The 72089-nt window shown below is 38.6% G+C and overlaps 1 protein-coding gene across 2 annotated transcripts; it reads left to right on the top strand.

The window, feature by feature from the left end:
• Positions 1-19046: 19046 nt before the first annotated feature.
• Positions 19047-70438, top strand: ST8SIA4 (ST8 alpha-N-acetyl-neuraminide alpha-2,8-sialyltransferase 4). Of its 2 annotated transcripts, none has more exons than XM_057408594.1 (5): positions 19047-19309; positions 23605-23736; positions 33063-33320; positions 41056-41349; positions 68562-70438. In XM_057408594.1, exons 1-5 carry the CDS (start codon positions 19197-19199, stop codon positions 68839-68841), a joined length of 1077 nt encoding a protein of 358 aa, XP_057264577.1. In that variant the 5' UTR covers positions 19047-19196; the 3' UTR covers positions 68842-70438. The 2 variants fall into 2 exon arrangements, with proteins under 2 accessions (XP_057264577.1, XP_057264578.1); XM_057408595.1 differs by lacking the exon at positions 19047-19309 and adding an exon at positions 19480-19530.
• The last annotated feature ends 1651 nt before the right edge of the window (positions 70439-72089 follow it).

Genomic DNA, 72089 nt, shown 5'->3' with positions numbered 1-72089 from the left:
TCATGCCCTCATGCCCTCCTGCCCCAGCAAGTAGGCTTGGGGGGTGGGCAAGGAGCTGGGAATATGACACAGTCGTTATATGTGGATGCACGTATGCACACATGTAATCCGTAAAATTCATTATATTTCAATCATTGCCATTGGAGGGTCTTAACAGGGAGGAATCATGATACATGATAGTAACAGAGCTAGTAACTCTGATTACTAGAAACAGAATAAATTAGCTAATGAATTAGAGTCCCTGAATATGTCTGTGCGTCTCTCCCTGTCACTATAAGGCATTTGGCAGAAATTGGCACTATTAATAAAAGATAAGATGCAGCTCCTGCACATATACAATGTTTAGAATCTTGAACTGATTTATGCAGTCCAATGGCTTATTTGATGGAAATAAGTACAAATGAAAGACCTGAAGAAATCAGACATTATTTCCAGAGGTGTGCGTAAAATTGCTATAGTCAAATGATTTTTAACCTTTAGTAAATCTAATTAAACCAAACTAAAATTTCAACTTTCATATTCATTGCACAAACTCAGTAGTGCTCATGTGGTGTTTCTCAATAAAAATTATTAGTAAGTCAAGTCTTCTGTACCATTACACAGCTCAACTTAAATAACATTCTTTGTATTATGTTTCTATCTCTAAATGAAATAAAAGGTTTATTTATATAACATCTCGTAGTTATTTCATATTGTACTCCTCTGAAGCAACTGCAAGTTTGGTGGTTCTCAGGAAAACGCTGCCCCACCCTTTTATGCTGTTTGTTTTCCGACTTCTTTGCAGCTAAGGAAAAGGACCACTTGTCCATGGCAGCAGTTATTTGTTTACTTTAGGTTACTTCTTCACAGATGTGGTCAGCTGTGTGTGCTATGCCAACAGTAGTGAGGTAATCTATTCAGTAATTTATATTTTTAAAATGATCTTATCATTTAGTTTGCAAGAATATGAAATAATACCATTTGATTCTTACGTGTGCATGATTATTATGTATGTTTCTTCACAATTTGACTATCTGTAGTCCACAATCAAATATATATTTACAAATAAAATATTTCCTTATGTGGGTTCCAGTGAGGGATGAAGTCCCAGCTTTGCCATCTCAGGCAGCCATCAGTTGCTGAGGGAAGTAATCAGCTGCATTGTAAAGGTATCTTTAAGAGAGAAGTATTTACTTTTTAAACACAAAGTGGTCGGTCTCACTTTAGCTGACACCAACGGACTGAACTAAACAATTATGACAGTAAAGAATTGTTTTCTAGAAATTCTTTACCCACAGCTAAATATTTGGTGTGGTTTCAATCCTATTACTGTTAAAATGCTGTACTTTAAAACATATGTGTAACCTACAGATTACAGATGTTTTTAATTACTTATACTGGGAAAGTTATCTTTTTATCAAACAACGTAATAAGTAATTTTTCTCCGACTTCCATTTTTCAGAATAATGTTAACACGGATGCTATTGAAATTTATATAAAATTCTAAATAATTTGAATTTAGAAATGAATAGTAGAACAAAATTCTGCTTTGTAACTCATTCTATTTCAGAGCGTCTAGTAAGTGCAACTACTGTTAGAGATAACTTCATATTATTTTTCACTTTTCACTTTACTTTTTTTTCTTTTTCTTTAATAAAACAGCTGTGCTCAAGAAAGGAGACATTCAATGTAATAAAAACATTTGTTTTCTTGTTTTCTTTCAGCATGACTTGTGGTTTGGACAGAATTCTTGAATGAGTTAATGCTTCAGTACATAATGTGAAGGATAAGTTATTCATTCTGCAAGTAATAGAGGAGCCGACAAGGAGAGGTGCCATGCTTGACCTCGTGCTCACCAACAGGGAAGGGCTGGTTGGAAATGTGACGCTCCAGGGTAGCCTTGGTTGCAGCGTTCATGAGATGGTCAAGTTCGAGATCCTCAGGACAGTGAGAAGAGCATGCAGCAAGCTCACTGCCCTGGACTTCAAAAGAGCAGACTTTGGCCTCTTCAGAAACCTGCTCAGTAAGGTTCCATGGGATACAGCCCTAGAAGGCAGAGGGGCCCAAGACTGTTGGTTGATATTCAAGGATCACCTGCTACAAGCTCAGGACTGTTGCTTCCTGACTAAAACGAAGTGCAGCAGGAGGGCTAGGAGACCTCCATGGATGCATAAGGAGCTGCTGAGGAAACTCAAGGGACTTATAAAAGGTGGAAGCAAGGACAGGCAGCCTGGGAAGAATACAGGGATGTTGTCCGGGAAGCTAGGGACCAGGTTAGGAAAGCTAAGGCCCAGTTAGAATTAAACCTTGCTAGGGATATGAAAGATAACAGGGAGGGATTCTACAGGTATGTTGCGAATAAAGACAGAAAATACGGGCCCTCTCTGGAAGTTATCAGGAGAACTGGCTACACAGGATTTGGAGAAGGCTGAGGTTCTGAATGACTGCTTTGCCTCCATCCTGAATGTCTGCTTTGCCTCCGTCTTCACTGGCAAAGGCTCTGACCACACCACCCAAGTCTTGGAAGGCAGATGCAGGGACTGTGGGAACGAAGACCTTAGGCCCACTGTAGGAGAGGAACTGGTTCGAGACCATCTTAAGAACCTGAACGTACACAAGTCTATGGAACCTGAATGAAATCCATCCACGGGTCCTGAAGGAGCTGGTGAATGAAGTTGCTAACCCACTGTCCATCATATTTGAGAAATCACGGCAGTCAGGTGAAGTTCCTGATGACTGGAAAAAGGGAAATATAACCCCCATTTTCAAGAAGGGGAAAATGGATGACCCGGGGAACTACAGACCAGTCAGTCTCACCTCTGTGCCTGGCAAAATCTTGGAGCAGATTCTCCTGGAAGGCATGCTAAAGCACATGAAAATCAACAGGGTGCTTGGTGACAGCCAGCATGGCTTCACTAAGGGGAAATTCTGCCTGACAAATTTGGTGGCCTTCTATGATGGGGCTACCAAACTGACGGATAGTGGTAGACCAGTTGGCATCATCTACCTGGACTTGTGCAGAGTGTTCGACACTGTCCCACACGACATGCTTGTCTCTGAATTAGAGAGATACCAATTTGATAGGTGGACCACTCGGTGGATAAAGGACTGGCCTGATGGCCGCACACAAACAGTTGTGGTCGATAGCTCGATGTCCAGCTGGAGACCCGTAAGAAGTGGCGTCCCTCAGGGATCGGTGTTGGGACCAGTCTTGTTCAGCATCTTTGACAGCAAAATGGACAGTGGGATTGAGTGCGCCCCCAGCAAGTTTGCCAGTGACACCAAGCTGTGTGATTTGGTTGATAAGCTGGAGGGAAGGAATGCCATCCAGAGGGACCTTGACATTCTTGTAAGGTGGGCTGATGTCAACCTTATGAAGTTTAACCATGCCAAGTTCAAGGTCCTACACCTGGGTCGGAGCAATCCCAGGCACAGCTACAGGTTGTGTAGAGAAGAGATTCAGAGCAGCTCTGGAGAAGGAGAAGGACTTGGGGGTGTTGGTCAATGAGAAACTTAACAAGAGCTGGCAGTGTGCGCTCGCAGCCTAGAAAGCCAACCGTGTCCTGGGCTGCGTCAAAAGGAGCGTGACCAGCATGTCGAAAGAGGTGATTCTGCCCCTCTACTCTGCTCTCGTGAGACCTCACCTGGAGTACTGGGTACAGTTCCGGTGTCCTCATCATAAAAAGGTCATGGATCTGTTGGAAGAAGTGCAGAGGAAGGCCATGAGGATGATCAGGGGACTGGAGCACCTCCCATATGAAGACAGGCTGAGAAAGTTGGGGCTGTTCAGCCTGGAGAAGAGAAGGATGCGTGGAGACCTTAAAGCAGCCTTCCAGTATCTGAAGGGGGCCTATAATGATGCTGGGGAGGGAGTCTTCATTAGGGACTGTAGAGATAGGACAAGAGGTAATGAGTTCAAATTTAAACAGGAGAAGTTTAGATTGGATATAAGGGGAAGTTCTTTACTGTGAGGGTGGTGATGCACTGGAATGTTTTGCCCAATGAAGTTGTGAATGCTTCATTCCTGGTGGTGTTCCAGGCCAGGCTGGACTGAGCCTTGGGTGTCATGGTTTAGTGTGAGGTGTCCCTGCCCATGGCAGGGGGGGTGGAACTTAATGATATGAAGGTCCTTTCCAACCCTAACTATTTTATGATTCTATGATTCTAAAAGCATTTGTAAAGCATAGTTTTCACTGGCCCTGGATATATTTATTGGGATTTGTAGAGCAAGTCTCTTTCCTCATACTAAGTTTGTACCTTGCCTTCATGTCATCCGAAATATAGTCACTGCCTAGCTTCTGACTGGGATATTTAAATATGTATGATTTAGCTATATCACAGGCTTGTGAAAAGATGAGTCTGCCATTTCACAGAACATATTGCAATTTCCCCCAAAACAAAGCCTTTATGCCTGGACCAAATAAATCTTTAAATTCTGATAACTTAGTCTAGCATTTTTTCCCGTCCCTGGTGCAATTTCTCATAGGTTCCTGGATCTTTAAATGTGTAGGAGTTCACACGTCCAATTTCCTTACACTGAAATTTGCTTCAATAGGAACATAAAAGCTTTACAGAAGCTCAGACTGACAGGGGTGGGAGCAACAGTTAAGACTTTACTTCACGTTTTCTGTTTGTTTTCTTTCTCAAACCATGTAATGGAAATGTGACATACACAAGTGATGGCAAGAGGAAAAATTCTAATTTGCTGGGCTTTCTCAATTTCCTCACTTTATAAAGTGTTACTTCTGATGCTGAAGACTGCTGAATTAAACATGTATTTCTATAGGTCTCCTTAGTCACATGGTCTAGAATCTTGGTGCTGAAGACTGCTGAATTAAACATGTATTTCTATAGGTCTCCTTAGTCACATGTTCTAGAATCTTGGTGACAATGGCATCCAAAAGGTTGCAATATTTGGATAGTGAAGGACACCGCTGGGAACTGAAGAAAGTTTAAAATATCAAGAGAGCTGAATTTTCTTTTCCACTTTCCATTTCTTTTCAGAATAAGCCAGAAAAGCCCAGATACTCACTTTGTCTGCTGCCGTGAGACCTCCCCTTCCATTTCAACCTCATTTAAACAGCTGAGAAGACCAACTTCATACAGTAAAGCCTCAGTCAGGAAGTCAGGTTTTAAATGGTTTTGCTTGTGAGATACAGAAACTCTAAGGGCATCATGAGCACACAAGTTACAGAGAGACTGGCTGATTTTCTCACTGCAAGGGGAAGAGCAGAGCAGCCTTGGACTAACTGCCCCAGAAGACCATTCCTACAGAATATGTAGAAATTAAGTGACTGGAAGGAGAGGGCAGGTGTGTGTTTCAGCAGAGTTAAAAACATGGTGATTGCAAGGATCTGACTGAAGCAGTGGCTTCAGTTAATGTTCACTTGAGACCTGAGACAGAAATCGAAGGTCTGGTTTACTTCATATGAAAATAGAACATACAAATAACATTTTTTAACTGAAAAGTAAAAGATTTCAGTCTTAGTTGACTTAAATGTCCTTCTTGAGAGAGATGATAGTACTTGGAATATTGGAGCAACCATTAAAAAAGACATGAAACACACTAAAACTTACTGTACCAAGAAGAAACTTGGACATAAGAATGTGCTTTGACACAATGATTTCAAGTTCGAATTGGCTTAAACAATAGAATACATATATAGAACTGTAATTATCAGAATCAAGGAGATGAAGATACAGAGGCTGTGACAGACTGCAAGCCAGGACAGTACTGGGTACATGGGAAAAAAGGTGCAAGAAATGCAGCAGAGTTTGCATGGGCTGTTCAGCAGCTACAGAGTGCGCACAATGTGAGTAAAGACCACACTGAAAACTAGTACTCTCTGGTGCAATATAACTAAGCTATCTTTAAATATATTATTCTACTGTTAAGCAGTATTATTCAGCATGGTTCACCTTATGAAAATGCTACTTTCATTTGAATGATAAAGGATCAAATTCATTTTGCAGGAGTTTGAAGACATTTCCCAGGATTTAGGAAGCCATCTGTAATGCAAAATCTAAAGATGAAACTGAGCAAATGACAAGCAATCTAAGAGATTAAAAAAACTTCCTGTGCTGTTCAGTGGACAAAGCAAAATAAATACGCAATGCAGTGGGCAACTGACTAGATCTGGGGAGTCTGGGCAAAGAAAAAACTATTCTGTACACAAACCCAAAGAATTGGTAGCCTGCCAGAAAAGATGTATCTATTATGGACAAAAAAAAAAAAAAGGAGCATTTGTTTGGTATAGGATCTGTCAGTAAAAAAAAAGGTCTGTAAATACACAACAAAGTTTCATCTGGAGAGAGTCCATTTTCTCAAATTGTTTTTTGGGTTGCCCTATAAAAAGAATTTCACAAGGGAATACAACAGAACAGCATAGCCAGGATAAAAGTTAACCTAGCAAAGAACCACAATTTTTTGCAACAAGCTTAAGTTCATTAATCACCAGCTTGCTTACTTCCCCAAACTACAAGAGTACAAAGATCCCTGCAAAATAAGAACTTTTTTCTTGAAAATCATAAGCCTGAATTCTAAAATCATTGTTTAAAGAATGCTGCTTTGCAAGATTTACAACTCAAATCTTGATAATCTGAGATGCTGACAGAAATGCTCAGAGGAGTTCTAATGTGAGACACATTAAGTTGTCCAGATAAAGATTCTGAGAAAGGTCTGCTAAAGCCCTGTCCTCATTTAAACCCAGCCTGTAACTCAGAACCACACAGCCAGCCACTCACCCCTCTCCTTCTTTCCCCTTGCTCCCGGTGGGATGGGGAGAATTGAAAGAATGTAATTCCCACGGGTTGAGATAAGAACAGTCCAGTAACTAAGGTATAACATAAATCACTACTACTACCACCAATAATAATACTGATAAGGGAAATAACAAGGGTAGAGAATATAAAACTTAAAAAGGAAGAGGAAAAAAACAATAAACACGAGTGCTGCACAATACAATTACTCACCACCCACCGATACCCAGCCTGACCCAAGCAGCAATCTGGGCCTTCCGGGTGACTTCCTCTAATTTATATACTGGGTATAATGTGTTGTGGTATGGAATACCCCTTTTGGTTATTTCGAGTCATGTGTCCTGTTTCTGCTTCCTCCTGGCTTCTTGTGCCCCTCCTCACTGCCAAAGCATGAGAATGAAAAGAGCTTGATCAGGATAAGTGCTAATGAGCAACAACTAAAACATCGGTGTATTATCAGCATTGTTCTCAGACAAAGCTGAAGCACAGCACTGCACCAGCTACCAAGAATGAGAAAAAGAACTGTAGCTGAACCCAGGACAAGCTCATTGACAATGGCATGGTCAAAGCAGGCTAATGCACCCTAAGTGCTTACGAAAGCTGACTGCCAATACACTCAGAGGTACTCCCATATTATTCTATAAACTATGCAACACGTTGACATTTGGGAATCAAGTGCCACCTGGAACTCATCATAAATCTTACGCTGTTATTCACAAAAGGGTTTCCTAAGCCCTTCCTCATCCTGACAATACGGAGTATGTCTGTGCTCTGTACCAGAGCTTGGGCTGGTAGGACCTGGCTCCAAAGCAATTTCCAGTCACTGCCAGGGGAGGAATGACATAGTACACTGCAGCTCCCTTCTGTCTCTTATTCCCTTTGCTTGGCATTTTTTATTTCAAGGCAAGGATGTGGAAAGGAAGCACAGTCCTAGACATGGCAAATATGTGCTTTGCACTGTGGAAATTCTCCACTGAGAGTACACAACTAAACTACAGGGCTTTGCTGCAGCTTAGCAAAATCATTTCAAATGACCTGTTTCTGGGCACAAATCTGTATTAATCTTGAAATTTTATTTATCTTAGGACCAAGGCAGATTTTCCCACTCTCCAGTCAGCCAAAATAGACAAGTGAAAATAACTTCTCAAAATTCTGCGCAGGTAGGTGATGATTTCCTCTTCAAGCACTTCAGACTCACATTTGGCCTTTCTGGCATAATTGGAGAATACTTATGCCTTGCAACTTACAGGCAACGTGTATGTTTACATATATATTCCTTTCCTTCACGCATTATTTTATTTCAGTCAGGTCTGAACCAATGATTTCAAAACCTCTGAATATCCTTTAGCTTTAATGTTAAAGTTCACAGTCTGTAATAAGCTTAGTAAATCAAATATACTTCCCACAGCATTTCTCTGAACTATAAAAATAGTCACTGAGCTATTCATTTCCATAAAAAATATCTATTTTTGATTTTGTGACATAATTTCCTTTAAAGAACACTAAACCATAAAGTATTCTAAGCAAAAACAGAAAGTTCTCTCCCTTTTATTTAATGCAAATCAGACTTTTAAAAGTCAAAAGTCTGAAGTTCATACAGCGTTTATACATCTTCAGATGAAAAACTCTCAACATTGAAAGGCATCTAAAAGGCTACTGTGATGGGATAAGATTTCAAATGCTTTTTCTCAGTCACCAAAATATGAAGAAAATCTATTTTTCTCTCTATGGTCTTTGAGCAGACTACAAGTAACAGGATTAGATCATTAATGAAGTTTCTATGGCATACATTTTTGCTTTTTATAACTTCAAGTTTCTAGTCTAAGAGATAATGTTTAATAAAACACACAAAGTAAAATTAGGGAATATCTTTCCTGTTACGTTCTTGTTACATTTAGTGGCTTCCTATTTTGAATAAAAGACTGGAAGGTAGGAGGGATGAAGTGATATCCTAACCCTGATGAAGTCAATAGAAATTGTAACATACATTTACTTCAGCAGAATCAGAAACTCGACCATAGATCTGCATCACGTGCCTGCCTACTAGCTTGGGTGATATACATTTAAAGAATGACTTGCCTGAAGAGGCCACTGCTTAAAGATATGATTTGGAATGTGGCAGATGAGCGTTCTGTCCCATCTTAAGCAGTAGGCAATGGTATAAGCCTCTTGCTGTCACTCATACTGTAAATCTTTCATTGAAAGCTGTCATAGCAACGGAGGTTTCACAACACCACAGCAGAGGATACACTGTGAAGTTACAGCATCTACTGTTTGTTACACAGTAACAGTTTGCATGCGTGTTTTTTTCTGCAGAAAATGGGAGTTTATGTTGAGGTAGCTTAGCTGACAACAAAAAGGTCTTGCTTGTTCGTCTGCTCATATAAGGTCTGTAAATCGCTGCTAAGAACAGCCAAAAAACTTCTCTAACAGCGACTGGAGTCTAAACCCTTTGTATGACAGGTGGATGCAGAACAGTTTACATTACCAAACTGGTAGATCTGATCTTTTCCACTGATCAGGAATCCAGGTTTGGACATGGAGAAAACCTATTTTATTGAAACTTATAAAGGCATGTCTGGGTTTTGACTGGGATCGAGTTAATTTTCTTCATAGCAGCTAGTATGTTTTGGATGTTTGAGACTATGTTTTGGATGTGTGATGAAAACAGAGTTGATAGTATAAGGATGTTTTCCTTACTGCTGAACAGTGCTTACACAGAGCAAAGGCCTTTCCTGCCCCTCACACCACATCACAAGTGAGCAGGCTGGGGCTACAAAGGAGTTGGCAGGGGACACAGCTGGAACAGCTGACCCCAATATATGAGTACACCTCACCATATGGTGTCATGGAGGGGAAGCATGACACCATATGTCATATGGGGCATATAAAGCTGGGAGAAGAAGGAAGAGGAATGTTCAGAGTGATGGCTTTTGTCTTCCCAAGTAACCATTACCTGTGATGGAGCCCTGTTGTCCTGGAGATGGCTGAACACCTGGCTGACCACGGGAAGTGGTGAATGGATTCCTTTTTTTTCTTCGGTTTTGTGCCCGGCTTTTGCTGTACCTGTTAAACTGTATTTATCTCAACCCACGAGTTTTCTCTTTTACCCTTCTGATTCTCACCCCATTCCACCAGTGGCTGTGTGGTACTTAGTTGCCAGCTGGGGGTAAATCACAAGATGCCATAAAAGTGTTGCTGAATTACAATTTTCCAATTAGGAAAGAAAAAAGGGGGAAAAAAATCACAACAACCTGTAGTCTTGATCTCAGCAAATGCCTCAAAGAGATAAGTAAGAAAATACCGCTAAAGGCATATGGGAAGCTCTTTTGTGTGACTTTATCTAACACAAAGCAATGGAAATCAGGCAATTTAGTAGTATCTATCTATATAGTTTAACTACCATTAAATTAAGAAAAAATTAAAATTAGCAATAACAAAAAAAAGGAAATAGTTTCCAAAGGTGAATGGCTCCTGATACAGTTTGAATTCAGACAAATAGCTTCTTTCCCCTCCTCCAAATCTATATAGACTAGGCAGGTATCCTGCCGGGAACTATTAGTAAAATCATGGTTCTCACCGGGAGGCCGTTCATAGTTACTAAAATATGGTAGAACCTCACAAATCTATCATATGGCTTCTCAGAAAATCTATTTCCAGTTCTCACACATGGAAAATTCACACCATAATCTCTCATATTATATTTTCACTACAATGTGATTAGGAACCATATGACTTTACATGCAGTGATGAGTTGTGAAGTGTTACAAATAATGTAACTAAAGCATAGCCTTTCAAATAAATGAAAAAGAAATTTAACGTTTTATCTGCCTTGCTTTTATAACCATGACTACTCACTTGAACAAAAAAATCAACATGCAATCTACTTGCAATCTACTTGCAATCAATGCAATCTACTTTTTTTACGCACTAATAGATGTGTAAAGCAAGTACTATTATGTCTTTCAGAAACTTCCTTAAACTTTATTTCTGAAGTAGCAACTGAAGAATAGTCTGGTAGCAGGTGTGCTGACGTATTAACTACAATTAATCACACTGATCCTTGTCATGAGTACTGCCTCTTAGTAAAAAGCATGACTTAAAATTCCAGGCAGACCCAATGAACATTGCTTCTGAATCAGTATGTTGGTGCAGAGTTATCTGCATGACTCTGGGCTGTGTGGAAACGAAAATTCATCTTTCGGTGATTCCAGGTCTTTGAACTCAAAAAGCTTGTCTAAAGCATAGAAGAACAGAACAACTGAGCTTTTTCTAAACCAACCTGAACTTTTTGTGCAGTGTTTGAATGAAGCATGCAAGAACAGAGATGATCGGCCTGACTCTGATCTCACATCCTATTTTCGATGGCCTACTGGAAACACCATAGGACCAATACAGAGCAGACATTTATCTTCCTGTTGTCCCATATAGTAAGGAATTCTGGGATCACTGACCTGAGGTCACCTAAAACCAGCACAGACTCTATGCAGCTAAGTTAAAACTAACCCTAACCATAACCTGTAACCCCTAACACCTAATCCTAGCACCCTACCCATAACCCTAAAATGACCATAACCATAATCCTAATGACTCTAACCCAAACTTGAACCCTAAACACTAGCCTCAACCATGACCTCTCACTCTAACCCCTAAGAAGAGCCGCTTTGGACCAATGTTTCACTGAAGGGAGGAGCAAACACAAAAACTCAGGACTAACCCAATGCTAACATATTGTCGTGATCTTTCTTCACCTTCCCTTCTGCAATATGATGTAATCAGAAAGAGGAGTGATTTCTGAAGCTGTAATCATTTATCTAATTATTTTTTAATTATTTAAAGTTAAATTATTATATTAACAAATTATTAAACTACAAGGATGGAAATACGGTCAGAAATTTTTTTTAATTCCTTCCATTTGACCAAAAAGAAACTTTTACATAAATAGTAGTCCCCCAGCTAACTGTGCTTTATGTCCCATAAAGATAAATTTTTCAGACTCCAAAACAGAATTGTATCTGAAGAGTGAAGGGAACACAGGCTCAGGCATGCTCTTAAACATGCTTACGAAGGAGACAACTGTTTTGGTCTTTCAGGAAGAACAAATCAAGAAAAAAGTTGGACACACTGTATGTATTTCTTACCTCAGCTTCTTTAGTAGGCCTAAGTCATCCTCCTCCATTCAACTGGTACCTTTTGTGGACTCTCAACATTTTCTCCCATTTATTTTATCGGACCAGATACAGCTTTTTCCCTCTCTGTCAGTTCCCAAGCTCATAACCCCTTCATCCCCATCCTTCTTATATGTCTACTTCTTCTTCTCTTTTTTTCTTCTGTGAATTTCCCAGTGTTATTTAATCCTTATTTCTGTTTCATAATTTTTTCTCTTCATCCCAACTATAAGAAATACAGAATGATTATTTTCCCTAAGGGCAGACTGCCTTGAGCCTTACTGGAAAAATATGGAAAAGTAACACAGCTCATCATTATCAAATTTCACACATATGAAATGAATGTTATAGCCATTTGGATTTAGAGCAGTAAGGTTTTAGCCTTCCTGAAATGCATACTAGCTGATAACCATTTTGAATTAGCAGAAAATTTGCATGCCTTCAATGAAAATCTATAGGACATTTGCAATATCCTATGTCACAAAAGTAAGGAGATCATGACAACTGACAATGTCTTCTTTTAGTTTGGCCTCTATCTGCATGATCATTCTCCTTGAAATGTTAATATAATTTATATTTTACCATTATATAAAAATGTGCCTCAATCAGAGAAGTTTGCAATGTAATAAACACAACAGTGAGTGCCCATGAATTAAACATCCTTCCTGGCTGTTACACTGCAATTTCATCTGGGGACCTCTGCACTGTGTAAATACATTAGTGCACAGAAGAATGTAAAACAGAGAATATGACTTCATTGGGATTTAGTTCCAATGCTTTCTAAGGAATTGCTGTAGCATTTATTCTAGAGAAAAGGATATTCTCTTCCTATCACACACACAAAGAAGTGGCTAAGAGATTCAGGTAAGCTTACTGGAACAGTCTCCACATTATTGATCCTTTGGTTTTTCTGCAAGGCGATTGCAAACACTGAGTCATCAGTGCATGTTAGTCACAAGCATGACAGGGAAGGTGAATCTGAATACGTATTCTGACCTGCTTTTTGTGTCTTTGAACATCAAGAGAAATTTAAGCGCTGCCAACCTAACCTTGAGTCCTATGCAGTGGAATAATTACACAAAAATGCAGTTCACTGCATCATATTTAATTCAGCTGTCTAAGGAAAAGCTGCTGCTTTATGAAGCTGATATATTTGAAATGCTGCTATTTGCAATGTCAGTAATGCTAAAAATGCAATACAGGACTATGCCTCTACTACAATAGCAATTAGATTACATTTCAGACAAGAGGATATTTAACAAAAGTGATGTATATGTGATGATAAATAGAAGCATAGAAGATATTCAGATTTTGGCTGTAAGAGTACTTCTGAGAAGTACTAGTGTTCTGTGCATGTTAGCATTAAGCAAACAATGGGAATGTCTGGTGTCTGCTTGAGCCATCAATGAAAATATCAATTAAGGATATTAACGAAAACTAATTAGTACTTAAAAATTTCTCAAAGAGTCATTCACTGTTTTAACTGATGTTTCTTTTTTACAACAAAATTTGAATAGTTAATACTATTAAACACATTGCATAGGACTAAATCATAGTTAAGTGTTAAGCACATGAAAGCATGAAGCATCAGCCATGACTATTTTTGAAACAGAAGCAAGTACAAAAACATGACCTCTTCACAATATTCTGTTAAAAGCTACTATATGGAAATCAGAACACTCTACTTCTTGTAATTTGAGCAGATTTACATTAAATTTATACATTAAACATTTAGTTAGAAAAGACCTGAAAAAAGTTACTTCATTCATCCTGCCCCCATGGGTTAAGAATATAGAGATTTGTGTAACTTGATCCTAAAGACATCCAGTGATGGAAACGCTACAGCTTCTCCTCTCTTTAAGTGTTTCTCTATCTTCAGTGATAGCAAGGGCTGAATTAAGTCAGAAGATATTTCTAGGCACCCACACACAACATAAAATACTCTTAATGCAAAACGGAGTGATGTATTTTAAAAAATGTAAATGTTTCAAGCTACTTTCTTCAGCATAAAATGCTTTCTTTCAAGAACTCTTTGCCGTAGGACCTAATTAGCACTCTGAAATTTGAAATGCTTAAATGCATGGTTAGTTGTATTATTCACATTTTTGCTCCTTCAGTAGTCTTCATGAAAGAAATTTTGCTGTCATCACCAGCTGCCATGAAATATGATTTACTGAACATGTTTCTGGGTCACAGAGCTAAACCATCCCTTAAATTCATGTAAAATAAATCAACTATTTGATATAAACTCTACTCATTATTTAAATATCATTAGATTGTATGAGAAGGAGGAAATAATTTCAAGGCATAATTTAGGTAGCTTGTTAGAGTTATGAAGTGCTGTTGATGATAAATTAAAGAAAGGTAATTAAAGGAATTGGTGAAGTACTAGATATGAATGTTTAAATTCTCTATAGAGTAATCTCATTTTGTGTTTTAATAAACTTTGTCATTGCAAAGGAAATGTACCACCTGGCTCAATTATGTTATACACATGCTCTGTACCTATATATTACATGTGTACATTAGAGAGCTAGAGAATAAGACTAGGAGGGAAACCTTGTCAGAAATGCCATGAGATGAGTCTTCCTTGCTGCAATCACAGCTGTAAGGCTATTTTTGAAACAGGGAGGACCAGGACTGATTTGGAAGAGCACTAAACAAGTTTGGAATTTACCGTGGATCAACTTTTAGGTGAATCTTTTGACTCTTGGAACCTGCTACATAGACAACCATGGAGCTTAGAATAATAGGATGCACAGAAGACGAAGACAGTGAATCACTGCAGGATCAAATCAATCAAGACAACAGGTGGTGGAGTTGCTAACAGCAGAACTCTTGAAGAACAGGTTAGGTAGCAGCGGCAGCAGGAATCTCCCAGTACTGTCCCCAGAAGCAGGGAGCTCAGATCACCACTGACTGAACCCAACTTTCTTTTGATTATCATACTAACAAAGCATGAACTTTGATGAAACTGGACAACTGCAGCGGTGATAAAATCAGAACTGGCGTCAACAGGCAACAATTCAGCATCAAACACCATCTCTTCTGCCTTGAAAGACATATGAAGCCCAATGTAATGGACTGAATAACTCAACAAACTTTTATACGGATGACCCATGAACTCAGCAATGATATCTGTCTGTATGTATTTATATATCTATATATCTATATCTATATCTGTATCTATCTATATCTATAGACACAGAAAAAGTGATAGTATATTGGGAACTGTGGGACCTTAGAATGATGTATAATGGTATGGAATAAGGAGTGGATACTTTCCTGGCTTAGCTGGGAGAGTTATTTTTCTTCCTAGTAGCTGGTGCAGTGCTGTGTTTTGGCTTTAATCTGAGAACAACACTGATAACACACCAATGTTTTCAGTTGTTGCTAAGTTGCTAAGTCCTTGCTGATCAAGGACTTTTCATTCTCTGATGGTCTGCCAGTGAGGAGGGATCAGAGACAGGACACCTGACCTAACTAGCCAAAGGGGTATTCATACCACAGAACATGCCCAGTATGTAAACTGGGGGGAGTTACCTGGAAGGGACCAATCACTTCTTGGGTCAGGCTAGGTATCGATCAGCAGTGAGCAATTGTATTGTGCATCACTTGTGTTTTCTGAAATATTTTTTTTTAATTGCCATTCCCTATTGTTATTATTATAATTATTGTTGGTATTCTTTGTATTATCACTATATTTTACTTTATTTTAGTTATTAAACCGTTCTTATCTCAACCCATGGGTTTTAACATTCTTTCAATTCTCCTCCCCACCCTGCCCAGGGAAGGGGAAAGAGGGGGCTGAGCGAGCAGCTGCATGGTGCTGAGTTACCATCTGATCTTAAACCACTGAGTCAGGTACTTAAGTGATATCCCAAATCCTGACATGTGACAGGGGATATGCTGGGTTACCTCTCAGGATCCCATAGTACTCTTCGGACCCAGCAATATGTTTTTATGCTAGTAGAATGAAAGGCATGGCAATGGCCTCATTTTTCAGGAAAATGGCCACAGATTGTTAATGTGTGATTTTGGAGAAGTGTTTTTCTTTGTATTTTACTCAAGTGTAAACTGACAGTTTTACATTTTAATAACTGAATAAAAGTTTTGGAGTTTTAACTATTTAGAGCTTGTAGTTACAATATTAGCCAGGGTGCTGGGAGCATCATAAAGCAGATGCTGGTACTGCTGGTGGTACTTCAAACACACAGGCATAAAAAAGCCCTGAAAGCATCTATTTGCCTGGATGAGACTGCAGTGGCTACCTGTACATAGAGTCATGTGGAGTCAACTTTTTTGGTCTTTGCAGATGGTGAAGATTACTTTTCAGTCAGACTGGTTGCAAGTGCACTGAGCACAAACTAAAAAGGGCACTGCTGGACAAGGCACCTCATGACACCTATCACCATCAGTCCTCAAGTCTCTTGGATGCAAGCAGGGATTCCTTGTGTGGAGTGAGGATTAGTCCATATAAAGTAGGAGGGGAGATGGGCTTTAAACTTCAAGGGGAATGCAGAAGAAGACAGGGAAGAAGAAGCTGAAGACACACTACTTTCCGAATGTGCACATGGCCTGGCATGAGAGCTGCTGTGGCTAACAAATATTGTAAGCTGCCATTGGTACCTGTGGGTGGAATGGAGTAAAACCACCACTGAAGATGGGTGAATTTAGGATGTGCTGTATACATTTTCAATTATCTGTTGCTGATGAGCCTGTCTAATTATAAAAGCAATCTAATATACAAAAATAATGTATAAAAAAGAACACTACAGATGTTCATCAGGGCTAACAAGACAGATGGAATACTGGCTTTTAAGCTGAACAAGTGATGCAGTTTTTACAATGGTATTAAATAGGGTTTTACATTAAATACACTTTTTTATTTTCCAGAAGAGACTATCTGGTATGAATTATACCAAGTGAAATTTAAAGTTCATGCTCACAGATAGAATGGGTTTTTCTCCTTTTGCTGCTGATGCTATTTAGAGTTCACTTCCTGAGACTAGGTTATCAAAGTCACAGCAGAGAAGAGCACAGAAAACAGCTTGCTCCGGCTTGCGTGGAAAATTGCGAAGTTTCCATTCCATGCCACCAAAGCTGAATTAAACCTCTCCTATTAAAAAAAAAAAAAAAACAATTGATTTTTAGAACATAACAACTATTAGCAGCCCTGACTTCCTCAAGGATTTCTCTAACCTTTCTTCACTTTTAATGCCTGTGAGGGAATATTCTCTGAGGAAAAAAAAAACATGTTTATCTCCAAATCTGCTTGCATCTTGCTGTGAAATGTCTGTTAACCAAACAGTGTCGCAGATACCTTATCAGACTAAACAGACCCCGGGAAGATTCTGTCTCCTTGGCATAGAAGAGCTCCTGCTCTTAAACTAGGAGAGGAGTGTTGTGGTTTAAACCCAGTCAGGTAATTCGTTCGCTCACTTCCCCCCCTTTCTTGCCCTCCCCCTGCTCTCAGAGGGATGGAGAGGAGAATCGAAAAGAATGCAACTCCCACGGGTTGAGATAAGAACAGTTTAGTAACTAAGGTATAACACAAATCACTATTGCTACCACCAATAATAACAATGATAAAGGAAATAACAAGGGAAGAGAATACAACACCTCAGCACCAGCCGACATAACTTGCCCCCCTCAGCCCGACCAAGCACCAACCGATACCTCCTCCAACCCTGCAGTATCCCAGCCCTTCCGGCTAACTCCCAGTTACATCCTGGGCATGACGTGCTGTGGTATGGAATACCTCTTTGGTCAGTTTGGGTCAGGTGTCCTGTCTCTGCTTCCTCCCGGCTTCCCCTCCTCCCTGGCAGAGCATGAGGCTCACAAAGTCCTTGGCCAAACCAAAACATCGCTATCAGTTCTGTTCCCAGGCCGAAAGTCAAAACACAGCACTGCACCAGCTACCAAGGAGGAGAAACATGACTGCTACTGCTGAACCCAGGACAAGGAGTCACATCAGATTTGTCACAAACCCTTCCTGGATCCCTGTGGGAGAGTGATGTTGGTGTTGAAGCTTGCTCTATAAAAGCAAACTTAAGGGCTGGGGGCAGATGCTCGTCACATCAAATGAAGGTAGTTCAGGACATCCCAGACACTTCAAGGAGGGCAAAGAAAAGTGCATATAACTCATCATTTCTTTTTTATGTTGCATTATACATTTAAAAGGGGATTTGTTTTGGGGCTTCGTTTTTTTTTTTTTTTTTTTTGGCGGGGGGGGGGGGGTGTGGGTGGGATGAATGGGTTGGTTTGTCTTGGGGTTTTCTTGCTGCTTTTCAGGGAAACCGTGCTACAAGTGGGAAAGCAATGGTCATATTGACACCGTGTAAACGGAACGCGAGCGAGGGCTGGGCGGCGGGTTTGACCGGGGTTGGGGTTAACCTCCCGGGGCGTGTGTCCAGAGGCGGCCGCTTCCTCCTTTTCTCTCCCCCTGGCCCCGCATTCTCCCTCTGGGTGTCGGGAATGGGAAAACGTCGCCCAACATTCAAGCTCCATCCGGGCTGAGTAAATAAGTAACTAAATATAAAATTAACAACACCATAAACCACCTCAGGAAAGGAAGTGTGATGCTCCTTTAGTGGTACCGGCAGAGCCGGTCCCTGATCAAAGTTTCCGATGCTCAGCAGACGACGCGGTACAAGGTGCCCCAGGCGGCCGCTCCCCAAACACAGCGGGGACGCAACAGGAGGTGAGCTCTAGTCTCGGGTCTCTCTCAGCTCCGACCCGGCACCGCCCGTGGCCGCTGCCTGTGCCCAGCGCCGGATGCCCGCCCCGCGCGGCGCCCATTGGTCGCGCTCCAGCCGCCACAGCCCCTTCGTGGGAAGGGCGGTGCTAGCGTCGCCCCCGGGCCACCGCCGCGGTCGCGAGGGGGCCGCAGCGGAGCCGGGGCGTCAGCGGTAGCAGCAGCAGCGGCGGCGGCGGCGGCAAGGGCAGCGGCGGCGGGAGAGGGAGGAGCGCGTCTTGGCAACGGCACGACACACCCGTGCCCCCGGCCGAAGACGGCGAGCCTCCGCCTGCGCGCCCGGCTGCTTGATCAGGGGAGAGCAGGGTGAAAGACAGACAAACTTAGCTGCGAGCAGCACCAAGCTCCCGCGCCCGCCTTGGGGTTTATTTTTATTTCCTTTAACAGTTCCCGAAAAAAAAAAAAAAAAAAGAAGAAGAAAAGAAATATTACTGTGTTTTCGGCGATCCGTGCCGCGTGTGGAGTTGTTTTTCCGCACACCCCTGACAAACAAAGGAAAAGGGGGAGGGGGACCGCCGCGTTTCGCAGAAGACATGCGTTCAGTCAGGAAGAGGTGGACTGTGTGCACGATAAGTCTCCTCCTCATCTTTTATAAGACAAAAGAAATAGCGAGGACCGAGGAGCGTCAGGAGGCAGCTCTCGCCGGGTAATTGTGGGGCGCCGAGCTGGGAGGGCTCCCCGAGGGTCGGTGTCGCTGTCTAAGGTCCTCTCCGTAGCCCCACGGCGGTCTCTTCAGGTTCCCCCGGCTGTGGCTGGTCACAGGTCGCGCTGGGGGAAGGCATGTGGGGAGAGGGTGTTGTGCGGCACAGGGTACCGGTGCGGGACGGGTTACGAGCGAGTTGAGGTGTCGGAGACCAGTGGCTAGAGGTGAGGGGGACGGGCAGGGCATGCCCGGTGCTGCTCCCACCCAGCCCTGGTTATAGAACCGCGGAATTCGCTTGGCCGAGGCTGCTCTCCGACGGTCGGGCCTGCTAGAGCAGCGGTGGCGGCTGCCGGAGCGCGTTGTGCCTCGTTTCCTGCTTTGGGAGACTTTAGGGGACAGCGCGCCGAGGTGCGTGGCCGCTGGCAGTTCCAGGTGCTCCTGCCTCTCTGTCCTTAAAGTTTGCCTGGGAGCTGTGCTTAACTTAGGTGCTCCTTGGGGATGTTTGCGGGACATCCTCCTTAGTTCCCGAGGCCCCTCCGCTGGAAACTCTTGGTCTGTCGCCGAGACCCTGGTAAGTATTTTCACCCTCCTACCTGTCTTCTGTTGAAAATAAAAGGCGGAAAGTCCCTTTCCGTGTTTTCGTTTGCATCTCAGTTGTGTTGCAGGTTATGTTTGTGTACGTGGTTGCCTGTATTCTCCAGTTTTCTCCCAACTTGCAGCTGCCGTGTGAAGATGCTGTGTTTACAGCTGAGCCTGTTTTCCCTTGGAGGGGTGTAATTTTCTTTCGTTTTTGCAGAAGGGGTGCATAAATTCCGCGGTGGCTTGGTGAAATCAGCAAACACGGGGAAGAGGCTCACACTTTGTTTGCTTGTGCAGACTGACTGTGGGGGAGATTCTTCCTTGGTGTAAGCCCGTGCCTTAATTTGGAGAAGAGGAATAAAGAGGTTGTAAGTGTGTGTACGGGCCTGAAGAAACGTGGGACAGTTACAACCTACTTCGTGCCGTGCGGTTCCCAGTATTAAAGGCAGAAATTGCATTTCTTTCCCCCAGCTTTGCCAGAGCAGGGTGTGGGCAGCAGGGCCCAGCTGGGGACAGCTGTGCGGCAGTGGCCCCGGCACCTCCCCGGAGCAGGGGCTGCCTCGCCTGTCGGGCTGCATTGCTAATGATGCGATGGTTACTTCCCTTGGTGTTAAAAGATGTTCAAACTTGCTGCTAACTCCCACTTGCTAAGCCTGGTTGTAAGCCTAGTTCCTGCCGTGATGCTGTGGTATTAGCACGCTTACAAGATGTACGTAAGTTTTGGGGTCGTAGGTGTGCAAAAATACGTGTGGAAATAAGTGTAAGGGACATTCAGCATTAAAGGTACCCATATATTTTAATATGTACTCCTTCTTGTCAGACTAGAGGTAGCTACTAAAATGATTCAGAAATCAGTCGCTAGGTAGAACCCACATATTTGCAGAAACAGGAAAGCCTTCTTCAGTTTGCGATGTTGTTTTCATGATCTAAAAGGTACTAAAATGAACTAATGATTTAATATTAAAAGAAAGAAAATAAGTATATTTAGTCATAAATATGTATATCCTTAACAACACAGCTTGAAACATAGCTGTAATGTACTTCTGCCAGGTCATTTAGTGATGTCTCTACTTTGGTATGGGACTTCTTGTGCAGTCTTGTGCTTTGGCTAAAGATACTGGAATCTAGCTTCTTTTCCCAGCTTCTCATCCCATCTGTTACTGAATGAAGTAGGAAAAAGACCCCCAATTGCATTACCAGTGTCTGCTGCCACTATAGATGTCACACTTGCCTTTCTCCTGAGGGAAGGGCTCATGCCATTTGGTTATTTTTGACTGGCCACATGAGCAAGCAAAGTCAGTTTTCTGTGGGATTTTTTTTACTTCCAGAAGTACTAGCAACATAGAACTGTGAATGTGTGAGGTGGTTATTATTAGTGACACTAATCCCAGGTGAATCCCAGACGTTCAAAAATGGACAATGTGCAATTCAAAGTATGCACTGTGTTCTTGTAGCAAGTGTGCTAGGACAGCAATTGTGAAAGCATGCCCTTCTAGATAGTAATGTCCCTTTAAAAGTTAAGTAGTGAAACATACTTACTGCGTGGAATGCGTGTAATCTGCTGCTGATGTGGAATATGCTTGAAAACAGTTATTTGTATTTAATGAACTGTCTTTATGAGAAGATATAGTCTTATAATACTTGTCTGATTGGTCACTGAGGCAATGTAATTCCAAGTGGTTGGTACTTGTCAGCCACAAGTTGCTGTCACACTTTGGCAGCCTTTCCTTTACATCAGAGAGGATTTGCAGTGATCCTAGAAGATACAAAGTAGCCCGAATTTATTTCACAGTTGTTTACACAGTGAAGGATTTTCTTGAGTAAACTTAATTTTTTATCTGTTAGTTTATTTAATATTACTTTAGGTGACAATTAAATAAAATTTCCCAATAAAAGGGAAAGGATCATGTAAGTGAACACCTTTGTGTTCATTGTAGAACTTTAACACAAAGTGCCTAGGAACTCCTTTTACTTCCTGATCACATAATTTAATGTGGTTTTACTGCATATTCTGTAGGTCACTGCAGATTTAAATTGTGAATATGGAAGACAACCATATTTCAAAGGCTGAGGTGCTTTAGGTGTTGTTGACTTGTTGTCAAGTTTTGTCAACTGTGTTACTGTTCAAGTACTTACTGGATATTGTTTAACCCAGCATAAAATGGAGACACCTCTGTAGTGCTTCTAGACTGAGTGCTTTGCCTGGAAGTATTTTGGTAATCTTTTAGATGTGTCAACTCTATGCTGGCAAATATAAGTAATAAATATAGTTACAACCATTATTGAATTTTCTTAAGGAAACAAAAACACTTTAAAATAGCAAAAAGCATTACCTACATTCTGTTTTTTTGAATTCAGGGACTTGTGCAGCATCCTTCCATATCCTCAAGTTAGTGATTTATGTAATTTACATACAGATCTTATACCTACGTTACCTGAAGTTGTAAGATTTTCGGTAGGTGGCAGTCTTACTCACGAGTCTGTGCAATGTCAATCTTCAGAGTGTTGGCGTAAAGAGGGTGAGGGAGGGAGTGCTTTGCTAGTAATGCTGGCTTGTTTTTAATGGGGTGTAGAATATTAGTTTATTAGTTACAGGGCTTTTGCAATCATAGCAATTTTTGAAAATGACTAGGTTGCCAGTTTTGTTAATTTAGCTTAATTAATGTCCCATTTCAGGTTAGTTTGAATTTAGTTTGCTGTATAATTTAGCAAATATTATTACTTCATATATATATATATATATGTATACACAATAATAGCTCTTTCTAAGGGCAAGGATCCAATTGTTTTAAGAATTTACAGTCACATGGAAGCAAGGGTCCGTGATTCCCTAGAAAGCTTACAGACTCACATCTTTTCCATTTTGCTGTTTGAGTGGCTGGTCAAAAGTTCTGTATGCAAACTAAGTGAAGTTACTGTTATTGGCAGTATTTTGGAGCATGCATATTTAACAGGTAAAGAGATTTCTATATGTTACTGTTACTATTCTGCGTGACTGTTACAAAGTGTTCTGTGTGGTAGAATGATTAACAGCTATGTCTGACCTCGGCTGAATGTTGCTCTGGCATCCAAATGGGAACAATATGGAAGGCAATAGAAACCTATGGAGCTAAAATCAGATTTTAGACCTAACACCTTCAGTTGTGCTTGTGTTGTTCTAGCTTCTCTGCTAAAACTGTGATACCTTATCACATATTCAGTGATCATCACCCACAGCTTACTGTATTTTTTTAAGCTTACCTTACCAAAATTTATGACTATGTTAAGACTGATGAAGAGGATAAGACAGCTGGGGTTGCTTAGATGTATGCATACGAAAGTTTCAGGAAGCCTTGAGGAAATTTTGTAGTTTGTATGCTGTATTGCTGGTCAAAGGATTGAAAGTTAACACTTAATTCTTAGTTTAGTACTGGAATATGGAAGTTCAGAATATGTCTCACAAACATAGTAAAGTTTGGGTGAAACGTCACAATTTGGACTTTATTATTACACCTATTTCATTATAAATATAAATAAGCTCTTAAATTGCATATTCAAGTATTAGTTACAGATGTCCCATACATTTCTCACAGGTATAGTTTATTTGCTTTGGCAAACAGAGAGGCAATTCTTTCTTTTTGTTGTGAATAAATGTATGTATCACTGGTGCTTGTGACATAAATTTCTTATAACCAGACTCAGCCTTGATGTAATTCTGTCTTTTCTATATTGCATTGCAGAGATGGTGAATTGAGTTTGAGTAGATCAATGATCAATAGCTCTGATAAGACAATTCGAAAGAGTGGCTCCTCAATCTTCCACCGTGCTGTAGAAGGTTGGAGAATCAATTCTTCTTTGGTCATGGAAATAAGGTGAGTGTTCTAGATAAAAGCAGTTCATTACGTATTATCTGTAATTCTTTTCATTTCATAATGCCTGTAATTCCTGAGTTCTGGAAAACAGTTGTTTGATTTATGGCTGCAGGTAGATGTTATATAACTGTATACAGAGTTCAGAGTTCAGTGTTAAATGCAAATAAACTTCATTAGACTCCAAAGTCAATCATCCTTCATAAGAATAAATAAAATGTTTTTATCTGGCCATGTCAATCAGACCCTTGCAGTCAGTATCTATATGATGCATGTCACATTTGAATTCTCTAGAAGACTCTTAAAGTCAGAGGTGAGAAACTAGCCCTTTCAGGATGTGATTTCCTTTCATCCTGAAGGTCTGCAATAGAACAGATGGAAGTATCCTGAACATACCAATTTTTCTTCCTTAACTACGAAGGGAGCTTAAGGAGTCAAGAGCTAGGATATCAGGTGCTGCAAATCCAACCCTATCTGTGGCTGGCCCAAGTTCTCATGTTGACAGTGGCCATATCTTATGCAGATTTTTTTCTAAATTTTTAGGGGGTGAAAAGAGCCTTAAGGTAATGCTGAGGTGGGAAGGAGCAGTAGCAGAGTTAACATGAGTTCTGGTGTGTCTTAGTAGTTACAGTGGGTCTACTCACCTTGGGGCCTGAGAAGCAGCAGCCTCTAGTGTTTTTAAGCGTAATTATATTTTCCCTGTCTTATTTGGGAAGATGGCCAGTAAGAGAAATTTATGGAGCATGGGTTGGCAGTGTGAAGAGCCAGGAACATCACATTCTGTGAAAAACAATAGAAAATATATATTTTTGGCAGAAATCAGGCACATGGCTGCTCCCCAGACACCTGGGTTTCCTACTGGTGAAGGCCTGGTGGTTGCCCTAAAATGCAGCTCAGTAATGTTGTTTCTTCCAGGACCGTCCCTTCTGATGCAGCCTGTTCCATAAAGGCTAAGTTCTGCTCCAAGGTAGTCCAGGAAAGATAAGCAGATTTTCTGTATCAGTAACAATATTCAAAATTTGTATGCACTCAACTGCCAGTTTAAGTTGGAGAAATACAGAGTAAGTTCAGAATAATACCGCTGAAATTCCAGATCATAGGTTATGGTTCTGACAAGTAGAAGAAAATAGCATGCTGTGAATTTACTTGTGAAGTAAATTGATTTGGAAACCATTGAGTGACTATAGGTAGAGACATATAAACCTTTTCAGTCGTTTTGTTGAAAAATTGTCATATTTCATGACAATTCATAATTCTACTCAAGCCAAACATCAAACAAGTAAAAATATTGCAATTACTTTTTGATTATAATTGAGAGAAAATGAAGCTTGGGTTTTGTTCATTTTTCACCTGATCCAAAAGCAAAATACAGACAAAGAGGCAAACCAGTAGAGAATGCTTTAGATTTTTCTAAGCCCGTTACAACATGTGTATCATCTCAATCTGCTAAAATAATGAGTTTCAAAGCTACTTTTTTTCCCTTATTGTTGGATTGGGGAAAGTTTTCTCATTTTATGAATCACTAACATGTTCTCAAACAAATGATGTGATTATGTGGTATTTTTTCAGAATTTTACAGTGAAGGCTGCTTTGTTTTTTTTTTGTCTCTGTAGAACAATGAAATAAAGCATATATCTTGTACACTGGTTTAAGCAGTCAAGCTTTCACTTTATCAGCGTAATGATTCTTCTGTACAGTAGAAAGCATAATTCTGAGGTTATTTAGATGTCCACGTTGCTAGTCTTGTTTTGAGATGAAATAGCTATACCATGAACACTGGGGCAGAGAGCAGGTGTTTTCACTGAACCAGTAAAAGATTTTAGAGTATGTGACAGAGGCCAGAATTTTACATGAACTATATGAAAAGAATCACTGCTACCAGAGAATACCATTCTTTCCAGAAATCCTTTTTGCTAGTGTGCATAGTATACTCAGTTACAGTACTCAGCATTGAGGAAGGAAAGTTTGGCATACTTTTCCCTGAGAAAGCAGTCCCCTATGATAATTTTTTGCATTCTGATATTGTCTAATCGATATGCATTCTTTCACTTTTACAGGCAGTTTACTGTACACCTTTGTTCCTTGTCACAGCAGTAAGAAGCATCTTAGCTGTAAATACTTTTACACTTAGAGATGTACCATCAGAACTAACTTCCATTGTGTCTAGCAGTCTCTTAGAGTGTTCTCATGGTTAAACTAACTGTTCAGCTCTCCAAAGTACATTACATGCACTGTGTAGACTGTGAAGATGATTCATACTCTATTATTGCAACTGTAAATGTGAACAGTGATGTTCTGGTGGTGTAAGGTTGACAACAGCAAATAACAGTAAGAGTGAAACAAAAAAACCCTAGTGCCTGTTGAATAATATACAAAAATGTAGTGATTCTTAGCAGTGGAGAAGTAATTTGTGAAACCATTAGTGTACAGCATAAACGCATTTCATAAAACTTACTATAAATTGCAGAAACGGCAGCTGGTTTTGAGTCTTATGTCAGTTTGACACCCACATTAGCAATTTTAAAACATAGAAGATATTTGATAGTTTTGCTTTGTGCAAGAACTGTTGGTCACTGTTATGTCTGTACCTCCTTGCCTGGCAGCTGGAATATTATGCTTTGCTATTTGCTTTGTTGACCATGGGCATCATTTCTGGCCATCTTATTTTTGTTCAGGTTAGTGACCAGTCTATCAGCCTCAAAAGTCCTATGAATTCTTGACGAGGTCAGGCTCAGGTAGGAGTCAATGAGTGGAAAAGCTCCTTCATGGCAGGGGGGGTTGGATCTAGATGATCTTAAGGTCCTTTTCAACCCTAACTGTTCTATGATTCATCAGGATCCCTTGGAGGGGATGAACAGCTTTCATAGGTCACAAGATGTTCTTTGTGACCTTGCAGCCATTAGTGTCAGCCTACAGAATGTAGCAACGATTTTGAGAGGGCAGCAGGCTCATAAGGATTTTAAGCAGGCTTTAGAAGAAAGAGATAGAATTTCTTTGATTCAGGTGGAAATGATAGGTATTATTAATTACTTGAGACTGTAACAGATTTGCTGCCTTGCCAATCATGATTTGTCTTGTAATTTTTCTAAACATTCTGCTTGACAACAACTTTAAAGAAAAATTAGTAATGCCTGTGCCTAAGGGAAGGCACAAGACTTCTTGTTTGGCTCCCTTTCTGTCTGAATTATTTCAGTCATGAAAAGGCGAGAGAATCTGCTACCTGCAAGGTTTTGTGTCTAAAGTCCTTTCTACTTTCTGTGGCAATGTGAAGGTTTTCCAGTTATGGAAATCAGGACATTTCAGTTGTATGGAAGGCTGTACTGTCAGAAAGGAGACATTTGGCTGAGATACTATAAACATGTCTGAGGAGGTCTTTCACACAGGACTGATGCCAGCACATCTGTGACGTTTCAGTATGTGACTTTCTTCTTCGCCTTATTTTTGATTTAATGTGGGCATTTATGTTGGAAGAAGCAGATGAAGGTTTTGAATCGCAGGGAAAGGCAAAAAAAAAAAAAAAGAAAAAAAAAGTGTTGAGGATGCGTTTAATCGCTTTGTAGTGTAACAGACAACTCAGGTGAGTGGAATTTTCCTTTCAGAAAAGGGTCAGAACTCCTGAGATGTTAACAGCATCAGAAAAAAAGTGCAACTTCCTCCTCAGAAAAGTTCAGATTATTATCACTGTTTGTCTTTCAAGTTAATATAAACCAGCTATGATAACTCCCTGAAGTGTAAGCAGTAAATGCTGAAGTGGTGTTGGAGCAGTGCAATTGCTGTGAAGCTTTTGAAACAACACTTTGGGGCCACTTGCATTGTTTCCTTCAGGGCTTCTTTGTCTTTAAGACTGGGCCTTTCTTAGTTACAGTAAACCTTAAGGGTTTTTTGCCTCTTTAGACCCTTTCCTCAACTGAAAGGTCAATGTTCACTGCAAGTTGGAGTAATTAACATTTTTGATGCCTTTCTTTTGACTCTAAATTGCTTAATTTCATGAAAAAGTGACATACAGCTGCCCTTCATATGGCAAGAAGTAGTTGAGTCATGCTCTTTTTAAAAGTCCTCTTTTCATTTTGCATCCCCACTGAAGGTTTGTGCTACTAGTTGCTTCAGTTAATGACCTTTCTGATCAAGGGAGAATGGGGTGCCCTAAAGGGCATGAAGAGGGCTGGAACGGGAACTTATGTTTGTGGAGTCCTCCGTGGGCTAAGGAATACCAGGAACTTTTCCACAGTTAGCTGAAGTTAGGCATTTTTTTTTTAACTAATCCAAAATGGCAGTTGGACTAGATTACCTTTTAAGTCCCCTTCGAACCCAAACTATTTTATGATTCTAAATGCTGCTTCCCTTGAAGGGATATTCTTAAAACTCCCTGTCCATCAGGTTAAAGCCAGCCGTCTTCAAGGGCAGGCTGTGACCTTGTGTTACCACAGTTTGTTCTTTTGTTTTTTTTTTAATTAAACTGATTCAGCTGGCTAAAGGTATGCTTTACCCAGGTAGTAGTTCTTGGTGATTTCAAAGGATGAGAGTTTCCAGTTTGGGAGTACAAAGCAGTGTCCAGGCTTGCTAGGGTTAAAAAGTCAAATTGCTTAAAGACCTATGTGAATCAGTCAGAGGAAGTCTGCAGGAGAGCAACTAGAGCAGGAGAGACCTACAACACATGACTTATCCAGTAAAGAAAAGAATGAAAATGGATGGCTTCTTAGCATCAAGTAAATGAAGAGTACTGCCAACAGTAGAATAGTCTGTCCTCCAAAGGCAAGGTGTAAGGCACAAGAACAGTCTTCATTTGCTGTGGGAAAGACCAGAGCTAGCATGAGCAGTATGGTGCTGCTGGTAGGGCTAGGGAAGCATTGACATAGACTTCATGCAGAGTTTGCTGAGTCCCCACCACAGGAGGTTGTTAGGAGTATATTAGATAGACATAGACTGGGGTTGATGTATTATAGAATTATGGAATCATATAATGGTTTGGGTTGGAAGGGACCTTACAGCTCATCCAGTTCCAGCTCCCTGCCATTGACAGGGACACTTTCCGCTATACCAGGTTGCTCGAAGCCCCTTCCAACCTGGCCTGTGTATATAGATAAAGGAACATACTCAGTGGGGACAGAGTGTAGACTGGGTAATCACATAGTCCTCTGTTTCCATAATGTGGTTGCTTGCAAGCTAGCCCAGCTTCCTGGGTACGGTGGATGTACTTCAGGGGTGTCCCCTCATGGTTGGGGTCCAGACAAGTCCAGATACCCCAGCAGCAGGGATGTGTGGCATTATCTTGTTCAAAAGGAATTATTTTCCCAGGGAAAGTGTTGAAGGTCATATTTCAGTGTTCTTGACAATGTATAAAAATAATACATTTACTTTTTAAATGTTTAAGTGATTTAGTTTCTTTCCTTAATCCACACACGTGAGGCAGGTGAGGGAGAGTTTACCCACATATAATAGTTGTGTAGGTCAAAGACTATAGTACAAAATAAAACCAGGAAGATGCGCATAAACAGAAGAATGTCACCATGTTACCCCAGAGCAATACGTATTTACAGCATTTGGAAAGCTTTCAGAGCATTTTCAACACTGTCTGTTACATGTACTTTATCAGATAACTGGGAGTTGTAGTTGGTATTTAAATACTATGAACATCTGTTTCTGGTTACAAAAGCAGAACCTTAGGTCAACCACAGATAGTGACACTGTGTTTTTGAGAGTCACATAAAGATGTTGCACACATCTGCTTGGGGGAGCCACATCTGCGTCTCCTGCCCACAGAGGGTTCAGGCAACACCCTTAATACAGTTTTATTTATCAAAACAAAGCTTGAAGACCAATTCAAAGAAAACAACTTCTTTACACATTTTAGCTTAAGGTTGCAGAACACCTCTGCTTCAGGGTTTATTAAAAATCATTTTTTTTCTTCTTCTAACGCCGCTTACTTTTTAATTTTATATGCAGCTGGTATGGGTTAGCACTTATTTTAAATTATTTTGTCAGGTCTATTTAATCAGAATAACCTTGTTATGCTATTTCCAATGCTCTTTGTGGGACAGAACAGAGGTTTAAACAAGTTCTTATTATTAGCCAGGATCAAGACTGACTGAGACACTCATGTATGTACTTTCAGGTTTTGTCATATCCCTTGGTGGTTTTTTTTTGTCTCAGCACTTAAATGAAAAGGGGAAGTACTACTATCCCCATGGTACAGATGAGTCAGTACCACAGAGGAACTTAAAACAATAGCATGAAGTCTGCATTCTTAATTATATATTTTTTCATTATTAAAAGATATCTGGATACAGTCAAATTAATCAATTAAAATATTTTCATGTCAGCATTATTTTGCATCTCCTATACAAGGACTCTTAATGTATACTGTAATACCTGTGCATACATTTAATTGAATGAGCTACTGATGACTTTAGGTAAGAAAACAGATGAGAAGATACTAAGATTCGGTGACTTTTGCTCATCTCAATATTTTATTTAAAAATAAGTTCCTTAGACATCTGGAAATTTCAGCTCTCTTAAATAAGTGTCTAATTAATTCAGATCCACTTGAAACCCTTTGGAGGACTTATATGAGCATGTGTGAGCACATAGATAATTAAGCTTTTACTGTAAGTAACCAAATTAATAGTGGAAGCCAAGGCACTTTTATTTTCTTGGCACTGTTTGCATAGCTTCACTGCCTTCCACTTATGTTTTAAAATAATACACAAGATTTCATGCACAAATGTTGCTATTTACTGTTGGGGTGGTGAGGCACTGGAATGGGTTGCCCAGGGAAGTTGTGAATGTTCCGTCCCTTGTGGTGTTCAAGGCCAGGTTGGATGGAGACTTGGGTGACATGGTCTAGTGTCAGGTGTCCCTGCCCATGGCAGTGGGGTTGGAACTAAATGATCTTAAGGTCCTTTCCAACAGTAACTATTCTATGATTCTATTTGTTTACTAACAGAAACAGTATTAGGACTATTCATTCTAGGTATCAGGAATGGGTGCTTCAGATTATTAAAGTGAATCTTCTGGTGATCACATGTGACTTTTTTTATGCAGAGCCCAAGGATCCTGTGCATTTCATGGTTTCTTTGGCTTTTTGAGTCTCATTTGTGGTCACCCCTTCTCATGTCAGAGTGCATGTGAACTGAGTCTGGATATTCAGCAGATGCTAACTTTTGATGCCTTCATCTTGTCCTTTACTGTCACAGCTCTTTTAGCTCTGTTCTTAGGTCATGAATCATTTTAGTGATTTTTAATACTTCTAGATTGGCCAGTTCCTTTTTTTCTTGCTCTTTCCCATTTTGTATTAATTTCTGTATCTCTTGCAAATTATCCACAAAATGAAGCTTAACACAAACCCATGGAGAGTCTTTCAACTTACAGGCTGACGTGAAGTCTTCATCTTCCTTTTGTCTGGTATTACCAAAAGCTTTAGACACTCAGGATTTTAAGACTGTTTATCCTTCTCCATTAAGTCCCTCATATGCTTCAGCGCAAGCTGTCTTTGGTCTGAAGCAGCTTCATTCATATATGACAGGTATAACAGACAGACCCAGGCAGCCTCCTTTCTTTTGCTCTTTTCTTTTTTTTTTGGTCAAAGTTTAATAAACGAGAGGATATACTTGAAAAAATATTTTTAGCATGTTTCACTTCCTCTGTGGCTTATAAGATCAGTTTCAGGGTAAGTATTTTGTATCACTGGTTGCAAGATTCAGACGTATTCTTTCGTCTTGAAGCAATGACACAATGGTTTATGAGGATAGTGTTCCGATAGTTCATCCTTTTTTACTTGTGAGGGATTATTTCCCCTTTATATCTCTGAGTCAGTGTTGCAACTGCTAGTGACATCTCTAGTTATCTTTTCCTGTTTTGATCTCCTCTAAGGAAGTTCTGCTGTAGAAGCTTATTACGTAAAAATAGCATTCTCTTACTCAACCAAATGTCTGTTCTGTTTTAAATTCGCCTCACCTGCTGACAGCTGTGGAAAATACAAAGTTCTTGTTTTTCTGCTTGTCTTGTTAGAGTTGCAGAGGCAGAAGTTCTATTTGAATTAACACATAGTGAACCCTGCCCCAGCTCAGCACTCCCCATCTCTTCCTTACGTTTATTCTGCTTCAGTATGTGCTTCAGTTCACATGTGGTCTTTATGTGTCTTCACAAACAAACATGCTTTGCAGAGCAGGGATTAACACCAGCCTGTAAGGTTTAGCTTATTTGCAACCCTGAGCTAGCAGTGGCTCAACTCTGACCTGTATTCCTTTTAAGCTTTTTACAGCAAGGATAAGTGTGTACTGAAAGCTGCTCAACATGACCAGCGCAAGTATCAGTCATTATACAGTTGCAGTCATTAAAAGTGTCTTTTTTCAATTTAGTGTGTGTGGGTTTTTAGACCCATGTTGTCTCCCTTCCCTCCCCCACCCCACCCCCCGTAAGCACGTACTATTACTGTAACTTTTTCAGCTGACATTTAAGCAGACATTCTTCATCTGTTACTTGCTGTGTGCTGATAGTATACAACTATTTCATTACTGTAGTTCTCTTGACCCATGGTAGCCTGTTAAACCGTCATCTTGTCTGAACCCAACTATAATTAATTGCAGAGAAGAAAGATAAAAGGTGGGCTAACCTGATCATTAAAGCAATGACGGAGTTCATAAGTGTTTCTGTGAGTTCAGTTAACAGCTTGACTAGACCTTGAGCTGCAGTAGTTTAATTTGCAGCATGTTTTTAAGCTAATTTTGCTTAAATTGGCACAAAAGACTGTGGGTGTTCGTATTTCAAGTTAATTAGGATAACTTTGGCTGAACTTCAGTTAATTAGGATCAAGTTTATACTAAACTGAATGTTTTCTTGTGGTAAAATAAGAATCTGTAAGAAAACATGGGTATTCCTAAACCAAGCTGATTTTTGAGAGATGTGATGGTAGTGAAGCATTTATTTCTTAAATCATGAATACCTCATATATTTAACTATGTTTCTGATTTTATTTCAAATATGTGTTTATTCCAAAGTTTTGGAGAATACTCAAAAATAGTATGCCTTCCAATTTCCAAAATTGTCTTCCCTTGGTCTCTCAGTGCCTTTATAGAAGGTCATTAAGCTCTATCACTGTAGTATTTATATGTCATAGTGTAACAAAGATTTCAGCTCTGTCCTAACAGCTTTGCTCTAACTCCATCCTAGAGCATGGGAAATTACTCCTTAGTCTGTCTGACACTGTCTGCCCTCTGCTTTACCTTGTTCGCACTGAACAGTCTGTATTACTTAATAGTGTTACTTAATAGATAGACTCCACATGAGCAGTGAGTGCTGTCTTTTATCTCTGCATTTTTCTATCAACCCAGAAAAAACATTCTTCGATTCTTGGATGCTGAAAGAGATATATCAGTGGTCAAAAGCAGTTTCAAGCCAGGAGATGTAATCCATTATGTACTGGACAGACGTCGCACCCTTAACATTTCTCAGGATTTGCACAGCCTTCTCCCTGAAGTTTCCCCAATGAAGAATCGCCGATTTAAAACCTGTGCAGTTGTTGGGAATTCTGGTATCCTTCTGGATAGTGGATGTGGAAAAGAGATTGATAGCCATGACTTTGTAATAAGGTGAGTTTTCATCTGCTGTTGAAGGTATAGCCTGCTATGTTTATTGGAGAAAAGCTGGGAGAAGTGTTTTAATCTCAGATTTCAGGCAGTATTTGAAACTAATCTGAAATGGTATCCTTTACTGTGTGATTCTGCAAATTTAAATACGTGCTCATATTTTTGACAAGAGGATTATTTTTACAGTGAAAATAAAACAGGCAGCAGAGGAGAGAGGTTTGTGCTACTTATTTTTGCTGTTTGTTGGTTTTATTCCAGACAAAATAAATAATATTCTTATGGAGGCCTTGGTAGAACAAATGCAAAATGTTTTATCTTTAAAAAATACTCTTTCTTAGCTCTTGACTGATAAAGATGGCCTATCGTAAAGTACTACATTACTTATGTGCAGCATGGGGTAAAATTTCAGCATGATGTATTGATGTTGAAGCAGATGGCTGCCGTTAAGGTAATTGGAAGTCACACATCTAAATCCTTTCACATTGCTCTAAAAATGTATCCCTGAAGTTTGGGAAAAAATGTTACGCTTCACTTGTTAATTCATTCTTCAAACACACACAATGGAATGCCTTTGAACTTCACATATTAACAGGAAATAAAGAGGAATGCCTGGCCTAATTTGACAGCCTGGCATTATATTTATATAGAGAAAATTGGACAAAAGATGGGTTCTTTTGCTTTTGAAGCAGAAGTTTTGATTGGTTTGGTTTGAGGAAGGGTGAAAGAGCAGAAAACAGAGGGGCAGTGACAGAAAACAGTATAGAAATAGTTATCATTGCGAGTAATTTGCTTTTCCTTTTCTCATGTTGAGGGAGGATGGTGGCAAAAAATATCAAAAGGCTATGGAAAAGAAAAATAATAGTTTTTCACTACATAAATCAAAACAGGATATACTCATAAAAGTTGCATTTGGAAAGTGTACTAGCAAGTGGAACTGAAACAGTAACACACCACTCTTTCATTTTCCTTACTTGTTTTGCTTGTACCACTAGTCTTTAAAATTAGCATCCTTATTACAGAAGAAATCCCCAAATACATACCACATTTTTAAACCACATTTAGCCTATGACATGGTTTATACTCTTTCAGAGATTAAATGTGATTCATTTAACAGGACTACAGAAAAATTTAGATACTAGGTTTTCCAGACGAAAATTTTCTTTCAAAAGGCAAGCAACATGTTTTTACTTAAGTCATGTGCTGAATTTCTTTGAAGTCATCTCCATGCTTTTTCTTATATTTTAACTAGCCATGAATCCCCCCATAGGGGATTTTAACTAATTCAAGCCATGTGGAGTAAAGATGTTCTTAAAGATTAGTGTATGAATAAAAGAATGGTGAAGCTTAATAGAAACATTAGGAAGTTATTGTTGCCGCTCAGTTATTTAGACTGGAGGAACATCTTATATGGGGTGTAACTAATAAAATGATCAGTATAACTAGGCTGATGATACAGTGGATAATAGACTGGGTCAGATAAGGAATAGAGTTCTTGACACTGTGGCCCATAGAGAATTTTAATACAGTGAAATTTTTGGATTTACAAATCAAAGTTAAAACATTTTAGAAATTCACAGATTATCTCATAGGTTAAACTGTATGATATTAGGATTATGGTATCAAAATACACCATGATACTCTGTTACCTTCTTTGCTTTCAGCTGATTTCTCTAGAAGTAAAATGCACTTATTCTACTCACCACCTGAGGCTGTTCTGAAAAGCAGTTGCTGTCTGTACTGCATGCAGCTAGGTGAGCAACATTATTGTAGAATCTCCTGGTGCCGAGTGCATTATGCCTATGTGCTGTGACAAGTATGTCATGCTGTTTTTGTTAAATATGTCATACAGTTGATTTTAATAGTACTGTATGTTCTTTTTGAGATCTGAAACAAAAGAATGTGGTTTTGAGAGAGTTGTTTGTTAAAGCAGTAGTTCTAATGTTAGTTCTAACACTAACAATACCATTAATTTAATAGAAAACTGATAGAGAACATCTGAGAAAGTGAAGAGGGCACAATAGGCATCCAGCAGTATGTGCATTACAGTACAATAGACTCAATAATCCTGAATTTTAATGCTCCTATAAAGGTGGTATGAAGATGTTAGCAATGACTGATAAAGACACAGAATATATGGTTTATTAAGGGTAAAGAAAATTGTCACTACCCAGTACTTAAAGTAATTTGTTTGATTGTATCTGTCAATGTCTTTGAAACTAATCCAAAGTTCTGGTAACTATCTACCTTTTATACATCCATGCCTATTCAGTGCCTTCTATAGAACAATGTCTTTCAAAGAACATTGATCAAGTAGAGACACTGGATAATTAGAATACACCTATTATGAAAAATGTTTAAAGATAGGCACCTAAACTAGAGTCAGTAAGTATGCCTGCAAGCCAACATACAATTCTGCCAGCAAATTTTGCAAGTAAAACAGTGCAATTGTTCTTCAGGCATCCATGTGCCACTGTTTTCTCTCCCCTTGTTAATAAATAAATTTGTTGGTTTATCCTGTGCAAAAGGGAAGGTAATCTGACTTCCTCTTTGATGCCTTGGTTTTGCGGGAAAGTAATTGTGATATGAGCAGAAGACAGGGTATCTGTTCGGAAGCAGAAAAGTCAGATCTTCTAACCATATCATGAAGCCATGATTGCTCATCTAAAGGGAACAATTTAAATTCTTCTACTAATAGTAATACATGAGCAAAGAGTGATAGTAGCTTCTTTCTTCTCTATTGTTTCTTTAGCTGATAGCGGAAAACAGTCATAAATTTGTCAGTGTTAAAAGATTTAAGATATTAATGTATTTATGTTCTGGAACTTCTGTTTCTGTAACTTGTTTCAGCTTTTATGTTCAAGTATTTAATACACATTTCTTGGATCATAAGCATTGCGTCAGTGGAGCCTGCATATACCTTGAAAGCAAAGTTGCCGTAACAGACTTATTTTAAAGCATGATTCTTTCCTTCAAAATAACATTTCAGTATATCATGGCTAGCTCATTAGACCTTTTTCAGCTCTCAACTGTGGCAACTCTATTCCTACAAATTATTACACTACATTGAAATATTAAATGAAAGCAGAAGAAAGCCATTGTCTTCACATGTTCTTGCACAGCCATTAAGGTGCCTGAGAAAAGGGGAGCACCAGTGTAGCTGTTTGGTGTATCCTGTCAAGTTAGACATGGGTGGCTTCCACCTCTGGAGAAACTTGGAGAAGGCCTGACTTCTTGTGGCTACATTTTCCCTTTTTGGCTTCACCTCACCCCTTCTTCAGCTGCTGGAAGGGTCCTTTCATGACCACTACTCCAGGCAGCCCACTGTGGAGTGAAAGATGATACGGAGATGTCTTCTTACAAAGTCAATCTTTACCTCAGTTACTAGGTAGCACTTGGTGCTACTTAACGCTGGTAGACCACAGTAATGGGTACCTTCTGTAAGAATTTATAATTCCAACTTTGGTGCACCTTCCTTTTCTTTAAAGGGAAGTTGATTCTTAAGTAGATGATGTGGGTGAAGATGTAAGGACAGAAGTTTAGAAGGCTTAAAAAAAACCTGTAGTTTTATCAGAAGCCAAACAAGTATACAGAGCATGTGAGAATCCATACCTTTTACTAATTGTTAGATTCAGCAGGGGGAAATTGGAGGTTTGTGCCTGGGTTTTTTTTGTAAATCTACCTTTTTAGGGGTAGATGTGTGTGAAAGGTACTACGGTGCTTTGCTGCTGCACACCTTTGTTTGAAGAACTGGATGCAATTTGGTTTTAAAATGTCAAGAATCTTTGAATTCAAGGTTGCAATTTTGATTCTTAGAGGAATCTAGATATGAACCTGAATATAAACGCTTGCAGACTATTCAAGAAGGTGTGTGGGTTATCAGTACTATTTTAAGTAATGCCTTATGTTTCAGAAAAGTTTAATATTATGTTCTCCAGCCACAATCTAATTTTAATGTTTTGGTTTCTCAGAGTGTATGTGATTAGTATTGTGTGATGGATATTTTTGGCTTTGGACAAGGAGGAGATATTAATGAAACAAGGCATGTTTCTGCAGCAATTTTGTGCAGCTTGGGCTTTAGAGTGGTTTCTAAATATTTATTTCAACCAATAAACTTCATGTGCACAGATTGTGAAAAGATTAACAAGTGTACAGATTTATGCCCAGTTCTTGTATTATTACTGTATGAAGAACATGTTCTCAATGTCAAATAAAATGGAAATAGTTATCACTTTAACTCAAACAAATTTTCATGAGTTTTATTTAAAATTAACATGAAAATACTGGTATATGGTCCATGAATATTATGTATTGGACATTTGCATGCATATGCATGGAATTTATTAGTTTTATTAATAACCAAGCTAGTTCAACTGAGAATCTCTGTGGAATAACTGACATATCATTTGAGCTTACTTCTGTGGATATGATTTTATTATTATTTTCTTTGTTAAGCCCTGGGATATAAAAGCATATTATGGATGTGTGTTTGGGCCATAAAGGGGTCACAGTAAACCCAGAGCTGATTACTTTGATGTGTGATATAGTAGCACATACTCCATTCTTCAGTCTTTTCTTATGGCATGCAACTCTAGCCGCTGGCAGTTTGGTTATTTTCTCCCAAATTTTTCTTAATATATCCCGGTGTAATCCGTATATGCAACAGAGAGATGTGGAAGAAGCAGAATTTCAATCACTAAGTCTGTATATCTTAGGATCTAAGTTATTCTTCAGATACCCAAAAACCATGTGATGCTTCAGACAGGTAGTGATGTTTCACTTTCATCTCAGATCTCTTCTTAATAATAGCATTACAGTGCGTGTTCTTGTTGAAAATCTTCTGCTATCACACTGAAAGCTTGTTTTGGGAACCTCTGCATTTTTACTGTGAATGTTTTTTACATATATTTACCTTTCAGTATCATGATTATACACAAATACTGTGTAAATTAGGTGGCCCTGTAAACTTACTCATTACCTAAATCATATAATTGCTGCTTGATAGTAGGTTGCACTGAGGTTTGGATATGGTCTGGGCTGATGTCATGGGAAGAACACAGACTGCAGCATTAATTTGAGGTACCTTGCATATTATTGCCCCCTTCCAAAAAAAAAAAAAAACAACCAAAAAAGGGTTTCATTTGTTGTGTATAAATTCCTAGGCACATAAAGTAAAGTTTGTGGTGCAAGCTCCTCATCATTAGTTGTCAATACCTTGTTCTGTGTGTTACTACAGATAAGCTAGAATTAAGGAATATAACAAGTTAAGGGTACTGAAGTGCTTATTACAAAGTTGTTCCGTTAATAGTCTTCTTAGTTTGACTTAGAAGAAAATAAGTATGTGTTTATGTGTATCTCTGACGCTTTCTTGAAAGGGTCCTGAGAATTGACAGGAGATCATTGATGTCTGCTATCAAACATAAAAATTCCAACAACTGCATGAAACTGTGGCATAGCATAAGAATGCATTAGAGGTTAAGGTAAAAATCTCTGAGGTAACAAAAGCTATTTACATATTTACATATAGTACTCAAGACTATATACAAATACACAATAGCTAGTTTTATTAGACCTGAAATACATAATAAAGCTGGGGACAAACTTTTTAGCAGGGCCTGTTGTGATAGGACAAGCGGTAATGGTTTTAAACTAAAAGAGGGGAGATTCAGCCTTTATGTAAGGAAAACGTTTTTTACTGTGAGTGGTAAAATACTGAAACATGTTGCCTGGAGAGGTGGTAGATGCTCCATCCCTGGAAACATTCAAGGTGAGGTTGGACCTGACCAATCTATTCTAGTAGTGGAAGGTGTCCTTGCGCACTGCAGGGGGTTGATGACCTTTTGAAGGTTCCTTCTAACTGAAACTATGCTGTGATTTTATGATACCTTTCTATAACATTTTCTTGAGCTCATCTGTAAATATAAATTACTTGGTACTAGCAGTTGAGGATGTTGCAGTTCATTACTAGCACATAAACTCCTGAACTCACATGGAAAAACTTCTGATGTAACTGCTGCATTTAATCCCTGCTGAAGAATGTGCTGATTTTAATTAATGGGGTTTAGCAGGTGTTTTATATTTTCTGACTTTGTGGATAACTATGGAGTAAATACAATTCTCATTTAATGAGCAGTAAAATCCTTCCTTGAAGGAAGTAATCACTAAGAAAATGAGAAGGAGCTTAATAAGGGTAATATTTTTATAACTTGGTGAACTACAACTCATTTAGTAATGTTTATTTTCTTTAAAGAGCCAAAAACTTGTGTAGAGCTAGTCTTTCATTCATGTTCTACTAAAATAACAATCTTAGTGTACTGCTAACAGCAGCTAGTTCTTTGGAAACAGAGCTTTTCAAAAGCGCAGATTTATTTATTACATTATTTCAAACTTCAGCACTGCTGCTAATTCAAATTTATAGAACTGAATTTTTAAAAAAAGCAAAGGTTTAGAGGTGCTCAGCATTTGGAAATCAGAATGCCTTGCCTACCTCTAATATTATAATCAGGTATCTATTTTGAGATAGTAAGATTTGAAAAATATGACTGATACAGTAAATAACTATTCATAGAAAAAAACATTGTTACTGAGCACATTTGAATTGCTTATTACTGAAGTTATGCAGTATTTAAGTATACTGTTGATTAGGCAGTAATGACATTCAAGGTAAGCAGGCATTAGAATTAATAGAATACTACTTATATAAGGAATATAATAATCAGCAAATGTTTTGAAGGACCTGCTTCTGACATTGCTTCTTAGAATCCTTCACCTCAACAGAACAGTTTGCTAAATTGTGAAAGTAGCTATCAAGGTACGTATTTGGGGCATACCAGCTACAGGCTGTTTCACTGAGGATGTTTTGGAGGTGATTAGTTTCACTTGGATCACACCAGTCACTGAAATCACAGTTAATTTCTTAATTGCATTTTGTCACCTGTATCCAGTGCTGCTGAGGTAGAATTCTGCCTCTGTGTGAATACATATATATGTATTTATACAACTGAAGTAAAAACCTGCTGAACAAAGGCCTAATGAGTTCTGTTTCTCAAGTTTAGAAAAGAGTATAAAGCTACTTCAAAACTAAACAAGATTTGAAGATGAGACATTGAGGGAAAATTGGAAATATTAATATTTTCAAAACAATAATTTCTAAATTAAATGAAAATAATAAATGTCAAAACATCCAATCAGCTGCAGTGACAAAACTAGACACCAAAACACTGAACATTCATTTAACATGGAGTAAAGTTCATTTGAAAATCATATTTAAATACTGTATTGTAAAAACAAAAAAAAAGGGCAATGACTAGCCTATATAAATTAGACCTTAAGTGGCTGTCTCAGCTTCCTTTAAGAGTTTGAACTGTTGGTAACATGATGACAAACAAACCCTCAGGAAAGATATCAGGTGTTAGAAAACATGCTCTTATACATAAGTGCTACTCAAGCTGTTGATGCATTTGAAAGCATGATGACGTGGTTTTCAAATGTACAAAGAACTTTTCTCTTTTTTTTCTCACAGCATTATGTACATTGAGTGCTTTAAAAAAAGTGCATTGAATAATTATCTAAATCGGATAAAATGCTCATATAATGGTGGATAAAATCACTACTATTTTTTTCTCATGTTAAATTGAAATGGGCTTGCATGTTCATTTTCAGCTTTGCTTTCATGCACACTTTTTTCTGAGTTAATGTTTCATATTTATTTTCATTTTTCCATTAATTTCTTCCTCTTCAGGTGCAATCTAGCTCCTGTGGTGGAGTTTGCTGTTGATGTGGGAACTAAATCTGATTTTATCACCATGAACCCATCAGTTGTACAAAGAGCATTTGGAGGCTTTCGAAATGAGAGTGACAGAGAAAAATTTGTGCATAGGCTATCCATGCTGAATGAGAGTGTCCTTTGGATTCCTGCTTTCATGGTCAAAGGTGGAGAGAAGCACGTGGAGTGGGTTAATGCATTAATCCTTAAGAATAAATTGAAAGTGCGAACTGCCTATCCATCACTGAGACTTATTCATGCTGTCAGAGGGTAAGTGTCTGGCAAAGACTAGTCTGTCCGTGGAACAATGAAGCTTGTAACTAAAATTCCTACCTGGCAGGAAAAATCTCAAGTAAAATGTTAAAAGGCTTATATTGTTGTTATTGTTGTAATAGATTGCATTTATGGTACAATAAATTTGTTTGGTAATAAGTGTATTCCACCCATTTAGCCTGCTGTAATGCAAACACTTTCAGTTTAATGTATAAAAAAAAATTTATGATCATTATAGTGATAAATTAATGAAAAAATAGTCTGAATTCAGAGGATATTTGTGAGTTACTGAATCAGGGGACAGTCAAAGTGCTACATAGGGGTTTTGGGGGCAAGATTTTGGAGATGAAAAGGAGAATTTAAATAAGGGGGAAGGTTACAGCCATGTAAATAATGAAGCCTAGCAGATCTGAAAATAATGATGCCCTTCCTAAAATGTCTAGGGTTTTGTAGCGATCTTTCTCCTTTTGAATTTGGCCAGATGCTTGGGCAGTTCAAAAACATGATCAGAATGACTGAAAACATTAATGCAGCAAGTTGTTAAAAAAAAAAAAAATAAATAAATTCAGCTTGTGTTCCTTGAACTATGCTTTCTGTGAGATTTTTGGTTTTGGAGATGCCATAAAGTATTGGTATTGGCTTGTATACCAGTTACTGATTATGTATTGGCCTAAAAAGTTGATACTGTTAAAGCAGCAGAGGTAAGATCAGAAGAGATGTTTAAAATACTACCAAAATCTAGTGTAAGAGTAGGAGAATAATGTTTAGAAATATGTTGTTCTTCAGGATGTTAGGACTTCTGAATATAGGACTTTGAATGAGACTTTTCTGCTTCTGCCGTGTCTCAGATAGATTAACTGCTGTATTCTTCATGTGTACACTTCTGGCATAGGGAGAAAATAATTTCTTCCCTTTGGAATTTGGGAATCCTTTGAAAATTCTTTATTTTTTTTACTGTGTTGCTCCATTTCCATAGTTACTGGATAGTTGTTCTGTTGCACATTTAAACTTCAGCTATTTATGGGCCTTGAATGTGTTGAATTTTCAAGTAATCAAAATGTCTGTAATACATGGGTTACAGGTGTAGTAGGCTTTGTGTGTGTATAAATCTGAATAAGATTACTTCCAGTTCACAAACAGCTGTTCTTATTTCCATTTGCTAAATCTGGGCAAAATTATCAAAGGTAAATGGTAATTCAGAATGTGCAGTCTTTCAGGTGACCAACTTCAAGGTCCTTTAGGGGGCTTTGTCTTCAAAAAAAGAGTTAGCACCTACATGGTGTCTGTGGAAGAAAGGCAGCAAAAACTTTGCCACCAGAATTGATGCTGGGGATTTAGACTGCATTTCATATTATACCTATCAGTGTCATCTGAAATGACTGCACAAATCTGTCAGATTGTTGATTCTGTGCTCTAAAGCTTAGGTCCCCCACTTCTAGCCTTTTTGTTTAATCACCTTCCTTTCCCTTTTTTTTTTCATGTAGGAAGTAACCAAATATAATCTTGTGTTCTTTACTTTTTTTTTTTTTTTTAATCTGAGTAAGAACAAAGCAGGAAGTCAAATTTATCTTTGGTCTAGATCTTGACTTTACAAAGTGAGATGCATGAGGTAAATACATCTTTGTGAGTCAAGTTCGGAAGTGGTTCAGTAGCAGTAAAATGCTTGGAAAAATATTCTTTAGATTTCTTAGACAGCAGCCTGTAATAATGAGGTTTATATTACAGCAGTTAAATCTAGGGGAAGAGGATTGTCTCTTTAAATGTCAAATTACATCTCTCCAAGTTCTGTTGGGTTTATATGTCAAATGGCATACCATGTTAGTATGAGAAATTAATAACTAAAAATGGTTCTCAAATTAAATGGGTCCTAAGCTAAAAATTTGTATTTTCTACAAATAAGTAAAATAATGTGAAAAATAAATTAAAATTTAAAGCTGCATAACCTGCTTATCAAATCAGTTCATTTTGAGCAGTAACATTTGGGAAAGTTTAAGCAAGTTACAACTGCTAACTTCAGGTTGAAACTAATGGACAACTGAGTCTGCTGCCATTTAAAACAGTGTGTGCAACTTAATTAGTTTTAAGAAGAATCTTTGTGATAGTGTATTCTGTCTATTAAGCTCATAATTATGTCAAATTCAATGTAAACTGATGATCTGTGAGCCTGTGAAGAGACACTACCTAGAAGGAACTCCTTGTTTTATGAATCTCAACTATTTTTGTGTGTTTGTTTTGATTTGAGACATTTATATTTGATGCTTTTGCAAACTCTTCACTTGCAACTTTATGTCTTTTGTGACCGAGTTAACAGTTATGACCTAGTGACAGTCTGTGGTGCTGCAAAAAAAAAGGGTGAACTAAATAGTGTGAAGATTGCTTTTACTTTGTGAAAAGCAAAAATAGGAAATCTACCAACAAAATGTGCATCTTAAAACACACAGGAAGACCTGTGCAGAGCATCAGATCTCCTTGTAGAGTGCCTAAATATATATACAAGACTGTAAATGCCTGGCTTATGCTATGTGCCTTTTAAGCTGCAGGAGGGAGATGCCATTTGCTGAAAGCACAATAAGGAAAGCTGAACTGCAAGAAGCAGTTTTCATAGACTCTTACTTCACAAGGAAACTACTTTCATCTGCAGCCTTTGTTTAGTAGATTGTGAAATAGTTCAAATAGATCAAATGTAGCTCAATGAATTTCATTGAAGGCTACCGAAGTTTAGAGCAGACAAATGGAAATTTGCAATCACTGTACTGTATTGATATTTAGAACACCTCCAAACTCCTCAACCTCCATAAATGTAACTATTCACTTCTTTTATTTCCAGTTTCTTGTCTTGGTAATTCCATAGTGTTCTGGCTTTACTCTTGATTTGAGTATGTCTATTTTGCAATAAATAATTATTCATATGAAGCTAGTAGGAGCTGTTCTAAATTAGGCTTTGAAGATAAGAAAATCAGTAAAGAAATTCAGTGTGGGTCTTGTGTTGCTTTTTGTATCTTGAAAACCTCCCAGATTTTTAACTACTTAAGATTTTTGTTAGACCATGCCAAAGACATCATACTAGGAGGGCCTGCTGAAGAGCTGTCCTCAACTTGAAAGCATATAAAAGGTGGAATTTTATGTTTAATAAGCTAAAAGGTTCCATTAACCTGTTTCAGACCACTTATGCGCCCATGCTGTTTTTCCTGTATAGAAAAAACATGTAGATGATATTGATAACAAAGGTCTGTAGCATATTCATATCATTCAGTGGGTTGAAATGCAGCTTGTATTTGAAACTTTAATGTATTATATTGCAACTGCTTATCTTCATAATCCAACTATATAAAACACTGCTACAGGGCTGAAAACTGCCTAAAAAACGGTAACTGGCATGAAAAGTACAATTATAAAAGTACAATTATAAAATCATCTTTTCTTTTGAAAAAACAAGTTTTCAGTGTAAATTTAAATAGATATCAAGAGTTCATTGATTTAATGCACGTCAAATTATTAAAACATAATGTTTTGTGTGCTAAGTAGTTTAGTAACTAACTAATTATCAATAAAGTTCATAATTCCAGCCTGACATGTAAGTACTAATAGAGGTGCTTATTGCTGAAGGGTACAGGCTGGCAACCAGGAAGTCTGGAAAATATTGTCTCTATTCCTTTTTGTGTGTATTTCCTTCATCAGTCTTTAAAGCATAAGGCACAGGCACTTTCTAAAGACAGAATATTACCTTTCTTAGACTTCTGATCTAGTGAAGCCAAATCCTGTATTGTTTTCCATAATAGGGCAGTTTTGCTGCAGTCACATGCAACTGAAAAAATGATGATGAGATGAATGAGATGATTATGAGATGAAAATCTTGCTCCTATTTTTCATTCTCTTTTAATGAAAGTAACTTCCTGAGCAGAACATAATATTTGGGAGTTGCAGTTGATCAATCAGATAGTAAAATAATGACTGCATTCTAGGATAATTTTGAAAAACTATTTTCTCCTGTCCATTTGTGCACTATTTTGGGTCATAAAAGAGTAATATGGCGTTGGAAAAAGAAATTACTTTTTTTGCAGATCTCTTCCATATTAAACTTCAGCAAATTATGGCAACTCCTCCAAAATCTCAAAGGGATTCAAAGTAAGAAAACCAGATGGTGCAAATACTAAGTCCATCATGATAATTACTTTTTTAATCAGTAGTATATTTTAAATAGCTGTTGGAGTCAGATTTTTTACTTCAGTAGATCTAGATCAAGTGGTTTCATGTGATAAATTATTTTCTCTGTTTTGTTTTGTACTTCTTGATAAGCAAGTTTGTACTTCAAGTTAGAATAATGGATTTGGAAATCATCGCACGATTTCTTCACCAAATGTTTCTAAAGGCTGTTTTATGGAATTTTGAATGTGATTGTGCATATCTTATTGACAAAATAATTGAGGTAATCAGTGCATAACAGAGTTCAGGATAGAACTAGAATCTATAAATGAAGACCTTAACTGATTAAAAGGATCTGTTTGCTCTATAATGCCACTGCCAAGAAGGTTAATTACAAAGTAACTAATCATGAAAAAACAAAGCAACATTTTTTTTAAATTTAATGTAACAACTAATTTTAGAAACTTGATTTATTAATATGCCTGAGATTTAATGCTGAACTCTTTCATTAGTATTATTTTTAATGGTATTTTCCAAGTAAGGTGATAGTCTTTAAGATGTGGACAGTGTCTATATAGGGTCTGGGCTCAGTAGCAGAGCTCTAATGGAATATGCATTAAACAGCAGGCAAACAGGAACAGAGCCTCCTGGGATTAGAGTCCAGGTCTTGTTTAATTCCAGTGGTGGCAGACAACCAAACCTGAAAGTAGTATCAGCAGATGCTTTCTGCTATGGATCTTGCCTTGCAGTTCCCTGGAGAGAGTAGAGATGGCTCCTGAGAATAAGAATGTTGCTAGTACATTAGGTGGAGGCCAGAGTAAAATTCCAGTGACTTGCACAGGTCTTCACCTGTTTCTAGTGAATATCTGAAGACATTTGCTAAAGAAGCAGAACACCACCACCCCCACCAAGTAATACAATCTTTTATAGTACAGTAGTTTTCTTAGAATTTTCTTCTTACATTTCCTCTTCCATCTCCACAGAACAAAATTCTCACGCTCATCTTCATGTGTAAGAATGTTTTCTTGGCTTTTTTTTTTGTTGGAGTGATCCCACAAACTATTAGTCACTCTGCAGTAATAGTGCTGAAATTGCTTCACAAAAGATTCCTTCCTGTCTTTTGGGTACGGAACAATCGCGTGGACATCCTGTGGGATTTGCCTAAGCTCAGCTTATTTCCTCCATGATACTGCCTGTGAAAGAGCTGCGTTAGATTTGATCTTGTATTAAAGATGGCAGAGTTCCCACTGTGGTTTGCCTGTGTAAAGAGAATGCTGTGCCTATTTATGATCACTTTTCATTAGAGTCTTTTTTTCTTTTATTAGTGAGAGCAAACAGCTGTTGTTTGAATGTAGTGACCTTTCTCACAACTTTGACATGGATCCAGAGTCCTTTACTGTGGGAATTACAGAAAAAAATACTTAGAGAAACTTAAACATGCCAAAACCAAATAGTCGCTGGCAGCTCTATGCTAGTAAAGAAGCAATTTCTGGGAGCAATCCATATCGTAAACACTTCTGTTTCTTTTCTTACTGCTAACTGACGTTTTTCTTTAACACTAAAATGTAATTCTTAAGCCACTTTCGAGTACATGACTCAATAAATAACCACTGCAGAAAACAAAAAAGAACTAAAAAATGGGTGTTAAGCTAAAAATACAATGCTATATTCAATATAAAATGACCGCATCTTTAGCATCATCATACAAATATTAAGAGTATTAGGGAAAAAAAATATGACACATTTTCCTACTTTGCAGCAGACAATACCTTTTTCATATATGTGAATGTTAAAATAGGAGTTCCTTATTACTGTACCCTTGGGCCCCTGTGTGACATACCAGCAGAGCTGGATTTGTAGGTAACTTACCACAAACAAATGTGATGCCAGTTAGTTTCGGTTTTCAGGACTTGATTTGTTGTGTGAAGTTGTTCTTCGGAGACACTCCAGGGCTGTTCTTTCAGCCTACCAGCTAGTTACCATGGCTGCAAGGCCTCTGCACCTCATGAGGGTGCTTCCTTATCTGTTTAAAGGTTTCTCAGGATGAGCTTTTATTTCCTTTGCACAGATCTCCTATTTTATTGTGTTTCAGGAAGATTTAGTGGGGCCTGTTAAGAGATATGTCACTTTGCTGTGGGGAAAAGGAGAGGTTTTTCAATGTGGGCAAACACAGTTGAAGTAGAGGAGGACATAAAGGGGAAGCTGAATGTGCCCTAAACTGTCTGCCTTTTATATTTTTCATTGTGTGGTCCATTCCAGAAAGAATGACAATGAATGCCATGAAAAGACGAGTAATGATTGTAGGGAGAAAACCGTTATTTTTACTTGCCTTTTGATAATAAAATTCTGTAGGTGTCTGGTTTGGTGGGTTTTTGGGGGGGTTTTTTGGTTTTGGTTTGTTTTTTTTTCATTCCTTTTGCTGTGGCAGCTGCTTTGTTCCTGATTATCAGCAAGACCTGTAAAACTTACTCTTCTAAGGCTGAATTTCTGATTTCAGCTAGAGGAGAGAAACAGAATTACTTATAAAAAAATGGTAATGAAATCACCTATTTTCAAGTTTTGCTGCTTAGTTTATCTACCGTGAGCAACAGCGCTATATCTAATGCTAACTAGCAGCTAAGCAGGAAATTGCAGTTTATTCATACCGTGTATTTGCAAATTTATATTCATTTTGACAGCTGGTTTTCTACTGTATTATTTTTATTCTTCAATTATTTTTTTATTTAATTTCTCTTGCATAAAATGTGTTCATTTCTATGCTTCTGAAAATTATAAAATGGTGCAAAATTAATTAACTTTAATTTGATCATATACTTCTGTAACAAAAATTATAGCTGTGCAAGTAGTATAAATAGGATGGAGAGGAACTTCTCTTTTTCTTTTTATGCAAGAGGTGAGCTATCTGTTGATTCTGTATGACACATGTTTGCATGAGGAAGTTCTGTCAACTTTCCCTCTATTTTGAAGTGATATTTGTAAGGTAAAACAGAGTAATAATAATTCTGCTATTTTTTGTTTTTACTGTAATGTCTGCCAGGAGTTTTCAAAGGCATGTGTATCTAGCTTTGAACTTATTGAGCTTTTGTGATGAGAAGCAGTTGTATTGAGCATCCAGGCAGTAACCGATTTCTTCAAATTCTTAGTAAATTACTGAGGTAATGTGGAAATAAGCAAACAAAGCTATAGCTTTATATGCTATATGGTACGGCGTGTCCCTTTGGTTAGTTCATGTCAGCTGTCCTGGCTGTGTCCCTTGCCAGCTTTTTGCCCAGTACCATATGACTAAAAATGCCTTTGTATCTGAACCTTCCTGTAAAAGTGGAGAGTTGTGATGCCATGTGATCATATGACAAATTCTACAAGTTCTAAATGTGTTTATTAATCTTATTCTCTGATTTGATCCCTTTATCTGGAATTAAAAAAAAAAAACATAATAAGAAAACTCAGATTAAAGGACAGCTTATTTTTATGTTTTGATCTTTGTTACATGTTTTCAGGGGGGTAAGGGAAGGAACAAAAGAAAAAGCCCAAACCAAACCAGTACAGAGAAGATGAAAATGGATACACATGCCTGTGATAGATCCTTTTGTAATTCTTCTGTATTACACTTCTAGCTGCCACTTGGAGTTAGCAGAGCTAGGTCAAGAGCAGTATGGATGGCATTTCTTTCTACATCAATGACCATGACAGATGAAAGATGACTCCACCAGGTGCTGTCAGTTACCTTATACTCCAGGTCACTGGGTTGTTTGTGAAGTCCAGTCCATCAGCGAAATAATACACTGAGACAAGACATACAGTGGTGTCAGCATAGGAAGAAGGAGTTTGGCTTAGTATCTTCTGTAGCTTTGCTTCTTTAGCTCACATGAGTTTCTTCAAAAATGCTTTAATAGATTTGTTTGAAGTCCCTGGGTTCTTGTTTGTATATGGAGAAGGACTTTAAGTGTTTCGAGTCAGAAGCACTGACTGGCATTTGGGCATTTTATGTCTGAAGTTACCAAATGCCAAGGCTGGTAGCTGCCTTCTTCCTAAACACATCTGTCCATCTCTTCCTTTTACACAAGGAGTCTATGTATTTCTCAGTTGTGTGGGAGAAAAGATCCTGTTCATTCCTGTTTCTGAAGTGTACTGGGTCTGGCTGGGTTGTACTTAACTTTCTTCATTAAAGTCATTGGCCAGAATACAGGTGTTGTGTTTTGGATTTGTAGGTAGAGCAGTGTTGGTAACATGCCGATGGTTTGGCTGTTGCTGAAGAGTGCTTGCATAGCCTCAAAGCTTTCTTCATGTCTCAATCTCTCTGCACCAATGAGTAGGCTAGCAGTCAGCAAAAATTTGAGAAGGGGCATAGCCAAGACAGCTGACCTGAACTGACCACAAGGAAATGCCATGTCATTTACATTATGGTCAGCAAGCAGTAAAACTGTGATAGTGGAAGAAGAAGGGCAGGGGATTTTCTTCCAGAGTGGCTCTTGCTGAGAGATCAGGTGGGCTTCCGTCTGCTTGCAGGTGGTGGTGGGTGATTGCCCTTTTTTCCCCCTTCGTTCATTCACCTAGTAAGCTGTCTTTGTCTTGATCCATGAGTTTTCTTGCTTTTGCTCTTCCTGTTTCCTCCCCCCTCCACTGAAGACACTGAAGAGGGAGCAGGACAATAGCTGTGTGGGTGAGAGAGGCCAAATGTAGGCTTTTCAGAGACTAAGGGAAGCCTACTAGCCTGTTCCAATTTGCAGCAAAGAATTAAGAGACTGAGTAAGAAAAATTCAGACACTAAGTAAGAAAAACGGTGAGGACTGCACACTTGAGCATGCCAAGTCTGTCTTCCAAGAGGCTCCATAGCCTTCCGTTTCCAATGAAGGCAGTTGGAGTTAAGGATGCTTATGGGCTTACAGTAGCACTTGGCACAATTGTATGACAAAGCTACCCAGTTCCTTGAGCTGTGGAGAGAAGCAAGATATGCATCACTGTCCCTGGAAGTGTTCAAAAGCCGTATAGACGAGGCTCTTAATGACATGGTTTAGTAGTGGACTTGGCAGTGCTGGAGTAACGATTGGACTTGATGATCTTAAAGGTCTCTTCCAACCCAGTTGATTCTATGATTCTATGATTTCAGGCACGTGGGAGGTAAAGAGGCCAGGTGATTAGGTGAGCTCTGTCATGCCTTATGATGTTTTAAAGCACAGATCATGTTTTGAAATAAAATAGCTGGCTTATCAGGGGACGGGTCTGGATTCTGCTACTTTGGTGTCAGGAGGTGCACCAGATGACTTAGATGCTAGGTGCCTGTATTTTGGATGGAATGAGATTTAAATCTCTCACCAATCCTCATTTCCTTCCCTGGCTAGACTGAAGTTTCTGCCCCTCTGGACGTTCTGTCTTACGCATCAGTAGACTTTGTTCCTGTGAATCCTATTCTTAGGTGTCCTACTGTCCTTATGCTCATGTGTAGACATAAGGACATGTCTGTACATGAATGGCAGATCAACATTGTATGTGGATTATATTACAAGTTTAATATGAAAAGGTTACTGTATTGAAGTCCTTTTTTGAAATTTGCCCTTCAGGTCGTCAACAAGTAAATTAATGGACAACAGAAAGAATTAAGAAAATAACCACTATTTCTAAAATGTAAAACCCCACTGTTTTTATTTCTATTTTTTTTTTAACTAATATTTCTGTATTGAAACATAGTTTATACCTCATGAACACTGTGGAGACAGCATATTTACATTTTTCATTCTGTATTTAGTGGGGAAAAGGGTCATCATTTGCATTTTTTGAAGCATCTATTTAGTGAAGTGGTAAAAAAAAATTGACTTAGAGAAAGTTATTGCTAGAACTTGCCTTTTCATTTCAAATTTAGTTGCACTGTATTAGCTAGCATCAGTGAGATATAGGGGAATTTCCCAGCAGAATGAGTAATCATTTTCTCTTCCCACTTGAAAGCAAAGAAGACCTGTAAAAGGATCTGAGATAAGATACTATTGAGAACAAATGTAACTGCTGGTTTCAGAATATTTGGGAGGCTCATGAGGGGATTTTTTTTTTTTTTTTAATTTTTTTTTAGTTTTTTCAATTTCAGTATAATGGTGGGCACACTCAGAGGTGTTGGCAGAGAGGAAGTAGTGTCTCTCGAGTCATACTGAAACCAACAGGTGGCACATGTTATGCTTATATAAGAATGTTCAGTTTTGCATTAAATTTAATTTACAGAAGGGCAGTATCCTGTTTATTCCAGACTGCTCCTACAGTGTAAAACCCACCTGTAGGTTTTACAGGCTTTGATGGATTCACGTTTGGCAGGAACTTTCCAGATGAAGCCTTTCTCACCTTTAGTCTGTAAGGGATAGAGTATAGAAGGAGGTAGACTACAGAACATAGCTCTTAAGTGACTGCAAGCTTTCAGAAAGCAGTCTCAAAGTTTCTTTTTATCTCACTTTGCAGAGCTAGCAGTCATTTTAAAACCCCAGAGCAAAACTCTGAGGGCTGGTAAAGACAGACACACCCCCCCCCCCCTCAGTGCTGCAGCATGTTCTCTCTAAAGTGAGGTACACATAGCTGCACCAGCTGGGAAGTTGAATAGCTGCATGAAACCTCGCAAGCACAGCTTTGAGCCATACTGGGGAGACTGTGTGCTGAGGTAGCACAGCCGGCTGCAGGTTATCCCCTGGCAGTGTTCAAGGTGAGGTTGGACAGAGCCTTGAGTGACACGGTTTAGTGTGAGGTGTCCCTGCCCCCATGGCAGGGGGGTTGGAACTAGATGATCTTAAGGTCCTTTCCAACCCTAACTATTCTGTGAGTCTATGATTCTATGATTACTGTATGCCAGCACTGGAAACAAAACTCAGGGCTTGACCTGTTTGGCGATTGGGATTTCTGCTGTCTGCAAGGGGTTTGTCATGGGTTTTCATAGGGGAATTGATTTGTTGCAGTTTGTGGGTTTCTCTTGAGTCCCCAGGAACATTTCATAGTAGGAGCAGGTCCTCAGAGATGACAGTAGCTGGCTATGGAGTCAGTTAGCTGGTGAACAATGAATTCTGGGAAGAGAGGACATGTTTGAGAGAATATGGGTAGAGGAACCATTGGCTCTGGAAATCTCAACTCTCTGATGTTGGCATAATGATCAGTTGAGCAGAGGTGAGAAGTAAGAGGAAGCTTCTCTTTCTGGTTTTGTTTTCAATTTTTTCAATTTCTATAAACTTGTTTGTAACAAGCAAAGCAAGTTCGAGGCATGAAATATCTGGGAAATGTGCCAATGTGTAAACACGCTTCATTTCTATAACATTGATGACTTGAAGTTGAGTAGCTTGGATTCAGACCGAGGATCTCACTTCAAATTACTGTTAATTATATGGCTGATGGTAATTTAGTAAATCCACTGGCAATACACTGTGACTTTTAGCATAATATTGAGTAACAGTAAGACGTTCGGGTTTTATTTAAAGGCTTTAATGAAGAAAGTAACAAGAATTTTCTTTTAAATGAGTTAACTATATTTACACAGACTTTGATTTTTTTTTTTTATTTTAATTGTAATTTTACAGTTTAGTGAACTGGTTACATGATTTGGTTCAGGATTATCATAATTACTTTAAAAAAAAAATGGATTTATAACAGCAGTAATTATAATAGACACTTCTGCTGTATGCCTCATGCATCAATTGCATGAAAGGTGCATGAAATCCGTGGAAAGAAAATAAAAGCACTTATGCAATGGAATGGACTCATATCTAAATTTTTTGGCAAATGCTAGCTAATCATCACAAAGTCTTCTGTCAGATTTCTCTAGAAACAGACCTTATAGCAGCCTTCCAGCATCTGAAGGTGGCCTACGAGAATGCCAGAGAGGGACTCTTCATCAGGGACTATGGCAATAGGACAAGAGGTAACCGGTTTAAACTTAAACAGGAGATTTAGGTTAGGTATAAGGAAGAAGTTCTTCCCTGTGAGGGGCTGGCACAAGTTGCCCAGAGAAACTGTGGTTGCCCCATCCCTGGAAGTGCTCAAGGCCGGATTGGGCAGGGCTTAGAGCAGCCTGGTCTACTGTGAGGTGTCCCTTCCCTTGGCAGGTGGTTGGAAGTGGATGATCCTTTAAGATCCTTTCCAACCCAAAACAGTCTGTGATTCTGTGATCCTAATACTCAGTTCTGAAATCTATAGTAGGAAAGAGAAAATGATGCAGAAGGCTGTTGTATCAGCAAATCCTGGAGAAAAACAAATTAAAGATAGGAAGTCTTTCTGGAGGGAACCCAGAGGAATTTCTTTTGGGAAGTTACAGCTTGTAAAATCAGTAGTGGGATCTTAGGCGTCCCACACAGGTATGGTATATTTGTTACTGACCAAGTATAGCAGTGACTGGAAACAGTTTTTTCATGGTGTATTGCATGTCCTTGTGAAACCGGTTGGTGAGCTTGGCAGAACTCCAGTCACATCTCATTGCTGCTAATTGACATTTTGTTTGGCATTGTTTGCAGTGGAGCTAGAGCTCAAGAGGATGTGAAAAGGGAGCAACAGTCCTTCTTTAAAGGCGCTGTTCCATTGGCATTTCAGTGTGTGGACTCCTGTGTATTGTTTAAGTGTGCTTTTAATATTTAATGGACTTTGTAAGGCAATTTCTCATTTCTGAGCTCTACATTAAGTTGTAATGCAGCAGGTGTTTTTCTGTTCAGTCACATTCTTCAATACTTGCATGTGCTTCAGGGAATGCTTTGTTACTGCTTAAAGGTTTTGTGTAATTTCAATCCTGAGAAATAACTTCTGCCTTCTTATTTTACTGAAGTCATTTGCTATTACCCGTATGAAGTCTGGCTCTTCTGGTTGGTTAATTCAGTGGTGGCTTTGAGATTTATTATGCAAAACCAATAGCTTTTATATCTCATTAATCTGCTCTGGTTCATTGCATTGATCAAATTTAAGGGCCTGTAATGGATATTTTCTATAATAATATCTAGAAGGGAGACTTCAGATTGTATTGATTAAATCAAAAGAGGTCAGATTTTCTTCTGTATAATTGAAGTAAGTCTAACAAGTAACATGCATTGAACATGTTTTATCTACCTGAGACGATGTTAGATATTATTGACGTTAGAAATCAAGGGGAGTTAATCACAAGTTGAGAGGAGTTTTAACCTGTTCATCAATCCAGTGGGCAAAGAGCACCCTGAATGTATTCTCAAGTTCACAGGCTACATTTTTCAAATCAGTTTCGGTATCAGTGCCATTCATTAAATGCTTCGTGATACAGGGCATAGTTTTCATTGTGGGGTCATGTTTATAAATCTCCCCCTATTGCAGGGATACAGAATATAATATTCCATAGCAGGGAGCAGAATGTCCCATAGTTGTAGCTTTTTGTCTTTTTTAGAGAAGATTTAATAGGTAATAGAAGTTGTTAGAAAAAGGGCTTTGAAGAATACAGACCTGTGCAATAGATGTTCTGGGGAACAAACAAATTGTTCCAGGGTTTTCTGAATTGAAAAAGAAGAATTTAACAATTTGAGTAGGTCCTTCCACTATTGTGTTCCTTGTTCCTTAATATGCGTAGTGGACACACTGCATTTTATTCTTATTCCCCTTTTTTTTTTTTCTGAACATGATCGCATTTGCATTGTTTTGAAAAGAGAGAAAAATCATTAGCTAGAAAATTCATCTGGATTTTTTAAACAGAAATATGTTTACCTGGTATAAGTGTAAAAGCAGATAACTCAGTATGAAAGACTAGATCTAATGGTGAAAGCTAGAATTAATGCATGTTTCTAGCTTTCATTACACCACTCCAGTAACATTCTGCTGCAGTTGCTATAGGAAAAATGCTGATCGGTTGTAAGCTGTAGGAATGCTTTCATAAAACTTCAAGAGTTCTGAAAGTTTTTGAAACATGCTTTTTTTTTTTTATAAATCTGAACCAAAGTTACCTGTGTATTTCAGAGCACTTAGCAATGTCATCCAGTCAATCTGCTGCACATAGCTTTTATTGTAACTTGTCAGTAAGACTAAATTGTTCTTTTCTCCTTACTTTTTCCCTTCAGCTGAATTGTTGTCTTTGTTTAAACGAAAGATTTTTGCCTGTCTTAATTTGACGTGGCTGTCGCAAAGAGGCATTCACTGATGTGCTTGAAGAGGCTTATGCAATCAGTCCCTCTCTTGTTCCAAACCAAATTCTTTTTCCACTCCATTTGCCCATGTTTGACATGGGAGATAGCTTTGCATGTGGTAATTTTTAATGAACATTTTGTCATGCCCTCAGCAATCCCCAGAAGAGGTCAGAACCCCAGGGCAGAGTCTGACGAATCATGTAAGTTCAAGATTAACATGAACATGTGGTTGTGTTGTATTATATGTTATTTCACTGACATGGGTATGTATTACATCAGTTGAAACTGAAATCTAAAATTACTTAATTTCTCTCATATCTGAAATATAATCTGTGTAATTGCCATCGTGTAACAGATATTTAATAGTTATGTAATAGTAAAATTATTGGTTTGCATTTATTAGAGGATTCATCATTACTGTGCAGGACATGGGTCAAATTAATTTCTTGGCAATGGAAACTGTGCTGACCCAAATCATTATCGAGTTTTCCTACAAAGAAACTGCTTCAATAGCTTTTTTGAGAATTCAGTAGCTACTCTGAGACATATAAATAAAGGCTCTTTCAGGAAAGGAATAGGACTGGTAGAAAGTAACCTGCTTATTTATCACACTGCTCAATTTCTGTTAAAATTGCCCCTGTGGGCCACGTGGAATCAGACACACTCTTGCGTTCCATTTCTCAGTTTCACCTCCAGCAATACAAGACATCGTATAGGGGCTTGTGTCTCTGCCCTTTAGCTTGAGGCTGACCTCTGGTATCAACCCTGCTGATGCCAGACCAAACATTCTCCTAGGAAGCTAGCCCACCATCATAGTTGGTCTGGATTAACACCTAGGTCCATGAAGTGTGCCAGCAGCAGGGAGCAGTGGTGCTGCCTTTTGTGCCTCCTCTGAACGGGGAGAGAGCCAGAGAGGATGAGTGGAGAGGAAGGATTTTCCAACAGTGGTTACCATTTGAGGCAAAGCTTTTCCTTCAGCGGAGGAAGAAGTTCTTTTTCAAACCCAGACTGAACATGATGTAAGTCAAAACACAAGCTTAGGCTATAAGCATCCTAATAACTTGAAAATCTTAGTGAAGTAAAATACTGGTTTTCTATGAATGCCAAATCCTGGTTGTTTTTTTTTGTTGGTTTTTGTTTTTTTTTCTATACACTACGTGCTTTCTTTTGTCTGTCACTTTGCTGTACTTCTAATTTCTGTTTTGCCTTATTTGCCCCCACCTTTACATATATATATATATATATATATATATATATATATATGTTTCTGTGTGTGAAAAGTTTGGTAGGTGGTCGTATTTTACTGAATAGAAAATGAGTTGTGAAGGCAAAGGTAGTTCCTTCTCTAAACCCAATAAAATATTCTTGTGCCATCTCCAATCTAAATGTGATTTTTACGCTCCTGCCATTCATCTCTTTGCTTAATAACTTCTGTTTAATTCCAACTAATGCAAATAATCTTTTTAGAGAAGGAAATAAGCAGTATTTTGAATATATATGAGAGGAAAAAAAAACAATTGACTCTCTCTAAAACATACTTAAATTTCTAGCCCCATTTACATAAAGTGCAGTTGCTTTCTATTGCTTATTTTTATAACTGTTTTGTTAGGATTGGTCCCTGTGGGCTTTCCGGAATGGAAATCCAGCAGTTGTCAGTATGCTTAACTTTTGTAAGTATTATTTGTGTGTGTTGAACTGTTGATTTGGGACTGAAGACATAATGGTGGTCTAGTCTTCAGTATCTAAAGGTTTGTATAGAAGTCTGATTTGCTTAACCCATTACAATGAGTTTAGAGATGTTTACATATTCCCTAATGTATGTCTAATCATGAAGGAAAACTGCCCAGCTCAGTACTTATAAGTCACTGGTCTGAAGAAGTGTGTTCATCTGGAAAAGCAGAGATATGCTTTAGATTGAAGCACATCAGCACAACTCCATAAGCAAAGCAGCTCAGTGCCTTTCCCTCACTGTGCTTAGCATATTCACATATGAATCAATGATCATGAGCATTAGCATTCTCAAATTTTCTGAATATATTGCTCTCTTCAGTCATGAGTGCCAGAGGACTGTTGATGTTATCACTATCTATTGGGTAGGTCTGTAAGACTATATGGTAGAAGCATCCTTCCAGTCAACAAAATGTCTTGCTCAGAAAAGCTTTGCTTGGTACTTTGTGCCTTCCTGCTTCGTCATAAAAGGTGGCCAGATAGTGAAAGCTTGGACTTTCACACAAAACCTGAATAGCACAGAAAGGATAGAGCTGAACTGTCTTCTAGATTATACACAAACATAGTTTATGAGGTTCCAACCAGGTATTTCTTACCAATTGTGTTGTAGGAAATGGGGAGATACTTGTGTAACAGGAAGGCATGGCATTAATGAAAAGGTGATATGAGGAAAGATTCGTGTTTGATTATGTGAATAAAACCCAAAGAAACATTAACATATCTTCATATCTTTGTACATGAGCTGGCAATACACACTTGCAGCCCAGAAAGGCAGACTTATGCATAAAAACAAATGTAGCTAGCAGGTCGAGGGAGGTAATTCTGCCCCTCTACTCCACTCTTATGAGACCCTACCTGGAGTAGTGCATCCAGCTCTGGGGCCCCCAGTACAAGAAGGACATAGACTTGCTGGAATGAGTCCAGAGGAGTGACACAAAAATGGTCAGAAGACTGGAACACCTCTCCTATGAAGAAGGTCAGAGAGAAGTATAATTATTCAGCCTAGAGAGTAGCAGGAGAGGGCTGCCTAGAGAGGGCTGCAAGGAGACCTTATTGTTCATTTCAGTATTTGAAAGGGACTTATAAGAAAGGCAGAGAGAGAATTTTTTCCAGGGTCCCTAGTGAAAGTACCAAGGGACTGTGGTTTTGAACTGAAAGAAGATAGGTTTAAATTGAACAGAGCAATGCTTTATGATGAGTGTGGTGAGGCACTGGCACAGGTTGCCCAGGGAAGTTCTGCATTCCCCATCCTTGGAAGTGTTCAAGGCCAGGTTTGATAGGTATTTGAGCAACCTGGTCTAGTGGAAGGTGTCCCTGCCCATAGCAGGTGGGATAAGACTAGGTGATCTTTAAATGTCCTTCCCAACCCAAACGGTCTGCAATTCATTGAATTTTGTATTTTGCCCCCTTATCTGTATTGCAAGATTATGTATTGTTTAAGTATGTCACAGAAATAAGGTAGATATGGAACACCACTCTGAGAGATGTATCTCCTTTCAGGAAACCTCAGGAAAGAGCTGATTTGCCAGAAATGAAAACCTTCTCTCCAGAAATCTATTAGTTTTCGTAGTCTGTAAAATGTACTCTAGGTCTGTTTTGCTGCAACTTTGCTATGCACCTATGTGCACATCCAGTGCATCTGTGATCTCTAAATAAATTATTTACAACTAGCTTCTTCTATAATGAAAGTATTTTTTGCTCTTAAAAATGGTTATGTTCATGAGGGAGCAACGCTTTTCAGCAGTGCTAGAATGAGTGTCAGCTGATGACTTCCATGATTCTGAAGCAAGGCTAAGTGTCTGCATTGCTGTGCAATAGAAGACTAACCACTTTTACTGTCAAAAGATTCAGTGCTCTTTATGGCATAAATGTTTTCTGAAGAGCTGAAATTACTTTGAAAAATATTTTTATGTGTATTCTTTGCAATTTTCAGGAGCTACCTAAGTAAGTAGCCTCTACTTTCTCTTCTGTAATGTGATGTATCACAAAGAATAGCTCTAACTACCCAAGCAGCAGATGAGTGTTTTCCAGCATGTTTTGAGAGCTGGAGGAAAACAACAGTCTGGGCAAACTCCGCTATTTTGGAGCAGTAGGGAATACTGACCGCTGGACAGAGATCACAGCATGTTGCAGAAGTAACGAGTGCAGCCTTGTATAGTGGATACAGGTGAATCATTTCTGTGGCTTAAAAGTCACTGTGAAAAGAGAAGTGATCGAAGTTATGTCCCAGAAGCTTGAACACTTGGAGAAAGGAGGAAGTGAAAAGAAGCTGTGAAAAGGCCCGTTCAGGTGTTTCTGTGTAAGAATGCGAAGACAAAGGTGTCCCACAGATGTCAGCAAAAGGTTTGCTCAGCAAACTTATTTTAAAAGTTGTCATGAATGTGATCTGCATGGTGAGAAAAGCATGAAAATAAAGAGAAGATTCATCTTTCCTTACAGCTGAAAAAATATTGTGTGGCTAGTCATAGATGAGACTGAATAAATGATCTGAAAGACCAGTGATAAGCAGGAAAAAAAGCTTATACCAAAACTCAACCATGAAAGTGACTTTGCCTTCTGGAAGCAATTAAGGAAATTTTGAATGGACCAAATGCACACCAGAACTTTCTAAGTTGGTCTTAAAAATAATATGTCAACATTAGAGTATGTCTATGCATTCCAGCTTACCCAGTAAGCTATGAGAAGATGGTTATTGTGAAGTGAATAGAGGAAATGTGGTCATGATGATCCTTCAACCAGTAATCAGTGTGGAGTAGATCAAGCCCAGTCTGTTAATAATAGTGTTGTGTTATAAAAACTTCCATTCTGCAAGCTTCTCTAGTGATCCAACCCAGTTCTCCAGCATTTACCAGAGTTTCACAAGTGGTGATCTAGAATCAGCTGAGATTTACTATGTGAAAGCAGTTTTGCATACTGGCATAAGTGTTTACGGAAACAGCTTGGTGGTTTATAAATTTAAAATTTTGGTCATATGGTTTAACTTTTGTTCATGTTCTGGAGTGCCTTGGTCATGACAGCAGTGAGCAGGGTGCCAGGTACCTCATTGCTAAACTTTGCAGAGGTGTGAATAGCTTGATCTTCTCACAGCCCTGTAAGAAGAGCTTGGTCTTGTAGATGTGCTCAGAAGTGGTTTTGTGCCTCTTAAAACTCGGCTTTCACGGAGATATGGTGCTGTTTTCTTCCAGAAGTTACTCAAGCAGATGGGACACAATGGCTCTCATTCTTCTTTTCTACTGCAGCTTGGGTATACAGCACTTCCTAAGGCTCAAACTTGCCTCTTCCACCATCTGACCAGGTTGAGGCCCATGTTTTCTGCAGTCATGCTCTATCTCGTACTGGGAGCTTTTCTGGGGAAGGAGATGTCATCTGCCCGTCCTGCTGGAATGCTTCTACTTGAAAACCAAAAAAGGGGGGAATTTTGAAAGTCCTTGTTTATGAAGGAAGAATCAAGGACTCTGAAGCATGGGCATTTTATATTTTGAAACTAATGGTGGGTTAACATGCAAAAATATTGTCATTTGTTTGTCAAGGTTTGAAATATGGCTCTTTTCCTTTGCATGAATGCTTTTATCAAATGGTTAAAGAGGTTTATTCATCCTATGATTTCCTTATAAATCTAAGTCAATAATACTTATTTATTAGCTTATTTATTTGTTTTTAAGATGAAAACTGAAAGAGCTAATATGGGTTCAAATAAAAGTATTCCATTCGCCTGGAGATATTGCAGAAGTTGAGGCATGTTCCCGTATCCTGTTAATTAGTCCTCAAGGTTTTCTCTTTCATATATAGGCCTTACTGCCCCATCCTTTCAAATATTATATAGTGCATGTGGCTTATGTCTGCAGAAGATTGCAGTTGTTACACCAAAATCTTTTTAAGTATGAGGAAGGATTTCATGGGCTTAACTGGTGTTCATTTTAGCGAGTGTTTCTTAAATCACTGGCAAAAGAAGGGCAGTGTTATGCTGTATTTTGAAACTTCTTTATCCTTAGCAGATCCTTTTCCTATTGAGGTGATTATCCAGAAGCTGATTAAAGCATCTCTAGGTGCAGATCATGCTAGAGCAGTGATGCAAAGCAGAATAGTTTCCTACACCAGGGAAGCTAACTGTTTTATTTTAAGACAGGTAAAAGTGAGCTTTAATATGTTCTTATTTTTCCATAGCTGGTATAGACTGTGTTAAAATTCTCTGCAGTGGTGGTGACACTGAATGGCAGTCTACTGGCCATGCTCTTATTTATCTGTGGCAATGCAAGGTATGTAACATGACTGTGTTCACTATTGATATCTTGGTATTTTCTTTCTTTTTCTAAGGAAGATTGCCAGGCAGACCACTCTTTCACTCAGGTTGTCCTTGAAATCTGCTTTATTTAACATTAGTGAATTAAGTTAAAATAGTGAATTAAAGTAGAATTTAAAAAGTTAAGTTAAAGGAGTGAATGTTAAAGTAGTGAATTAAGCAGATTACAAGTTTGGGGAGTATTTCCGCTCCTGATAATGTACATTATTCCTTTTAATGAAATGGCTCTTGTGTATGCTATTTCAAAATATTGTACATGGAAAGCTACTGTGCATGCAAACATTGAGCAGTGTTTCTGTGCTGGGTGTCGCACTCCCAGTGTTACTGTTAACTCTTAATTCTTTCACAATCTAGAGTCCTTGTTCAGCTTCCTGTCCAAGGCATATCTCAGTCAGAAAAGGAAAATTATGCGTTTTTATTCATACGTTCACATAAATTCATAGGGAGTTGAAGGACTCTTTGTATGATTTATGTGATTAATCCCACTGAAGACATGAAAAGACAAGCAAAGTCTTTATTCTTTCTCAGCGTAAGGAAGTTCTTTGAGCTAACACCTTCTAGAGAAAGCAGATGCTGGTCCAAGAACATAAAAATGTCAGTTTGAGTGGATCTGCCTATAGCCTGTGGTCTTAGCAGTGCCAGGTGCCAGCACAGAGGCTTATTAGAAAGAGAGGAAATGTCAAGTGTTTACTCTGTGATGAGTGCTTTCATGGTCAGCAGCTTGAAGATGAAGCAGCTTCTCCTTGAGAAGGAGCTTCATCTGCACCACTGTGTTTGTGAATTGTAACAATATGTGTCTTTTTAGTCAGTTGGCCATTTTGGTCATCCAAAATACTCTGTTGCAGTGAATGCCACTGTTCAATGGCATATTGTATAAAAAAGAACTTCCATCTGTTTATTTCAGACCTATTATTGAATGCCTCCACCAGGTCCATAGTTTTTATGTTGCAGTGCTTGTTAAAGTAGTAATTGGATCCCTGTTTGCCACCTTTACACACTAGATGATTTTGGAGCTCTTTGCCACGTCCCTTCTTAGTTGTCTCTGTGTCAAGCTACTCAGTTTTATCTCCTCTCATACAACAAAGAAGTTATGTTTATCTCCTCCAACAAAGAAGTTATTTTATTGTTGTGACAACCTATGTCACTTTTCTCTTTGTTGTCCTGTTTTACAATATTTTTTGAGGAAGTATTTTTTTCAAGACAACATACATCATCTGGCTTCTTCCACTGACAGAGACAGTCGAGTAACACTGAAATGTTTTGTCTTTTTTCTCACAGTGTTTTGCTTCTACCTTCTTATTTATACTAGCATTTTAACCTTTTAAATATCATGTAAGATTTCTCAGAAGACTCTTCATGAAATATTCCCTCCATGTAACGGCTCTGAAAGGAACAGAATTTCAGTGACAGGCAAGTGTGTATGATTGAGTTTGCTTGGAGATCAGCATGCCCCTCAATGAACAGAGCTTGGTATATATAACCTTCAGAGCTATTCAGGTTATAACATGTATGTTTCCTCAGTTTCAGTCTTGTCCAGAGAAAGGAGTTTAAAATCTTTTGAAATATGTCACAACCAAATTCTTAGTTCATTTATACCTAGAAATCCTGTCAAATTTGTAGGTATGGCAAATAAAGAGGTTAAATATGCTGGCTTGTCTGACGTTTGAATGTAGCTGATCATATCAAGTTTTCCTTGTCTCACATGACACATATAATTCTGAATAGAATCATAGAATAATTAGGATTGGAAAGAACCTTAAGATCATCTAGTTCCCACCCCCCTGCTGTGGGCAGGGACACCTCACACTAAATCATGTCACCCAAGGCTCTGTCCAACCTGGCCTTGAACACCACCAGGGATGGAGCATTCACAACTTCCTTGGGCAACCCATTCCAGTGCCTCACCACCCTCACAATAAAGAACTTCTTCCTTATATCTAACCTGAACTTCCCCTGTTTAAGTTTTAAACTGTTACCCCTTGTCCTGTCACTACAGTCCATAATGAAGAGTCCCTCCCCAGCATCCTTATAGGCCCCCTTCAGATACTGGAAGGCTGCTATGAGGTCTCCACAGCCCCAACTTTCTCAGCCTGTCTTCATACAGGAGGTGCTCCAGTCCCCTGATCGTCCTCGTGGCCCTCCTCTGGACTTGTTCCAACAGTTCCATGTCCTTTTTATGTTGAGGACACCAGTACCGTACACAATACTCCAAGTGACCTTGGAAAGCATGTCTCATGTTTTAAAATAGTCAGAAGCCATCTATTCCACAGTAGTAAGAGTTGTCGTTAGAATTCCCCAGTATCCATTTAATGTAATGACAATCAGCACGAGGTGTTGCATGTATTAGTCATTGTAATAGAGTCCTGTCAGAAGATCATTTTAACATTATCTTTAAAACAGATGTCTATGTTTTTTATGTGTTTATTTGAATTTAATTTTTGTCAGTAGCTGCAAGAAGTCATTATCTGCCAGCAACATGCTATGCAATTAACAGTTCTTCTGCAAACATGTTGATAGTAGTACATTTCATTCTTATAAATGTAAAAATATCTTGCTAGGTGTGGGTGAAAGTGTGGTGGTTTTGTCTGTGGGTTAAACCGTAGGAGATATTTTGATTTGGCAGAAAGAGATTCAATATTTTTAAAGGCCAAAATATTGAGGTTCTGTAAACACTGAAGACAAATGTCAGTGTCAAAGCAATCTTTTAACAGTGATTAAGGGTGTAAAAAATCGATTTATCTCAGGGCAGACTTTTACATTTTAATTACTTCAGTTTTCAGGTGTTGGAAGATTTTTTCCTCTCATATTCCTTTCTTTCATGGTTCCTTTCATTTTTCCAGACCATTACAAATCATATCAATTTACTGCTCACTTACAAGGCTTAACACCAATGTACAGTAATTTGTAACTTGTACTGCATTGTAACTGAGCCCAATGGCAAAAATTAGTTACAATTATTGAAGTGTTGTAGCCAGTAACTGAGGGCAATCATTTTGCCGGAAGGTTACTTCTGAACAAAGAAGGAATGTTTTATATCACATTCTGTTCACACCATGGTTTTTATTTATTTCACTTTATTTCAAATTTCCTTCATGCAAGGTTGAGTTAAGAAGTTTCAGGTCAGCTGGGGTTAAGAAAAGATGAATGTTTGTGAGGACTGAAAGAAAGTAAAATGTTACAAAGAAAAGAAATATTCTCAAATGTATATTTAGAATTCCAGAGCTCGAATGAGAGTTTGTTGACCTCAACAGAAACAAACTCTTAAATTTTTACTTTCCAGTGTAATCCCATTGATTCCAGTGGAGGTACAGCGCATGTGTGACTGGAGGTTCCTCATAGAAGTTTTCCATTTTCTGCTTCTTTACTTGGAGTAGAAAGCCTTCTTATTGCTTCTGGGATGGCAAAAATTGGCATGCAAATACGTCGAACACGTTAAAATATAAGTATCTGTGGTTTGCCCTGTTAACTCTTATGCAGTTTTAAGACCAGTTCTAACCTCCACAACCATGTCTGAAGAAGTACCACTTTAAGATATTTTGCCAGCATTTGCAGGCAATTCTCTGTATAACTTAAATTTCCTGTTTGTTAAATTGTTGTGGATTTCTTTTTTCTCAAATCTGTCAGGTTTACTTTGAATTTTCATTCTTACCCTCAGTGATTGATTATAGGTTTCAAACCAGTTTTTCTCCCAGGTAGTAAGAAAATAATATTTTACCACAAAGTCATGGGTTTTAGCTTGCTTTAAGTTGTAGGAAAACAATCTTCCACAAGAAAATGTTAAAATATTTTTGTTTCTAACACTAGGAATTAGAATTTATTGTTTGTTGTCAGTGTGAATAAGAACAGAATGTGATTTATCTGGCAAAGGTAAGTCCCTTTTAAAATCGTAAAATAACAGAACATTTTGTAAACATCCTGTACATTGTGTACAAGGGGAGAACGCTTCATGTCATATACCTGACTGGAAGCAAGGTTTTTGGCACTGTCTCCCCCAGTATTCTTCTATCCAGGTTATGATGCTGTACTGTGAATGACTGGATTACTAAGTGGGTCAAAGTCTAGCTGAACAATTGGGCTGGATGCATAGCCTAATGGGAGCCTTAGGAAATCCAGTAAGAACAAATACAGAGGTCTGCGCCTGGGAATGAGTTAACACTAGCAGCAGCACAGGCTAGGGGCTGACTGAGTGGCAAGGATGAGCTCTGTTGGAAGGAACCTGGACATCAGCGGGACCTTGATAGGCTGGAGAATTGGGCAAAGAGAAACCTAATGGCGTTCAGTGAGGGCCACTATAAGGTACTGCACCTGGGGAGGAAGAACCCCAAGTGTCAGTGCAGGTTGGGGCTGATCTACTAAAGAGTTGTTCAGCTGAGAAGGACCTTGGAGTATTGGTGGATGACAAGTTGACCTTGAGCTGGCAGTCTGCCCTTGTGGCCAGGAGGGACAAGAATGTCCTGGGGTACCTCGGGAGGAGCGTGACCAGCAGATCAAAGGAGGTGATCCTCACTCTGCTCGACTCTGGTGAGGCCACATCTGGAGAACTGTGTCCTTGGTACAAGAAAGACAAGGAGCTACTGAAGAGAGTCCAGTGGAGACCACAAGGATGATCTGGTATCTGGAGCATCTCTCTGAGCAGAGATTGCAGGAGAGGCCATGACTGAGAGGGGATGTATTTAATGCATATCAATACCTCAAAGGCAGGTGCCAGGAGGATAATGCCAGACTCTTTTCAGTGGTGCCCAACCACAAGACAAGGAGAAATGGGCATAAACTAAAACATAATAAGTTTCACCTCCACGTGAGTTGGAACTTTTACGTTGAGGGTGGCAGAGCACTGGAACAGGCTGCCCAGGGGGGCTTGTGGAGTCTCCCTCTCTGGAGACATTCAAAACCCACATGGACACATTCCTGCGTGACCTACTCCAGGTGGCTCTGGTCTGGCAGGGAGTTGTACTGTATGATCTCCAGAGGTCCCTTCCAACACTGACATTCTGTGATTCTGTGATCTGGTAGGAAGCAAGAGCTCAAGTCATCAGCGCTCTTTGGCAGCAAAGAGCCAAAAACATCTGGGGCTGTATTGACAGGAGGGTAGCTGGTCAAGTGAGGAAAGTGATTGCCTCCTCTACCCAGCACTTGTTAGACCACATCCAGAGGCTGTGACCTACTTTACGCCCCCTTAATACAGGAAAGATATTGCCAGCTGCAGTAAATTTTGCTGGGAGCTGCAGAGGTGGTTAAGCTGGAGCACAGGCCCTGTCAGCAGTGGCTGAGGGACCTTACTTTGAGAAAGAGATTGGACTAGAGATCTGCTAATGTCCCTTCCAGCCTGAATAACCCCATGGTTCTTGTAAAAGTCATTACTGAGATGTTTAATTTTTATACCTATGTCTCAATTTGAAATCAAATTATTTAACACATAAGTCTTTCTCCTTTACCCTAGTTTTTATTATTATCTTAGTAGAGATAATAGACTTTGCCAAAAATTACATTTTTATATAAAGAATGTTAAAACATGCAAGTCTTCTATTCACGGTGTGGGACTACATGTAAGAACTAGCTTTTTGTAAGATAACAGCATTAAAAAGGAAGGAAAAAACATTTTCTTTAAGCCTAAAGAACCAGAAAGTATTAAAATATTCCTGCTACAAACCATTTATTGACAATACTTATCTCCAGTCTTAACAAATACTAAAAGATATCTTTGACTATTTTCACTTTTGTGAAACATGTAGATGATTACTGTTTAAATTTTAAAATCATGTGAGATCTCTTTGAAGTGTGCCTGCTCAGTAGAAATAAAGGATCGTAGAAAGGAGAACCATATTGGACTGAATGAAAGAGGTCAAAGGTTTGTGCCATGACAAACTATATAATATGTCTGAGGCAGATAGAAAGCTTTTGGAGGCAAAGATGGCTTCAATTTGGGACAAGGAGCTGAGGTAAAATGCGATAATATCAGATGAAAGGAGCAGGTGCAGAAGGGTATAGTTAGAACTGCTTGAGTTGGCTGAGCATATCTTTTTGTCATGAAGGAAAGACTAAATACATGAACTTGCCTAAAATAGCTAAGCACTGAACTAGCCTTTCCTTCATTTCAGACTGACATGAAATTTCAGGCTGACATGAAACATGATACACTTATTTTATCTGGGGTGCATACATTTTCTGCATAACAGGTTACAATGTGAGGGAAGTAACTTCCCACAGATCCATTTGACTGCCATTTCATGCCATTCAATGTTTTGAAGAGACAAACCAGACATGTTGTTACCTGCTTAGGAAAACTGTCCTATAGCTTCAATCAGATCTGTGCACTGTTGAGTACAAAACAAAACCTTTTCAAAATTATTAGCATCAGCTTTTGCTTTTCTGGAGACTGCTGTTAGCAGCCAGGAAGCTTTGAGTACTTAATCACAAAGTAATTGAAGCTTCGCTTCTGTTTACTTCTGAAAATCACATTCTTAAAGTGTTACATGTATTATTTCCGTTTACTTTCTATTTAGCAAGCAACCTGTAAGTAATCACAATCAGATATTCCATGTAGGACTGACTTGATAAGGTGAATTGGATGCTGCAAGAGGTCAAAGTTTATAGCAAGAGGTCAAAATTTATAGCAAGAGTCTGTTCCCTGATCTGGTTGAGGATTTTAGCTACAGTTTTCTGGCATTTGCAGGCATTGTGATTTCTTGTTAGGGTTAAAGCTTGAATTAAGAACCTTAGTTGGCCAGGTTTTCTTCAGCTTGGTGTCAAGTTTCACTTCTCTTCTTCTAGGTGGAATGAAGGTGTGCCAAACCGGTGTTGTCATCTATAATTTCAGTTTAGAGAGAAGAATGAAACTTTTGCTTCTATTATAGTGTAAAATAAATGCATTACAGGTAAAATAAGTTTACAGGATTTATTCACATGAAGTTGTATGAGAGTTTCTTAATGTACTTTTTCTTTCTTTGCAGCTATTGGCTGACAAACAAGGTCCACATTAAACGACCCAGCACTGGTCTTCTCATGTATACGCTTGCCACCAGATTTTGTGATGAAATTCACCTGTATGGATTTTGGCCATTCCCAAAGGATTTACATGGGAAACCAGTCAAGTACCATTATTATGATGATCTGAAGTACCGGTACTTTTCTAATGCCAGTCCTCATAGGATGCCATTAGAGTTTAAGACGTTGTATGTATTACATAACAGAGGAGCACTTAAATTAACGACAGGGAAATGCATACAGTAATAAGGCTCATGTAAAGTACAACAAGAAGTACAGTATGCACACCTTGTCATAAAGATGTTGTGGAATGGCAATCAGATCCCAGTGAAGATACATTTCAATACCCACTAAGCCATCAGAAAAAGGAATTTTACCAGAAGTACATAACCAGCTATTATACCTGTAAAGTGCTATATAACTAAGCTATCTTGACTGCAAGGGTTCAAGTAAGTGCCACTTTCACTAAGAACAAAGATTGAGTGTATGCTCAGTAGTGTTTACAGATTGCAGTGACACGTTGATCATGAACTAAAGAAGCAAAATACAACCTGTTTACTGCTGACTTGCTTCTGTGGTCAGGCAGCCCTCAGAAGAAATCCCCAGTGAATGGAATATTTCTTAAGCAATTAAATGAGGCATTAGCAAAAAGATCATGATGGAGTTGAGTAGAGTGAAGTCCGTAAGATCAAACAAATCGGTAAATGCCTTCAGTCATGGGACTGCTTATGATCTTGTATTATAATCTCAGCTTTTGTTGCTGTTTTTCTTACTGCTGTTGGTTGGGTTTTGTTGCTTTTAAGTATTTGAGCCCTTAAAGGATTTTGAGAATGTAAGTATGTATCTTATGGAATTGTCTTAGGAAAAAAAATCATAAGGGTGGGAGGGTGGAGGGAAATGTCAATCAAAAATCAAATATTTTATCGTTATTGTGATGCATCTTGCTGTCACACAACCTGTAATATCCCAATTGTTTTCCTGGCTACCACTGTCAGTGCCCACTACATGGAGCCAGTCAGAGGTCATTTTGATCCATTTTTAAAGAGTAGTTTTTCTGTTGTGTTCAGATATGAAAACATATGAGAAGGTGCCCTTATTTTTGGTACCAAAGATTACTTTTATGCACATTATTTCTTTTCCTTGAAGAAAGAGTGTAGATTTATTATGATGTTTCTTTGCTGCTGAAGGGAGCATATTCTTTTTGTTGTTTAATTTTTTTCATTAAGCATCTCAAAGCAAAGCTTCTTTTCTGGCTTTGCATATAGAATTTCATTTTTCAAAAAAATCTGCAGGAGTAAAGAAATTATTTCATACATTCAAATACATATATACATACACAATTTTTGTTCCTGATTTTAAAGGAAAATACAAAGTCTAAAGGAACTCAGGTGACATCAGAACATGTCTAAAGAAAACAAATATAGGAGACCTAGCCAATTAAATGGAAAATAAAAGAAATGTAGATCAAACTGTTCTTTTAAAACTTAGATTTCTAACAGTGTTGAAGGTACTACTTGTTTGTATCAACTTGATGTTCTGATGTGTAATTGAAATAACAGAGCTGCATTATCTCACAGTGATTTTTCTGAGCATCATTCCTGTTTATCCATGAAACCACTCTCTTATTTCAAAAAAGAGAATAAGAAATTACAGGAAGGTGAGAGAGGGTAAAGTGTCAATGCAGCATATACTAACATAAAAAACCTGTCTGCATATGATATGTTTTAGTCCTAATGGAGCTGGCAAATGAAGAACACCATGATTCCACTATTTTCATGTCAGGCTAGGCTAAGGAGAAAACATGCAGGTAAAATGTATGGATGTTTTCTTTTATGTTCTTAGCTCTATGTTCTTCTTCTATGTTTCTTTTATGTTCTTAGGCCCTCATCTCCAAATATGATCTTCCCTATACCTGTTGAATTTTGAACTAACTTGAGCAATTTCATATGTAGCACAACACTCTCAAGCATTGACTAGCTAAAAGTGCCATTTATTACCCAGTTTTCCGCTCAAGTTCACCTGTATTTCGTATTCATGACTAAAGTTCTCTGATTATGTAAATGTAGTAGCTAAATTACTGCCTTGCAGACAGTTTTTCAAAAAGTTTTTGGGAAACAGAAAGTTATTTTGCTGTATCTAAAACACAGTAGCATCTTTCCTAATTCACCAATCTTTCTCACCCAGGACAGTTTACTTTGGCTATATGCTAAGATGTAGGCTGTGACCCTAACATGATCACCACTGAAACCAAGGCATCATGAGAATCTGAACAGCAATACAGATTTGAATGTGTTTAGTTGGATTTTGGTAAGCCAGAGTGTGTTATTTGTACACTGTGTATACTTAAGAGCTTAGGACAAGGTTATTTCCTTGATGAAAGGTAAGAATGTTCCTGTTCTTTCTGTTAGGGTTTTGCTGCTGTTATCTTTTAGAACTTATTTCATATACATCGACAGAATTTCTATTGAGATAAAGAATTCACAAATGCCAGTCTCACAGTAGCTCAAAGGAGCATCTGTTTAGCTTTTATCTTTTCTTCTGGGAATGTCTTTTCTTCTCTCTAGTGTCAGGCCATCAACGGGAAGCAAATTCAAGTAGACTGAAATATTAACTGACAGGTGATCTTTTTCACCCTTTCCTGTATACCTCCTGGCTTTGTATTGCCCTGGGCAATTTGGGTATTTCTGTTGAGGCACCCCAAGTCATGAATGAAAAACCAGAATACTTCCACCATGTGACTCTTTTTCCCTAAAGGTGACCTGGAGCATAGCACCAAAGGCTTAGCTGCTGTATAGGTACTTTGCAGTGGAATAAATGTCACCTTGTGGCTCTTCAGTGGGCAACATCTTAAACCTTCATAGCTGCCTTGGATAGTTTCTGTTGTTTAAATATGTTCACACCTCCCATGTTGCCTGCAGCACAGATCAGATAAGCAGGATTTATTACAATTACCACTTTTATCATCTAATAGTCTCAACAAGTAATACCAAGCTAGATAGGATAAAAAGAAGAAGGATCCTTAATGTCGTAATGATATCTGCCCTGGTGAGGAGTGCCCATCTGAGGAGTGCCCATCAGTTCAGTCTTCCTCAAATTGATCCTCGTATCAGTCATATCAATTGCCAGCTGAATTTCCAAAACTCATCTTACAAATAGGAACTGGGAGCTACTATCAAGACAGCAGTGTATATTTTTCCAGTTCTTATGGCAGCTTTATATTGAACAACATCATTTAATTCTGATCAATTTATTGTGAATTGTTTATTAATGTACATGTTAATGTTTCTGCTGAGAGAGTCTTTCATATTACATAAAATAATAGATGCTTATATTTGATTGTTAAGTTTTCAGCTTTGTGGCAGTTCTGTCTCCCAGAGCTCTGATCTGCTCTCCAGACATAAGATCTACTGAACCTTTCAAACCTTGTCTGGTTAACACAATCTAATGTGTAATAAAGACTCTACCATTTTTTTCTTAAATAATATAAACAACAT

The sequence above is a fragment of the Pezoporus wallicus genome, unplaced genomic scaffold (assembly GCF_028554395.1).
Source record: "Pezoporus wallicus isolate ANWC-B61680 ecotype Strahan unplaced genomic scaffold, APGP_CSIRO_Pwel_v1 contig_7832, whole genome shotgun sequence".
NCBI classification, from domain to species: domain Eukaryota; kingdom Metazoa; phylum Chordata; class Aves; order Psittaciformes; family Psittacidae; genus Pezoporus; species Pezoporus wallicus.
Note: the sequence above shows the minus strand (reverse complement) of the source record. Positions and strands in the feature narration are given on the sequence as shown.

Bases quoted from the DNA above. Each gene is read 5' to 3' on its own strand.
- ST8SIA4 (XM_057408594.1), top strand. From the start codon at position 19,197: ATGCGTTCAGTCAGGAAGAGGTGGACTGTGTGCACGATAAGTCTCCTC. The intron at 33,321-41,055 runs GTGAGTTTTCAT...CTTCCTCTTCAG, and splicing joins AGCCATGACTTTGTAATAAG to GTGCAATCTAGCTCCTGTGG. The intron at 41,350-68,561 runs GTAAGTGTCTGG...CTTTCTTTGCAG, and splicing joins CTTATTCATGCTGTCAGAGG to CTATTGGCTGACAAACAAGG.